The 72,089-nt window shown below is 36.2% G+C and overlaps 1 protein-coding gene across 2 annotated transcripts; it reads left to right on the top strand.

The window, feature by feature from the left end:
* Nucleotides 1-38,530: 38,530 nt before the first annotated feature.
* On the top strand, nt 38,531-68,117 carry LOC145668148 (haloacid dehalogenase-like hydrolase domain-containing protein 2). 2 transcript variants are annotated; one of them, XM_081735732.1, is made up of 5 exons: nt 38,531-38,720; nt 48,197-48,490; nt 53,667-53,883; nt 57,531-57,747; nt 67,775-68,117. In XM_081735732.1, exons 1-4 carry the CDS (start codon nt 38,581-38,583, stop codon nt 57,702-57,704), a joined length of 825 nt encoding a protein of 274 aa, XP_081591858.1. In that variant the 5' UTR covers nt 38,531-38,580; the 3' UTR covers nt 57,705-57,747; nt 67,775-68,117. The 2 variants fall into 2 exon arrangements, with proteins under 2 accessions (XP_081591858.1, XP_081591859.1); XM_081735733.1 differs by lacking the exon at nt 38,531-38,720 and adding an exon at nt 38,815-38,959.
* The last annotated feature ends 3,972 nt before the right edge of the window (nt 68,118-72,089 follow it).

The raw sequence follows: 72,089 nt of genomic DNA, 5'->3' as shown, positions 1-72,089 counted from the left end.
AGCGTTTACTTTCACATATAGTCTCCATCAACTAAGGAACTTGGGCCAGGAGATCACGGAGACATGTAAAAATAGTCCACAATGACCGATATTAGTGTGAAATTCACAGTTTTCGCAGTCTCTGAGATAAATGGTGATACTTTCATTGGCGATGATTTTCAAATTCAGCCACCATTGTATGCGGGTCGGGAGTCACCGGGGTGGAGAATTGCGAGACATGTAAAAATAATCGAAAAGGACCGATATTAGTGTCAAATCAATAGTTTTCGCTGTCGCTGAGGTGAATGGCGATACTCCCAAAACGTTGACTTCCAAAAACAGCCCCCGTCGACTGGGAGCCAGAGGCGTTTTTTTTTTTTTTTTTTTTCAAAATTGGAATCAAAGGATCACAGAGGCGTTTACTTTCAATGTAAAAGTAGTAGAAAATGGCAGATGTTAGTGTCACATTCATAGTTTTTGCGGTATCGGCTCAAGGACAGAGGCGATTTTTTCACAATTCGAACCAGGGAGGGGTCTCAGGGGGCGTTTACCGGGACATGTAAAAGTAGTAGAAAATGACCAATATTTGTGTTGAATTCATATTTATCCAGGTCGCTCAGATGTATATTGATACTCCAGATAGTGTTTTCGTTCAAATTCAGTCCTCATTGGCCTTCCCAATGAAAACACGTACGTTGTTGGATATATATTCACACAAAATGTATCTAATTTTAGAAATGCTTCTTAATTCTTCTCTCATTGTTCCGTTTGTTTACATTGATATTTTATCTGACCCGTGCGAAGAACGGCATAACAGCTAGTAATAATAATGCCTACAAACCAGTCTTGGAGTCAGTGACTGAATGTTGACTTGAGATTCTCGGATAGACCTCAACGGTTGACTATCCCGAGAGGACTTTAGTCTGGTTTTCTCAGTCACAACAGTTGAATACCGGAACGGTATTTTAAATATCCAGAACCGGGGCGCTATTTTGCCCAAGTTTATCAATTGTGGAAACAGTATAGAAAAATCTCTTCCAAAATACCGCTTCTCTAATAAAAAGTGCACATGTTTTCTGTATGTGGCATGTTCTCTCATTTCGGTAACAAACAGGCCCGTATCCATAGAGGGCAAGGGGGGCAGGGCCCCCTAAACTTTGGCTGGCCTCCTAAAAGTTTCACGGTAGGCTTGCAAATGAACTATAATATGGTGATGAAGTATACTATGATTGGGTCGGCCCCCCTAACTTCTACCGGACCCCTCTAAATTTTGGGGCTGGCTACGGGCCTGGTAACAAAGCGAATAAAATGCATATTATTTTGCATTTGTCCACTGCAGCCACATTAACAAAACTAATGAATGACAATAGTTGATGCAATAGACATACGAAAGTAATTATTAAAGAATTTTCCTTCGTCTTCCCTTAATTGTGGAAGTATAGAAAAATCAGGGTGAACCCATATGTGTCTCTGACTTTTTTTTTTTTTCTGCCTGTGTCTTAACAAGGCGAGTAGAAAACACATTTTGCGTCTGTCCCTTACAACCACCACAACACGACAAGAGTCACAGAGTTTTGATTCTTCCGCTGCTCGCATATTTTTCATCCACGGCAAAACGCTGGATAATATGAAAGGGGCTGAAACCGGATCCGGCAAACAGCCGGAAACGGATCCGGCAAATCGCCGGATAATGTGAAAGAGACCTAAGTGCAGGTCCTATAAACATTATGATATTAAGGAAACGAATAAAAAGCAAGAAGAAAAGAATAAAAGAAAATTGGACTAGGGAATGATATTCAAACGTAAGAGTACTTTTTGTTTAGTTTTCATAGTATTGGAATGTGAAATTCCCGTAGAATGTCTTAACAAAATTAAATCAGACAGATTTTTTTTTTTAAAAAAGAAAGAAAGAAAAACAAAAGCTAAATGCATGATTTTGCGAAAGCAGTAATTGAATTTAATATTTTTTCCCCACTAAATTTGTTAGATTTCTCGAATAAACAAATAAATCTACCCTCTGTGGCGTAACATATCTCATGGAAACAGGGCCTACCATTCAGCTTATGCCACTCATGTCTTTAGGGTAGGGTGCGAATCCCGGGGCGGAATTTCCTTCTATTTTATGTAATCCCTTTCAAAAAGCAACAAACTGAAACATTGATTCTTCACAAAGCAACCAACTATCTCCTGTTAGGAACTATTTTATCCCCCTTCAAATATACACAACCTAATTAGCGCACTGCTTTTGGGTAATATATGCTCAGCATCTGCTGCTCTTATAGAAGCTAGTCCTTAATGAAAGGGTCTAGAAAAAGAAGGAAAGTCAACTGTCTCTAAGTACAAACAAACTAAGGTTTTAATTTCGAAGTGTGACTTGACAAGTTATTTAAAAGTTACAAAAGCACATTTAGAATAATTAAAATTTAATATATAGAAAACGAACTATCACTTGATCTGAAGTACAACATAACCAAATCAAAACAATATCAATTATGTTGTTGTACTTTACTAATATGAAAGGCGGCAACTAATTCACTCTCCTGTTTTCTTTCCCAATCTTTCAAGCATGTTCTAACAGTGACGGTATAAATGCACCATGCTACATTACATTGGATAGTACATTTGCTCATAATAATAAGTTCCTTGGAAGTAAAATATCTTTTTAAGATAAAAAAAATGCTTTACCTTAAATACAACTAATTTTTAAATGTGTAAGTGCTTGTGTTATCTCTTATTCGTTTAGCAACTGTAGAATTGATTGCTGTATATTTAGAAAAGTTCTCATCAGAGCCGTAGTTAGGGTGCGGGCGAGCGGGGCGGCTGCCCTGGGCGCTGATAGCAAGAGGGTGCCGAACGAGCAAGAAGAAAGAAAAGGTATTGGAAATAAATAAACGGCGCGTCGCCCCGAAAAAGTATTGGCGCCCTATTAAATCAATATTGTTGTTGGTATGGAAAGAAATAGATTTGTTAAAAATTTTCTTGCTTGCTACGCTCGCAATCCAAACGTTTCAATAAGAGTCACAAGTTTTTACTTATCACTTTAAAAAAAAAGCTATTATATATGGTTTATTAATGACGATGTGACATACATGCTGCCAAGTAATGACTTACAGTGTACACAAGAACGTTTTCAAAATCAAAAACGGTCAAAGTGTTAAATACGAACGTATTTGGCGTTTTACTGATGATGAATTTGGTTAGTTAATCACGTTTTTCTACCCAATTGTTTTAATCACGACGGTGAGAATAAAGGTATGAAAAATGAAAGGAGTTAAGAGACACACACAAGTTGCTCTTTGCTCGGGAATATTAAAAATAAAGGTAAACAAGGGGAATAATAACGTTCTTGAATTTGAAACAGTTGTAGTATAGGGGCTTAATGGGTCAGAACTTAACCCCATGAATTTCCTCTTTTTCAAAGACTGATCACTACCAGTGATTTTTTAAATTTCATTTGCATATGAAATGGTTCCAATTTCAAGGAATTTATTGGGATGATTCCTGCACTTTTCGCCTTTTCCCGCCTCGCCTTATGACCTCTAGCAATGGAATTTACATGTAAAACCTGTTATCACTTTCTATCTTCATGTAAGGCGGAACGGGAAATATCGATGTGAATTTTCCCGTTTCGCCTTACGAACATTATGTGGTAGGCTTGCAAGTGCATTCATAGATATAATTTAATTTGTTTATTCATATAACAAAATAAGTGCAGTAACTACAAGAAGTACAGAACACCTATACAAGATGGTGTTTATCTTCGGTACATATACAATGAGCAACAGCATCTAAGTATTGCATTAGAGAAATCTGTTTACTACTCATTCTACATTTCAAAGTACGCAGGCGAATGTTTAATTGTTTTCACTTCTATTTCTGGTGTCTCAGTGGTAGAGCGTTCATCTCTGGTGCATAGGATCCTTGGTTTGATCGCAGCTCACGCCAAGTGAGCCTTGTAGTGGACAAACACCCTGTGTGTGTGTTTTCTTGAGGTTCTCCCGTTTCCTCCCACTTTCTTCATTTCATCATTTCATTCATTTCTGATCATCACCGTCTCCTTTAGCCTAGCCGGCATAAATGTGGGACGTAAAACTTTCATTTCATTTCGTATGAGAGAACTTTCAATCTGCTCATTTCTCGGAGGATGTGTGTATTCACCAGATAAAGATTCAAATTCAACACAAATTAGAATAACAGTAACCTTACACCCTTCACTACAATTGCAATATTATTTTGACTCACGACAATAGTTTATCCGATAAATATGTTCTTCCTAACACAGTAACCTTCCTCTTCGTTTATATGCAATGAAAGATATAGCCATTTAACACACTTAAACACACTTGCACTTATACACTTTCCAGTGACGAACTCAGTACTAATCAGGAACTTTTACTCATCATACACAGTGTGAAACTAGTTGAACAACGTACAGATCTTCAAATGTGACATCTAATCTGAAACCTGTTACCTGATTGACTCGTAATAATCAATAATCTTACAGAAAACAAAGTTACACAAAAATTCTAAAATCCCTTCCCTTTCCTGCTCTACCTTCGCAAATACATAGAAATAATCCAATTACATGAATATAAACATTAATTCTTATACCTTTTCAATAATTTATCCCACTGACAAGAGCGGACTTGCCTACCTGGCTACCCGGCAATCATTTCTTTCAACTATTTTAACGTATTAGCATTGTTCATATTTTTAAAAAGTACTTCGTTTTATACTATATTCTTCATTTTGTGTAGGCAGGGGGTGTGCCTGGGGATCCGAAAACCCCTCTCCGAAATCACGACTTTCCTTAAATTTTGTCTAATTTTAGGGGCGATATTACAAATTTTAATACAATTTGTCCTCATATTGAATTTGGACAGCTTCCCCCCGAAATGAATTCCTGCTCACTCACGTCCCTGGCTGTATGTAAGTATTAAAAAAGTTTAATTAACATATAAGCGAACTCTATTTGGCAGGATATGGTTTGAAGGTCCAGCTCTTCGTTCCACTCTCTGGTTACCCTTCTGTATTGTACTCCTATTGCAAGTTCCTTGTTGCATTTTTTTAATGTCAACTTTACCAAATAAACCTATCCTCCCTTTAGGTTGTGAAAGAGTTCATTTATATTTTTTTCTGCCTAAGTATAGTTGTACACTTCTTGCTTGAAATTTTTTGTATACTATGGAACAAGTCCTCATATTGAATTTGGACAGCTTCCCCCCGAAATGAATTCCTGCTCACTCACGTCCCTGGCTGTATGTAAGTATTAAAAAAGTTTAATTAACATATAAGCGAACTTATATTTTTTTCTGCCTAAGTATAGTTGTACACTTCTTGCTTGAAATTTTTTGTATACTATGGAATTTGTCCTCATATTGAATTTGGACAGCTTCCCCCGAAATGAATTCCTGCTCACTCACGTCCCTGGCTGTATGTAAGTATTAAAAAAGTTTAATTAACATATAAGCGAACTCTATTTGGCAGGATATGGTTTGAAGGTCCAGCTCTTCGTTCCACTCTCTGGTTACCCTTCTGTATTGTACTCCTATTGCAAGTTCCTTGTTGCATTTTTTTAATGTCAACTTTACCAAATAAACCTATCCTCCCTTTAGGTTGTGAAAGAGTTCATTTATATTTTTTTCTGCTTAAGTATAGTTGTACACTTCTTGCTTGAAATTTTTTGTATACTATGGAACTAGGGATGCGCACGATACAAGATTTGTGGCTGTCTCGTCTTGAAAATGTGCTGTAAAAGTGATGTCTCGACTCGAAAAATGTATATTTCTCTATTGGAAGAGCCGTGTCTCGACTCGAATTTTGTCAGGAAAATCCTGTCTCGACTCGTCTCGTGTGCATCCCTATATGGAACGTTAGGCTCAGACTGTTTGATATCTGGGAAGTTTTCTGAATCGGAATTTGTGCAAAAATGTTTTCATTACGCAATAAATGAAACATGATTATGAGAACTATCATTTTAGTTTGTCTCTTTTCTTTACACATAAGCATTGAGCGTCGGTGAAGACTTTTTGCACTCTTCAAAAATTTTCTGCGTTCCTGATCCAAATTAAGTTGTTTTCGAGGAGTTACAATTCTATTTCTGTAGGCAGAATAAACGATTTATATTGAGGTAAAAGAAATAAAATCCATTTAAGGTGGATACATGTAAGGTTAAAAGGCAGTGGCAGATCCAGGATATGATCAAGGGAGGGGCTAAACCATAATTTGCCGTTTTATCCAGTGTAAAGCAGAATTGAAGCCCATTTTATCCAGTGTAAACCTGAGCGTCAATGGGGGGCTATAGCCCCTTATCACCCCTTGGATCTGCCCTTGTTAAAAGAGATTCTACGTTTTACGTACAAAAACAAACACTTACGCCCTCCAGAATTTGTAGGACTATGCTTATGCCGTTTTTCTTTTCTTCTTTCTTTCTTTCTTTCTTTCTTTTTTCTTTTTTTGTAATTAGGTATAACTTTGTTCCCGTGAATTGCAGTAGGGTGTCGAAAATCCGGGTTCGTGAGCCATAATGGTCGGATTCATGGGTCAAAATTTTGATGGTGGGCCAAAGTTTGCCAGTCCACCCCTGCTCTGTGATAATTAATTCTTAGTTCTGATTTCGAATCCATTACGTTGTTACCTTCTTTTTCAATGCAACTTATTTCTTTCCAGTTTTTCAGTATCCTTCTGTTGAACATTTTAATTACATTTATATTTGCTAAAGCAGGGCTACCAATATATGAAAATTATTGTAAGGCGAAAGGGGAATTCCCATTTTGCCTTATGATAACAAGTCATTAAGTACCAATTTTTGGTTGACGTTTCCTGTGATAAGAATCATAAGGCAAACCGGGAAAAGGCGAACAGTGAAGACACGATTGGGATCATTTCCCCATCAACCACTTGTATCGCCAGGATTTCTTTTGTGTGTGTGTGTGTGTGTGTGTTTACGTATCTAGTTGTGTGATATTTTGTATGTATATTAATAATAAGTAACCTTAAATTCAAAATTTTCAGTCATTAAGAAATTAAGTAAGTACTATAATTTTAAATGTATATAGTAGCCAAACTATATTTTGGATTTCAAGTACAAACATTAAACTATTCTTCACCTCTATCGATCAATATTAAGAAATTCGCAAAGAAGGTCCATTCAGAGCTTCCGTTACATTTCACAAAATATTTTTTACTGTAAAACAATCAAAATTAAAATCTTCTTTATGTGGTCACATACAGAATAAATTTACAAAAGTTTACAATTATTACTGGAAATTGAAGCTGTCACCCATTTCGAACATTTCTTTTTAAACACATAGATTCAAACATATTAAAATTTCATTTCTTCTAGATAGTATGAAACGTAAACATTGTAAATTTTCATAACTGTTCTCAAGATGGATCTGTGTACAGCCAGAGGCAGTTTTGTAAATTCAACAAAAAGTACAAAATAAGCCTCTTGAAAACAGCTTTTATTTGTAAAAGAATAGAGAATGATCACTTTTGGCTGTTGCAATAATCTGTGTCTTATTTGTAAAAAAAACAGCTGTTTGTCTTATTTGTAAAAAAAAAAAAAAAGGAAAAGCTCGATAAGGTGAGTGTAGGGGCGCCGAAGTCTATAGCTACGGCTCTGTTTTTCATCCCCCTTCTAAACATTTGTCTAGTTTACTGACACTTATCGATTCGACTGTGATATTCCTCATTGTTGTAAATATATATATATATATATATATATATATATATAGAAAATTTTTCGAACATTTAACATTCCCCTTCACCGGACGCAAATTCTTATTAATTAATACACTGAGAAAAGTCGGTTATCCGGACAGTGATACATTGTACAAATATACGGAATCATTGTTTACTACAGGAATCTGCAAGGAGCACACGTTATCCATATGCTACAGACTTTCCTCACTTAGATGCTACATAATGCCGTTTTAGGATGTATGACATCTAACAGTCTTCCATGTATCACATACGTATACGTATGTTACATACGCCAGCTATATGTTACATGCGTATATCTGTATGTGACATCCTGATCACTTATATACAGTTCTTTCGTTCGTACAGAAAGTACGTTTATTCGAAATATTTATACGGAAAGTATGTCTTAGTTATACTTTTTTAGTTATACGTTTTTTAGTTCTACCTTAAGTCCAAAAACTACAGGATTTACACATGTAACCTACGTTTTCACGTACGCCACATACATTTTTTCTGAGTGTATAACTTCACAATACGCCCTATGTCCGTCTCTCATGTTAGTGTATATGATATAAGAAATTTTACAGCATTCAATGTAAGGTCTACTGAAAACATTTTGACACAGTAAGCAGACACTTTTGATTGATGTAGACCAACTTTTAAATTGAAAAATTATTGATTCAAATGACTGGACTAAACCACATGTTCAAATTAAATATAACAAATTTAGTGTTTTTTTTTTAATTATCTAGTTAACTGTAAACAAATTAATTTAAGTTGTTGGCCAATGCAATGTTTGTTAGTGAATATTCTATGTTTGAACGCATCGTTGGATGACTAACAATTAATGAAAATATAATGAAACATTGTAGATCTGAAGTGAAGTGTTTCAAATAAAAGCGTATAGATATAATTATATACTACTAAAATTATTCATCAACAATGTCTTAAAATTCTGTTAAATTTGGAATAATATTAACAAGTTTGCTGTCCATCGGCGATTAGGTGCGTGGAGGTAATTGCTGCTCTCACTTTTTTAGCTTTACACTATAACCTAATTACATGGCCCCTTTATATTAGTAGTGTTTTGTCCCACTTTTTAGTGTTCATACCCAATTGCCGTCCTTTCTATTACAAGTGAATGGATCTGTTTTTGCGCAACTACAATCCATCACGGAAAGTAAGATAAATTTAACACTTTATTAAAATTGTTATAGTTAGTTAGTATACTATATATTGATTTTTTCTAAAAAGAGAGGTTTGCACGTGTATGTTATATGGGAACAACATATAATAAAATGTAGGGTTGTTACAAATCATTGGAGCTGTTTCATGAATTTGGCGTAGATATGACATTTGGCATATTATCACGAAGCTTTACCATAATATAGACCTTAATTTAGGGCCTATTTAATTTCGAATTTATAGTAGTCAAATTCCGTTCAAACATTAGCCATTCACAACTCTGTATCCTACAATTCAACTCAGATTAGGTTATTTTCAAACAAAGTTAAACTATTCTGAACTACTAGTTTGTTTAAATTTTACTACATGTTGGTACAAACATCTAACTGCTTAATTAAATGAATTGAGAACTACCCAATTTTGGTTCAGATTTTTTCTTTCAAATGTTTAAACTGTTAACTCATTAAAGACACTTTGAACCAAATCCATTCGTTCATTTAAATTTATTTTTTTACTACATTTGTTTCACAACTTATGTACCAATCAGTTTGAAGGAATCTAAGTCGAAAGAGTTTCCATACTGGTTCAGAAAATAAACAGGTTTGTTTTATTTTAAATTTTCATTTCTCTCAGTGTAAAGATCCCGTCGAATTGTATGTTTTTAATATTCTCTGTAATTATCTTTTGATTCTAATTGTACTGAATGAGACATGACAGAGACACGGACACAGAAAGATCGAGGACAGTTAAAATCACAGAGAATCTCCACTGCGGATGAAACCTCGGACCCATACACCAAAAACCCACCCACCAGCCACTATACCAACTTAATTTCCTTTAATCAGTTGCAACAGCGACACCCGACTGTGTAGTCATCTTTTTTGGTTGCAATTCAACTTAAGCATACACGTTAGTGACAAACAGAAATGTAACGGACAGTCCAAATCACAAAGTATCTCTTAGCAGGAATCAAGGCCGGGACCCCTTATACAAAATGCTCACGTACTAGCGACTAGATTAACGCGAAAGCACAAAGGGAGGGTTTATAGATATTGTAGATAAATGTGCAAAAAGGACTTTCAGAAGATTACAATATTAGTTTAGGACCATTTTAACTCTTATACCCTTTGATGTCTGCCCCCATTCAAGATAAGTACATAGAATAAGAATTCATTCATCTATACGAAAGCTTGCTCAAAAGAAGAAGAGAAACTTGGTGTTCATGATTACATCACTTGCTCGCATCAGACATACGTTATAAAGGCTGTAAAAAAACGCATAGTACTCATGTTAATATCACCTTCCAGCACAAATACAAACTGATATTTGAGCAGGTATATAGTCTTAAAGTAGCTAGGCGGTGATCGTAGGAAATGCTGTCAGAATCGCATGCTAGGGCTATGTTTGATGAACCAAGGGTAGGTTATCAAACGAGAGTAGAAGGTGTATAAAGTGACTAGAATACACCTGATTCATGTTATGAAAATGTGTTACCCTCTTCGAAGATGAAATAGCAAAATGTTTTCAAATATTTATAGAGATGACAATTGAGGATGAAAGCACCCATAGCGGAACAACAGATGTGTGAGATATGTAGCTTAATGCCCTATAGTAAAATTTTGGTATTCATCCTATATGCGAAATTCATACACACTCAATAGTCGTCATTGTGTTAAAGGGTAAAAGGACAATATTATCAAAATATCAGCGTCCTCCATGTGCCTAGTCAATGACGAAGATCCTGTAAGCGATGAACAGATGGAGAAAAATCGTAGGAAAAGAACATAAACGTGCGATTCAATAGTAGATTGGTTACTGTTCGTGCGTTCACATGGGCCCACACATGTTCCAATGAAGTTGGTAGTGATCGTCCTATCAATTATGGTTATCCGCACGTGTCTTACTTACGGCTTACAGCGAATAACTATATACATCATTACCTACGAGAATGGTCTATAAATAAATACGTAAAATAGTGGTAAAATTCAGAGCAATATTTTAGTTTACCTTTAATAATTCAAGTAATAAATTACTTTCTGTAGAAAGGAAATAAATATATCTGGAAAAATTATCTTTTTTTGCTTCAGAGATGAAAAGAGTTGAAAATTAAGTATATGTAAACAGTTACTGTAAGCAATAATGAAAGTGATGTTTAATTTTGTATAGGTGAAAATTCCGTGCATCTCCTTAACATGCACAACGATATGTTCAAAGAATATTTCTAACGTTAAATAAACCACCTGTAGACCTTGTAAACAAATTTTATATTTAACTCAATTGTCATGACAAGGTACAGCACTTTTTAGTAAAAACACTGTATAAAATGTAAAGTTTCAATACTATAATAGTATCTTCACCAGACTTAACACACGTATCTAGAATGTTGTTTCTACTCTTTCTACATCTCGTGGTGTAGCTCAAGGTTGTGGTTGCAAGAAGGTACCTAAAAGAACACCAAAAGCGATGCAACTAATGGGTCTAGGTCAAAACCCCCACAGCCAAAACCCCCACACTCAAGAAATGTCAAAACGCCCACACAAACGGTCATAACCCCCACACAAATGGACAAATCTCCCAAATACACGAACGGTCATAACCCCCACAGCCAAAACCCCCACACTCAAGAAATGTCAAAACGCCCACACGATCGGTCATAACTCCCACACAAATGGACAAATCTCCCAACGCACGAACGGTCAAAACTATTCTCAGGTTATCGAATGAATAATGAAAAATATATAACTAGTTAGTAAATCAAAGAAATATGAGTCGAAATGTTAAGTTTTGTATGAATAAATTTATAAGTACAGAAAAGGGAACATGTCATACACATCGTTATTTTAGAGAACCTAACCTATTCATTGAAAACCATAAAGTAAAAATTGTATGTAAGAGAATAACACTTACACAAATAATAAGAGGATATATATACATTATATATGCTGTATTATAAGTAAGCAATTTGTGATACTTTTATTGAAGTTATAGCATTTGTTCCAAAGGATCAATCTATATATGCCCATGAATATATTATAATGAAAGAAATACAAGAGAATACGAAGATAAATATGTGAGTAATGTGTTGGCTTATCGTATATTATTTATTCTTAAAAAGAATCTAAATGTATGTCGAGGAAATATTGTCTTGTAAAGGACAAACTGTGTTTCTTTACTAATATGACCGCAAAGGGGGTAACCGTGGCTAATATTGTGGAAAAACGGGTCTTTGGGGAGACAGTTTATTTCTTTTCTTTGTTTATTTTGTTTATTCCGTTATGAGAGTTTCTCCGTGGCTAAGCGGTTAGCGTACGCGCCTTTGGCGTGGGAGACCCGGGTTCGATTCCCGGCGGGAGCTCATGTGGTTCGGATTCCACGTTAATCAGTAGGTCCACGTCTCATATAGCCTCGCTGCTGAAACGGGCGCTAAACTAAAATCAACTCAACTCAATTTATTCCGTTATGAGTATTTCAAGTTTGAAGTTACCGACGAAGTGCCTGTGGTGCATCATCATGTAAGTAGTTCACTATGAGAGGGATACACTTTACACAAAAGCTCTTTCAATTTTCAAATTTAAAAGTAGTAGAAGAAATAATAAAGAAAAAGGACTTGAACCATATAAATATTGTTACTTGACTATTTCAACAAAAACGAAGTTGCAACTGTGCTGACGACCTTTACGGGGATGGAGATTTCACAAGTTTGGTTGGACCTCGCATAGAATTTGTGTGAAAGACCATGCAATCAACGAGCTATGGCTGACCTAATTCATTAAGCGGATGTCTGCTTCTTTTTTACATTTTCGAAATAAATCAATATATGTATTCCTTATTATAAGTAGAAAAATACAGTCGGTAAAAGTTAATAATAAAAAGTCTTGAACAAGAAGCTATAATCTTTAACAGAAAATGAATAAGGAAAGTAAGAAGAAACGCAATTATTTTAGCAATAATAACATCGTTAATAAGTAGGCAGTAGTTAGTATAATCATGACTTGTTTGCAAACACGTATCTTAAGATCTTTTTTGAGTACTCTATTTAGAACGTTTAGAATATATAGTTTTTTTTATATATATATATAATTTATTAAGTCAGGTTTGCGGGGTTCTTAGATTGTAGGAACTTTGCCCATAGTACAAGTAACTTTTGTCCTCTTGACCTGATTTACAGTCGTGAATTTTAAAATCGAAAGTTATAACAGAAAAACTTCTTTTACAACTATAAATTTTGGTATTTATTTTTTATACGATGTTGTACTTGGTGAGAAATTCTAGTTTGTAATTGTGAAAGTTGTGAATATTTGAAAGAATGTGAAGAAATATTTTCATAGCCTTGTAAAATATAAAGTAAATATTTTAAGTAAACACTTTTGTAATTTTCTTTAAAAATATTCTAAAGTGACGGCTTATATTTTGATGTCCCTATTCAAATTACCCGTTCCGAAAACAGGTTCGTATTCATTTTAACCAATTTGAAAATACTTATTACCAAGACTTTTTAATTAACTTGATTGTTATTACCTACGATTACAACTAGCTATCATGTTCGAAAAAGTGTATGTGTCACCTTACGAAAAGACAAGGAAACTGCTAGTTCAGTACTGCCAGGACAATGAATGAAAGCTGTCACTGATTATTGGCAACGAAAGATACAGTTGTTAGTGCAGCATATTTTTTTTTTTTTTTTTTTTTTTTATAAACTAAACTTGTATTTGAGCATCTCATTTTATTTGGTTCGATGTGATTTATCGATTTATACATATATAATGTGTTTGACAATGTTATTTTTAAAGGAAGAAAATAAATCAACAGTGTGGACTATATCTCATTAACTGAGTAATGCAGTCTTAGAATTGGTGTAATAAAGATCTTAATGACAGCGACAGCAATGGGATACTAAACTCCAACAACCAACATCAGTAAACATTCATTTTGAAACATAATTGCGAATTAATTAAAGTAAAACACATCAAAATTAAAATACCCTTTTCCGTTTTCTTTCATAAATAATTCTTCTTCTTTTTCGTAATATTGTAGGATGATGATTGAAGAATACATCTAAAATAAAATGATAGTTCGGTGACTTATCCTTTGGCAGATTTGTCCATTGGCAGATTTGGTAATTGGCGGATTTGGTAATTGGCGGATTTGTCAATTGGCAGATTTGTCCATTGGCAGATTTGTCCATTGGCAGATTTGTCCATTGGCAGATCTGTCCATTCTCACGATTGGCACATTTGGTCATTTTCTCGATTGGCGCATTTGGTAATTGGCAGATTTGTCAATTGGCAGATTTGGTAATTGGCAGATTTGTCCTTTTTCACAATTGGCGCATTTGGTCATTTTCGCGTTTGGCGCATTTGGTAATTGGCAGATTTGGTAATTGGCAGATTTGTCCTTTTTCACAATTGGCGCATTTGGTCATTTTCGCGTTTGGCACATTTGGTAATTGGCAGATTTGGTAATTGGCAGATTTGTCAATTGGCAGATTTGTCCATTGGCGGATTTGTCCATTGGCAGATTTGTCCATTTTCACGATTGGCGCATTTGGTAATTGGCAGATTTGTCCTAGGCCCTGTAAAAGCAGGTGAAGGCGGTCCTGGTGTACGTGAACTAATAAATTCCCGAGGAACATTAATATCATCCAATAACGTTTTAAATGGCTGTAATCCTACTGGTTGTGTTGAATATTTTCGTGTACGAACGACATCATTTACTAAATCGATAATATTGGAACCGGGAATGATATTTCCATCGATAGCTACTGTACCTGTTTGATCCCACGAGATTTTCTGTGAATTAATGAGTTGTTTAAGTAATAAATCCGTTTTCCTTCGAAGTGTTTTTGGTACTGATTGTAATATATCGGGTACAAGACTTAAAATACCACTATCTGTACGACTACTTGCATTTTCTGAGTCAACAATGGGTAGGGCAATAGGATTTTCCGGTGTGGGACTCGATTTATAATGTAAATATTGATGTAATACTTGCTGATACAATTTCCATTTTTGTTCTCTACTCAAATCTGTACGATGTAAGATTTCGCTCATATCTTTATCTAGTCTTGATTGATGTGCTTCATGCGTCTTTAAATTAGATTGTATTCTATGAAGTGCATTTTCTGGAACTAATAGCATTTTACGTAATTCCGACATGTTATCTTCCAAAAATTGTTGAGGCTAAGGCACCAATGAGTGGCCCGAGAATTAATGGAAGTAATGCACCACCTTTCTGTAGTAATAATTTCTTTTTCTTTTTAAGAGAAAGTTTTGAGGAGAGAGCACGTAAGATCTTCTTATGTCTACGGAGCCTTTGCTTCTGAATTAATGATATGGGGATATTTCCTTTTATAGTATTTTTGCTACTTGTGATATGGTACGAATCAAATCACTCGGTGCGTTTTGAAGAATAACTTTCCGATCGGATGGCTTGCATTTCGCAAGCGTGCAGAGCGTATTATAATGATGTTTTACCTTCAACATCTTGATGCTAACTAAACATAAAACGGTGTGGCCGCGTTTTTAACACTACTGTACACATGCATTATTTCTCCGGGAAATATATTTGTTCTCAGTCGTAGGGCATCATGTGTTTGTTGTGTAAGGTCAAACAATAAATACGTGTGTGGTTTTTGTGTAATTTCCTCAAAGACATTCACGAGTTGTTTGCTTTCACGAGGCATAATTTGTCTTGCTAAATATTCAATTTGTAACTTATCACGTGGATTCTTAAATACCACTATATAATGTGCATTTAAACTAATATCTCGAGCATGCCGGTTTTTTGGAAATAAATTTTGAACAATAAATATTACGGTTAATTTCTTGTGGTGAGCGTACTTGGTAAATAATTTGGCCACATCGTCATTTGTTTCTGACATTAAATCATCTAATATGAGTAATGAATTTTCACTTATATCAAAAGTATTTATATCGGGGATTCCTTCCAGAAAACGTATTTTTGCATCAACGTCCAAGTTTGGTATAACTGCGCCATAACACCATACAATTTCTTTAAAGGAAACATTAAACATATCATTTCTTTCTTTGATTAATCGATTCACAAAGTGAGTTTTACCAGCACGGGAAGGGCCGGCTATGAGAATAGTGCACGGATGTTTAAAACGTAACATCTTCGTTGCAAATGACACAATGTGATAGAAACTCTGCTTTTTATCCCCCAAAAAACGAGTCTCTGGCCAATCATTTATGAGATCTATAGCCATACGGAACAGTAACACTTCTTGGTACGTCAGTCACAATGTCAGCGTCTATTCGTCTGCGTTTACTGGTCACCATTTGATGTGTCTTTAGTTCTCTTCGAGAAAAGATGCGCAAATCTGGTTTCCGAACAATTTTGGATGGTATTTCGATTACAGTTGCCTCCCGATTCCCCGTCACTAAATCATAAAAACTATCAAAATTAATTTTATCACTTGTTCTGTGATTTAATGTTATTCCACGTATTTTATAGACATATTTCATTTCCCCACTAGCATTGCGTAAAGCGTAGGCGTAATTCTTTGCACCTAATGCTATTACTTTACGTATTTCCCAACCTTCGGGAACTTCATTTGTTAACCCACCCAAATATGAACTTAATTTTAATGGGAGTTGCTCATCTTTTCTTTGTATAAACATGATACTGTCCGTATCGCAATAGATTACATTCTGTTCTCCAACACTTGTTAGTAGATCATACAGCCACAATCGTGCCCATGAGGTTATAAATGCTGCCAGCACAACATTTGAAAATGCTAATGGGATATTTTCACTCTCACAGTCTTTATATTGAACAATTAAATGAGTTTCACCAACTGGTGTTACAGCTTGAATTTCATATTTAGGATCTGTTAAAATTTTTAAAAAATCCTCTGCTGTATCAACCATTGTGCACTGTGAAAGGTCTGTTCTTTGTCCCCATTTCCCGTACAGCGAATTCAAAAACAGTTTCGCTGTACTGCGCAGGCCTGGATTATATTCTGTTCTCATAATTTAACTGTATCCCCTCATGCCTGAAATATTCTTGAATGTACTTTTCCTGCTCTTCTTTTGTACTGCATTCTGCAGGAAAGCCTGAAGCTTCTTGTTTCATTTGTAAAAAGGATTTCACATATGACCCAAATAATCCTTCACAAACATCTTTTTCCGGGACTAATAAATCAAACTCCCATATTTCATGAATTTCAATTAGCTCATACCCATTGTCTAATGCTTTGTGCAGTTCGGGGGTACAAAACGTACCGGTAATGATACGTTCAAGATCTATGTGCGTACATTCATCATCATTTTGTTCATCCATGCACGATTTACACAATCCAAAGATTAATCTTCCTCCCGTAACATAAGGGAGGATTGGAAAATATAAATCGGAGGGTGGAAGAACACTGCATTTTACAAGTCCATGAATGTTTCGCACATTGGGGAAATTGGGACCATTGTGTACTTTAGGTACATTCACAGGCATGCCTCGTTTACACATTGTTGCGGGATAAAGCGAAGTGACATCTACGTAAACTACGTATTCGTCCTCTGCACAGTCTACATATAACTTAAAATTTTCTGTTCTACCTCCTTGATAGGCAGATTTCGGAATGAGAGGATCATGAATATGTTTGCACCGTTGTTCGAGGATCTTCTGTATATGTTTATCACGTTTTACCATTGCATCCCATTCACATTCCCAAATTTCTATTAAATTATAGCCTAATTTTTTCAGATAGTTGCGGCAGTGCACTGTTTGTTCGTATCTCTTTTCAAAAGTGTTGTACGCACCATTTTCTTTGCATAAAATGCTATTTCTATTATCTTTATAACAGCTTTTACAGGAATGCCAGTAACATCCCATGAACTGATATATAGTGTTTGTTTTAGCGTCAAAACCATCGACTTTATATCTGCCAAACCGTTCCTCCAACGCATTATTCGAAGTAACAATAGATCTCTTTGTTACATGTTCCATATACTTCAACCATTTTAATGCTTTAATACTCTGTTGTTGAGTAAGTTGGAACCCGTTTGGAGGAATAACTGGAATTGTGTTTTCAATCAAGTGATGACACCGGTACGTCAACATTGCTAGACTAGCGATAGTCGTGCTGGAAATAAAACATTGAATACCATTTGTTTTCTCTTCAATCATGGAGGTAAATTTAATTACTGCCTCCGCCAATATACGCACATCGTTCCGGCAGTACTCCATCAATTCTTTCTGAAAATCAAAAATATCACCATTCCGTACTCGCTCTTCATGCCACAGCATAAGTTCTGCCCGGTCTGCCGTACTACGTGAGTCTGGGTCATAATAATACAATGCCGGCCATTCTCCAACATAATTTTGATGTTCCTCTGTATTAAAGAGATATGGAAAATCTCCTTTTTTCAATTCCACATTCAATCCTAAGGTTTTCGGTAATTTGGATAATTTTACACCAAGATAGAGAAAAGTGTCCCGGAAATAAAAACGATTACTAATACTAATTTGAAATATCTTTTGACCGTGCATAAGAACATGTGGAGTTATTTTTTGTTTCTCAATAAGTGTCCGCACACAAAATAGGCCATCATATCGCGAATTATTGTGAGCAAGTGCCACAATAATCTGATACTCTGGCCTTTCCATAAGCACATGTTCAATAAACGCCTCCATGGTTGTGAAAGAAAACATACGATTCCCGGATATTTTATCTCCGCACTTGAAACATAAACTATTTACTCCAGTGTTTATGCAGTGGAAACATACATTCAAACAACAACATAAATTTACGGCATGTTCCCGTTCACCTTTCTCATTTGGTGCTAATAGCATGGTTTCCACATCAAATATAATGTACAAAAACCGTTCAGTGCGTTTTAGTTTACACTTTTGAACGAAACATCGATGGCCAACAGTTACGTGCACTTTACAAAGACTACAATAGTAGTCGCCGCATACATGAGCTGATTTTCTTTTTCTCACATCATAAATTACACCACATGCGTTACACAATTTCACGTAATCACATGTGGATTTCTTTACTTTATTTAGTGTTAAATGGTTAGTAAAGCAAATGCCTTCAGGAAAGTTTCTATTACATTGTGTACAATGTACCAATTTCGCTTTAGTTTCTTTACTATGAAAATGTTCACAGTACGAACATCTCATCTGACATTGGTGAGCACTTTTGTCTGATCTAAATCCTTCCAAGCATGAAAAGCAGAAATTCCTCTTACCCATAAATGAATTAATATTCTTAATGGGCTGGAAATGGCCCACAGTATCCCCTCTCTGATACAGAATAAATATCTTTTTCTCCGCATTTATTCCTGGGTAGCGTACCACAGGTGTTCTGGAATCTTCCGGTAATTCATATACTACAATTTGATAATTCTTTTTCACTAAATAATTTTGAAAGGCAACTACATCTTCCAAATCAAACCCCTGTTTCCGTTCAACGTACATTTTTGCATCGTTACACAATTTTTGTGCTTTATTTTCCCAAGTTTTGCGTGTAGGCATGGTCATATTGTATAAAGCCTGCTTACTCTCTTCATGCTTTGTAATCCAATATACTATGGATTTTGGCAGACAAAGAAAATCACTAGCCTTTGTGGCCACCACATAATCCTTGAAAAACATACTCATTTCTGCATATTTTCTTACCGCTGCGCGTTTAGGTATACCCTGTCCGTGTAATCCATCAACGATGTCAAACCGGAATTCTAATTGATTTCCTAAAAGAAATGATTCATTGCTATTTAGTACGTTCTCCACCGTTCTAAGAACCACATCGGTATTCAAATTTTGACGTTTTCGCCATGGAACAAACACTTCTTTATTCAGGAGATCTCGGTCGGAATTTATTCTTAAACCAACAAAATCGTGGGGTCGTGTATCCCTCAGAACGGTAGAAAGCGCATAATCCATCATGGATGTAATATAATCCATGGGATTTGTAATTATATGTTGCACCGTTGGTTTTACAATAATTTCCACCCCTTTCATATTGAAACGCGGGTACTCTCTCACATTTCTTCCCACAATTTCAAACATATTACACTCTCTTTCATTCCCTCCATATCCTCGCAATGGAGGGTGCTGAGAAGTTGTGGGTCGCATATCTTCTGAATAATGTGCATTATTCAGACGATCAACACGCGCATTTTCTTCCTCAATTTCTTGTAATTTTTGCCACAACATCTCTGTAAAGTCAGTTTCGGAATTTTGAATTTCTACTGGTTCATCCAAATTAATTTCATTTAATAGTGCCCAATCAATATGTAATGAGTCATCATCATCATCATCATTATGTTCTGAATGAACATTTTCTCGATTTCCCGTAAATGAAAAGAACGCGGATACACTTTTGTCACTCACTCGCTCTAACTGCCCCTTCTCAGAAGCCGTATAATTTAAATATGACATAAATGCCGCATCATACAGTCGATCTTCACGGAAAAATCCGTGGTCAAAAAGCTCTATAATATCCGCTGCTGAGCGAACATTATTCAGAATGATATATTGATTATTTTTATAATATAGGTACAAAAGCGATAGTAGATCACTTACAATTTCAGACGATCCAACATACCCTGCTGCTTGCAGGTCCACTACTTGTTGCCACGTATGTAAAACACGTTCAGCAGTATCCAAGCCTCTCAGTCTTCCCTGGAAAATGGTTTCATCAATCACGTTAAATTCCTCGACGTAAAACTCCATTTTTTCTGTAAAATACAAGACAAAAAGTGCAATCAATATATGTATACAATGACTAAAAAACCTGAAAACAAACAAAATGTTGAAAATAATAATAATAATAATAATAATAATAATAATAATAATAATAATAATAATAATAATAATAATAATAATAATAATAATAATAATAATAATAATAATACTTACCGAATATTAGTTTATCTCTGTTTAAGTGATAATCCAATTCAAATCCACGTCTTTCGTGCTCTCTGCTTTTTCTCGATTCTATCACTTATTTGCTTCAGCACCTAAAACAGAAAAGAAAAAACTGTAATTAGTTACCCTATTACGACTTTTCAAATTACAAAAATATAGCATTTATAACTGAGAAAGGTCTACAGTGCAAGCAAGCGTACGGTTCTCCACGTGGGACAGTCTTGGTTCGAGTTCCGGCAGTGTCATAACTCCCTACTCAATAAAATTTCCCATATACTTTCTAAATACCAGTTATACGTCTTACACAATTCATAGCTACATATAAGTAACAATATCTGCTAAGCAAAATGTTTGTCGTACGGTTCTCCACGTGGAACAGTCTTGGTTCGAGTTCCGGGAGCGCATTCTGTTGACTTCGTGTTATATCTTACACAATTCATAGTTATGTATAAGTAATAAGTTCACACTTCAAGCATAAAATTTAGCGTACGGTTCTCCACGTGGGAGAATACTCATTCGATTCCCGGTGCAATCATTAATTTTGATTCCCTTCATATTACATTATACTATATCTTAGTCAAGTTATAATTCCATAAAAGTACACCGAGTCATATCATTTTTCAATGCCGGAAAATCCGCAATGAATTCCCGATAAAACCAAACAGTTCCGTCCCCCTTATACTCCAAACAATTACAATATGTCCCTTTCCCATATAAAAATGAACAAGTATAATACAAGAAAACTACAACGTTATTACTTACCAATCTTCCAATCTCTCCTAGTAGTAAAATATCTTCTTCGCAAAGTTAACACTTGATGTTCTTGGTGCCCTCTTCTTTCTAAATGTACACATCATGCAAATGCATCAGTATTTATATGCCCTTAAATCTTTCCAGAAGGTTCGAGTGTGTTCTTTCCTCTATTCCAACAATAATAAATTAAAAAGATCTGGAAGCTTCTAGTGCTTTCTTTCACTCATACCAACGATCCAAATTTCTAGAATGTTCTCCAGCAGCAGCTGTCGCGTTACATGTGCTGAATATTAATGAATTACCTTGTTCTACGTGTGTGATCTGCATATTTTATTTCCGAAAAGGTTTTTTCTATATTCTGCTTGTCCAATTAACATTTCTTTTGACCGGAAACCATTTATTATGTGTCATGTTACCTCCGGCCGCACCTGCATACATTATGTGTCATTAATATGCGGGAAAAAAGGGTGTATCCATTTTTTTAAAACGTGCATTACCAAGTGCTACCATGTCAGAAAAGTACACAAAGCAAATTCAAGGTTAGTGTACTAGATGCCCCCAATCTACTCACTTCCTGTAGGGCTACAATGATTAAATTTGACATGATTGTAGTTTTTTGGGACTAACTGACAGAAAAATTGACAAAAATTAATATTTTTAATTTTTAGGGGGTCTAAAGGGGAGACAAAGAAATTCCCCATGTTATTTAAATGGACTTTCTTTTTTTACCTATAATCTCATATTTTAGGTACTTAGAATTGGAATAAAAACTTGAAATTCTGTATGCTTATACGTTTTTGTTAGCGTTAACTAACTAAATCACTAAAAATAAAAATATCCAACTGTAAAGTGGTTTTATCGGGAACTGAAAAATCTTTCCCATGTTATTTATATGGGACATCTTCTACACCCCCAAAATGTTTAGGCACTTCCGGCAGGATTAGAATGATGAATTTCGTATGATTGTAGCCTTCTGGGACTAACCAACAGAAAAATTGCCAAAAGTGAATATTTTTAGTTTTTAAGGTGTCTAAAAGTCTGATGAAGAAATTCCCATTTTATTTAAATGAGCGTTTTCTTGGGATACAAAATCTTATTTTTTATATAGCTGAAACAGGTAAAAAACTTGAAATTTGATAGAATTGTGGATTTAAGAGGTGCGAGGCCATAGGCTGAGTAAACGTGAGGGTTAGGGGATGAAGCCCCCAGCTGTGCCAAATTCAAGAAATGTAATTAAAGAGCAAATGCACAAAATTTACTCTTGATGCAAAGGCTGATACCTAAGAGATGCGAGGCCGCAGACCGATCAAACGCAGGGGTCTGGGGCGGAGCCCCCAACTAGCCAAAGGCTAGTTTTAATCTAAAACGAGTAAATAAATGATGTAAGTACGGAAAAATTACGATTATTTTGTCTCAAATGTGATACATAGTTTATATTTTAATCTAAAACGAGTAAATAAATTACGCAAGTAAGGGAAAATTACGATTATTTTAAGTCTCAAATGTGATACATTATTTATATTTTAATCTAAAACGAGTAAATGAATGATATAAATAAGGGAAAATATCGTAACTACAAACAGACTGCTTCAAGCGATTTGCTAATTGTTTCACTGCCAATTTCAGACCCTAAAACCTATCTGTGCAGTTTCCTTCCTTGAAGCTAAATCCAAAGAGTAATTTATTAAAAACCCATTGAAAGTTAGCAGGGTAGAAACAAAAATATTTTAAAAACATTCTGCTGTTTTCTGGTATGACATGTGATTCATCCGAAATGTCTTTTGCACTACATTTCAGAAAACAAGTAAAATCACTTTTACTTTCACTGTCAGAATTACAACCTAGAAGAAAATAAATCAAAACCTGAATAAATTTTGCTGTGCATAAGACACTTTTTTATTTCTTTTTATAAGGCTGAGCTCTTAAAACATTTTTGTCCTTAAAACAGATAAAAACTTGTATTTTTTTTTTTAAAGTTCTTCAGTAAGTATCTGTAATTAATATTCAAAATACAAACACGATGAAAAGAATCTTTAAAATTATGAATCTTCATAAAACATATAATGATTTTTTAAAAAATTATTTCTATCTCTGGTGCATGAGGTTTCTGGACTTTGTAGTGGACAAACACCATGAGCCTAGGTGTTCTCTCATTTCCTCTTTACTTTCTTCATTCTATACTATTATCTACAATTTCATTATCACCGTCTCTTTTACCCTCGGTGCATAAACGTGGGGCGTTAAACTAAACAAAAATTCTTATCTTTTAAAATTACACCCCAAAAATATTATTTTAAGCTAAATTTCATGGCAATTCTATCTGTTGCCAGGAAGAGTAATTGAAATATCTAAAATGCAAGAATAATGCTGTTTCATTATGTTAAAATAACCCTTACATATTTGAAATTAATAGTATCCGACGACTGAAAGAAAGTATGATTCTTATAACAGCATTTCTTACTAGAAGTACAGTAGCTTATATTTATGTATATTTACGTCACTTCCCACTTAATAACGATCCCCATTGCGAGGATGAAAACAAATAAATTTCGTACGACTGTTTCTCCTTCCTTTGCTTTTCTGAGGTAGAACAATATTAAACTAAAATCTACAATTGAATCGTTCATTGCAGAAAGGGCACATGTGACATTTTTGGTCGAAATTGTGATAACATTAGATTTATTATCTAGATAGGTAGGTCCATTATTTGCCACAAAGAGATCTCAGGTATCGCCTTCTGAAAGCAGTTATTTTGAATATTAAAAACGGCGTTCAGTGCAAAAAGGGCATATGTGTAACACATGTGCCCTTTTTGCACTGAATGCAGCTTGTAACACATACTACTACTGAAGAAAACTCTTATATTGAATGCGGTGTAGACAGTCATTTGTTATTCTTTTCCCCAGTACGACACAGTACCTAGATACCTAGTACGACACAGTTCGTCGTAACACTTATATCGTTCGTTCGACGTGGGTGTTGGCGTATTGTTGAATGTGTTCATCTTGTGTTGTGATTAGTAGTGCTGACTTTGCCATGTCTGGAAATAGCGATGATGAATCTCCGCAGACCAAGAAACGAAAAGAAATTCTGCATACTGTGAAGTAGCAGAGAAATATCATGAAACAAGCTAAAGTTAAAGAACTGCCACATACATCATGTTCTGGCAAGTAGATATATTCCAGCTGTAAAAACAGGTGATGATTGACGGTGTAGATTAAAGTGTTTTTCAAAAATTATCGAAAGTGAGCTATGCAGTTAACTGGCATATTCAATATACTGCTTGTAGACGATCCAAGAAAGCTTGAACAAGAGTCTTGTTCAAGACCATTCAAGACTATTTGATGAAAAAGAAGTCAGCACTGACGTCACTTTTGTTTTGAATTCAATAGTTTCATTCAATAGAATTCGTTTCGGTCCTGTTCTAAACAATCCAATTCAAGAGCATTCAATAGCCAATCAGCGCTCGAATTGAGTGCAGAAAAATACAAAACAACTATAATGGCGTCGTGAAACAGAGCGACAGTTGTTGAATAAACATCTTTTGATTACTTTTTTCCATTACTATTTGATGTTCAAAGCGTGCTTATAATAATAAACAAAAGCTAATATCCGGACTGGAAGATATTGTTAGTATTTTTGTTGATAATCTATACACGATTTATGTAGTTACAGTGCTTGCATGACCATAACTATTGTTAAATTTTGAGGCAATGATAGATATATGTATTAATTTGAGAATTTAATATACAAGAATATCGGGTGTAGATTAAGAAAAAAGAGTTCATGAAATAAAAAATATGTATGTGACTTTTCTTGTTTTAATAAGACGTTTGGTACTCTTATTAATTAATCTGGGATAATAAAGAAATGCGTACAGATTGATATTATGCTCGCAAACTGAAGTACCCTGGAAATTATTACAAAATATTATAAAATATGCAATTATTTTATTACGAAATTCACACGCAGTATTTCAGGAGTTATTTCTTAAGGTAGGAGTTGCTTTCATGAGTGCAGGTTAATTTTACGAGGACTTTCCCGTAAGGTACAAGTGCGCATCCAAACATATGCCTCAAGAAAAAAAAAAGAGAATGCTATTTAACAGTGTCAGGGCAGGAACATAGAAAGGGGCCAACGCGAGAGTAAGTTCGTCGGTAGCAGGCGCGTCATCGACGGAGGTTGTACTGCAAGAAACATAAGAGTGAGTGAGTGAGTAGGGGGTTAATGGGGACGTCAGCAACGAGGCTATGTGTCCCCGTCACGATGCAAGAAACATAATAATAAGAATAGTGCAACAAACCCTTGACATCGTATTCACTTATTTGAACTCAACTATAGCCCTTGTAATGATTTGATACTGGTAGCATTAAACTTCTATAAAATACTTGTTCCCTACATTATACAGGCATGTTCCAACAGTGGAAATTATTATCCCAAACAGTCCTCTTCCATACGCACTCACACATTTAACAGTAAAATTACTATTTGTTTGACGAGTTATTCTTAACCAGGACCAAATACGTGATAGGTTTGTGAAGAAAGTGTGATGCAGATATGGGTAGTAAGTCCAGTGGCTGAAAAAAAAATGTTATCTTTGCTTCGTTTTTTTTTTTTTTTTTTTTTTTTTGCGTTTTCAGTCTTTTCTTTAAGCAGTCTTCGATGTCGTAGCATAAATAACATCAAAAGATAGTCATTGTCTCGTGATACAATTTCGGGAAACAGTTTGATTTTTTCCTTTTTGAGTGTGGTTCGGCCATTAGTACGCCATTTGAAGAATCAGATTTTTAGAAAGCTTAGTACAGGGATTTTGTATCTAAGCATCACTTTACTCTTTTTACTTAAGCTAACCTAACCCTCATTTAATGTAAAAGGGGCAAAGTACTTAGTGAAAATTCCAAGGGGTGTTGCTACAAAATCAATTGACCTGTTTTCTAAATGATTTAATATACCGGTAATCTATTAAATTCCAAATGCCTCCAGAAATATAGGAAAGATATGCTAATATTATAGCTATTCATGTGCAGGTATGAACGCAGTTTCATTTTCATTTCTTTTCTTAGTTTCAGTCACTTGTTTTGAACTGCCACCTATCAACAAGTATATAGAACATGATTCAATATTTTTACGATCGTGTAAAAGTTATTTCAAGTTAATTCGAGACTCTTGTTCAAGCTTTCTTGGATCGTCTAAAAGCAGCATTAGAAACCAAAGATTCCCAGGATATCTATCTCCAAAGTCGTATCCGAATTTTATCATCAATTGCAGCTGTGGCCGAGAACTCATGACGCTCCACAGCAACGCATGAATGACGACAGTGGGAATGAAACGGAATGAAGAAAAACACTTAGACCCAAAATAATGTTATTATTTTCATATTATGAATAAAACTACTTTTGTTTATTGTATTCGTTGTGTATTTCAAGTATGGTCTTTTGACTTTCTTCACGTAGCTTTATTATCATGTTTACTCAGTCAACTTGTAATGTTTTCTATTGTAAATTACATGAGTAATGAACCCATGTAAAACAAAAATCTCCGTGTTTATTATCAATAATAATCTATTGTATTGTTGGTCTTACATTAACTTAGATTGGTCATTTAAAAGAGTTTATACGTTAAAGATTGATTAGGGTACCTTCTTTCAAACCTAAACTAAATTGCCTTCGGTTCTGTTAAGTTAGTCTTTATTTATTTCTCAAAGCAATTCGCGCAACAGTATATTCTTTGTAGATCATGTAACATTCGTATGTTACTAACAAATAATATAGTCGAGTCAAAATACGGTTTGACCTGGGCAAAATTGCAACCTTTAGTTTTACACCTGTACTTTGTTTAGGTACCTCACCTGATGAAAGTATCCAAAATCCGACAAAATCGGACCACGGGAACACCCCCAAAAACGGTTTTCAAAATGGCGGACCATAGTTTTTCGAAAAAAATCGTAGACCTTTTCGTTGGCGGCTCTAGTAGCCCTCTTAATTGACACAGAGACATGAATGATATCTCGTTGGAACGCTCATAGACCACAAATTGCAACGAAGTGACTTTTGTACCCATCATGCCGAACCCATAGAAGAAGAAGAAGAAAGTCGATTTTTGTTTTTTTAATTAATATTTCTTGAACCCTGGCAACACTGTACGTCCTCATACTCCGGCAGAAAAATTCCTACGCGTAGACCAGACATTGGTAACAATAATATGAATAATGAAGAACGTAGGTTCAACAGTAAGGGAGATAAAAATTCGGAACCGCTGACCAAGGAGGGTCGCTCTGTATATTTTTTTACTGTGGTCTAACTTCTGTTTCTTAGATCTAGCATCCTCCCTAATTGTCACAGAGACATGAACCATACCGCGTTGGAAAGCTTATGGAGCCAACTACGTATCGTTTGTGCCCAACCTGTAGAAAAAGAAGAAGAAACCGTGAAAAAATGGGAAAATCTACACGTTTACCTTTCTTGGGCTCTAGCAACCCTGATAATCGTTCTATGCATGAAAAAATGTTGTTTCTTTCTTTAAGTCAAAGGTCGCTTTAATATAAGTACTATACATAAAACAAAAATATTCTTAAGCAAAAGAATGATAATAACTAAAGACTTTGGGAGGCAAATTACACATCTTCATTGTCATCGCCTACGCTAACACTGTCCTCACCATATTTATTTAAACAGTTAAAACATTCAGTTTCTTGGCACACGCCACAAGCAATAGTACATCGAAGGGCATGCTTTTTGCAAGTACAATACGTTCTTGCATACCCGGTAGCACAGTTGCAATGAACAATGGTGAGCAAATTCCGTACCCATCAAACATGATGGTTGATGTGCCATATTTACGAACCGTATACTCAGCAAATGATGCAGCGATATTGTCGTACGAACTGCCTTTACACCATGGTAGTCTATGTAACAGAGATCCTCCGTCTAGGACATACAGAATATTGTCTGGCTCCGTTTCCTCAAACTGTGCGGTCTGCTGCCTGCTGAACTCTAGTATCGCATGGGTCAGTGGGTCTTTGTCTGCCTTACGCATCATGCTGGGTGACTCAAATAAAGCTGGTGGGTAGGCACATAACTCATGCGCTAAGGACTCCTCTAAAGATGTGCTGCCTGCATTAGTGACAACTAAGTCTTTGAAACAAAAGATTCGAATCGACGGAGATATCGCTGCTGATTTTAACACTACTCGGGGATGCTAGAGTTTTGACTTTATCTGTACGTTTCCACTTCACAGTGAACAGGTCTTTGCCAGATAGTTTCTTCGCAAGCTCTTCTCCAACTGAAAATAAATTATGGACGTTGCCCGAGGAATCCGCTGTGACGCCAGTGACAATGTTTTTCAACGATTTGTCTCCGTCAAATGGTGAAATGGGCTGCAGTCCTCCAAGAATGCGACGTGTGTCACTGATATCACGTGACATTCTTGACATTTCGGCATCTTTATGTTGTTCGCTAGTGACATATGCTGTGTGAGTAAGAGTTTGCATCGCCAGATTGTACTCGGAGCATGCTGGCATTGAGAGCACCCACAAAGATCGTTGCATCTCCGACATTCCACTCCCATGGGTTAGACCTCCAGTGGATTTTAGCGATCTCGTCAGAACCTGCTCTATGACTAGATCAGAGGACAACCCAGCCCAATAACGGTTGCTTCTTCTAATAACTCCGAACCCATTTTGAAAGCTTTCGTGAACTGTTGGATTAACCGATGGCAGCGTTAACATTGTTTGCAGGTACAAGCACGTCGACTTCAAATAATTGAAGTGTCCTGCTGCAGCGAATATGGGAATGCACTTTGCTATAGCATCAAGGTGATCCTCCCAGCTTCCTGTTCGGTCTGCTGCCACAAGTTTCCTTACTGTAGTCAACATGCGCTGGTATGCAAGCCACAACTGACTTGTTTTTGATGTGTTAATAAGTTCTGAGTTTCGTGCTTCTATTTTTCTCGGGCTTCTTGAAGAAGAGGTGAAGAACTAGCTCCAGTTACAGTAATCTCACCCGACATCAGACTCTGGTAGAGAGAGTAAGCATCGTTGATAGTTCTGTGTGTTCCGTTATCGGTCTGCAGAAAAACATTCTCCACAAGCAATACACTTAATGCGAGGTCAACCATCATGTGCGCACGGAAGGCTCTTGCTACGGACTTGCCACTTAACATAATGTACAACCGAATTTTCTCCATAAACCTCATGCAAGATTTCACGTAAGCCTGAACCATCCATCAGGGAACCAATTGCTCCTAGAAGGTTCATCAGAGTATGAAATGAGCCCAACAGGAGAACCGTGTCCTTAATACGGTGTTATGTGCTCTGTCATGCAGAATACGTCAAGCTTTCCAAAACAGTGGTTGGTCTAAGATGATGATTGGTGTGACTTTATATTTTCTCGCAAGATCATTCAGGTACACTGAAGTGGAATAGATACATGACACATCAGATGGATGGAGGTCAATAATCGGTAAGCAGAGAACAGTGGATTTCTCTGAATGATGAAGAGATGGATCTGCGTGAATGGCCTGCATCATTCCTGACCAGTTTGGTGTGCGTGACGGAAAGTGCCAGGGAAGTTTCCACAAAATATCAAGGGAGCTTTCGTTCGGTGATGGTGCTGTTACCAGTTCACAGTTGCCCTTTTCAAGAATAGCCCTGGCTTTAGTGTATGCGTGAATGGGAACACTGGCAAGGGACTTCATATCAGTATCAGAGACGGGCTTCCGAAGAATGGTTAGACTGGTAGAAGTGGATGGAGTAATGGCCGCCAACATTTCTATACTATGGAATGTGCCTAAACCACTCAGCGTTTGGAGATTATGGTCTACATTATCCGCTGCAAAGAGGAGAGGCTGGTCTGCTGGCATTTCGATCACACGATTACCAAATGTACATGCAGCACAGCGTTCAAACCGCTGCACTTAGGTGTATGAAGAGCAAAATCCCAGGTGATGCAGCGTGTCAATCAGGTGTTTCGATCGATAGTGGTGGTGCAGCTGCACAGCAACACCTAACTGCAGAGGAGCTAACATATCTCTTGGTCTGGCTGCTAGTATCAAACACTGGCCAATCGATGCTATTTTGTTTTCATTGTCCTTTCCGGCAAAAAGATGGAATAGAATAGCTTAAGGCTAGGTGGAATGTACTGAAGGAATTCCTGAATGGTCAAGTAGCTGGGTGAAGGATATGTATCACTTCCAGTTTGTAGTTTGGATTTTATGTCGCTTTTGATCAGTCGAGCTACGGTTTCTATTATTCTATTTTTTTCCTTTTCTTCATCATACTCTCGTGGTAAATCTCGATATGCCCGTAGAATGTGATTGGCAGTTTCTCGAAGTGTAATGAAGTCGTTTTTTCCACTGTCACTAGAAATTATAATTTTTTCACCGAAGTACTCCATTAGTTGACGCTTCATGAGCCGTCTGTCATATGCAATGTGATCAGACCCTACAAGAAATGTGCCCATTTTTGTAACAAGTTCTTCCACAGTTAGTTGCTCATCATCGTGCTCTTCCAGATAACTATAGATGCGCTGAAATGCTCGGATTCTCTCATCATTTGTAGGTCGGCCAGCCCGGAATTTTTTTTGACGCTGACTGATTGTCGGTGCAGTATTGTTGAGGAATTGCTTTACCTGTTGGAAAGTTGATACTACATGATCTGTGATAGACACAATCTCCTGCATGAAGATCAGATGAGAAGTACTCAATTCGACTTCGGACAGTTTGCGACCCGGTATCGTTTCGTTCATTGCAACACTTTAATATGCTGTGTGGCAATGCTTGTGTTTTCACTCGCACATTTTCTGATTTCAACACGTGACGGTCATCAAATAAGACAGGCGTTCCGCAAAACAGGCAGTCACTGTTTCTGTTGAAGGACCCATCCGACGAGCGAGTAACTCGTTTTTGAATCGGCGATGACGTTTTTCTTTTTAGTGCAATCGCAATATCTTTTTTTATCAATGTAACGTTTGCGACAAGAGACATGAACCACCATACTTGTAGCGGCGAGAATGTTACTACCGCGAGCCTTACTGGCATTGTTCACTCCTTCAGCTCCCTTTTCTTGAAGTGTGATGAGGTTATCGTCAGGATCTAGGCTTCTGCAGATGATACACAAACGTGTAAGGGAATCAGCCATGGTTCTTCAGTTCCTAGGTTCATGCAAGACTATGATATGTAGAAAAGCTTATGGAACCCCATTTCCAACGACGTATCGTTTGTGCCCCCTATACCCAACGATTATCAGGGTTGCCAGAGCCCAAGAAAGGTAAGTGTAGATTTTCCCAATATTATCAAGGTTTCTTCTTCTTCTTTTTCTACAGGTTGGGCACAGGGGGTACAAACGATACGTCGTTGGTAAGGGGGCTCCATAAGCTTTCCAACGTGGTATGCTTCATGTCTCTGTGACAATTAGGGAGGATGCTAGATCTAAGAAACAGAAGTTAGACCACAGTAAAAAATATACAGAGTGACCCTCCTTTGTCCGCGGTTCCGAATTTTTATCTACCTTACTGTTGAACCTACGTCCTTCATTTTTCATATTATTGTTATCAATGTCTGGTCTACGCGTAGGAATTTTTCTGCCGGAGTATGAGGACGTACAGTGTTGCCAGGGTCCAAGAAATATTAATTAAAAAAACAAAAATCGACTTTCTTCTTCTTCTTCTTCTATGGGTTCGGCATGATGGGTACAAAAGTCACTTCGTTGCAATTTGTGGTCTATGAGCGTTCCAACGAGATACCATTCATGTCTCTGTGTCAATTGAGAGGGCTACTAGAGCCGCCAACGTAAATGTCTACGATTTTTTAAAAAAAACATGGTCCGTCATTTTGAAAACCGTTTTTGGGGGTGTTTCCGTGATCCGATTTTGTCGGATTTTGAATATGTTATTCAGTAGTAATTCCTGAATCGAAAACTGTTTTAAAAGCTTGTGTTGCAATTTTGCCCAGGTTGAGGGTAAAATTGCTCTAGATTTCCTGGAGTAATAGTTTGTTGCTTGATTCTCAGTTCAGTCAGTGCAGAAAAGGCACATGTGCAGAATTTCAAGCTTGTCTATTAGAAAAATGATCAACAATCGAGAACTATTGTTTCTCACAAAATAATAGCGTACCTTCACTATCAAAGCACGTGGCATGCCAATTTGGTAACAGCACACATGTACGAACTAAGCGTTTTTTTTTTTTTTTGCCTTTTTCTCGAAAAATGGGTTTGTAACATGTGCCCTTTCTGCAATGACCGATTCAACTGCGTTAACAGCGACTTTTATTTCTTATATTGTCTCAGACTATCATATTTTCTATATATGTATCTATATCATATTTTCTTTATATTGCACAATTTAAAAATAATAAACACTTCTGACCAGAGTATATACACTTGTTTATTACAAACTAAATTACAGTGTAACGGTTTCGACAACTTAACGTTGTCTTTATCAGACACTAACTGAAAGAGATATCTTAGAGCATAGGTATTTATGCTAAAAGTGAAAGTACTCAAATTCCTTGTGTGAATGGGAAGCCACCTGAGTCGTACTTCCCCGGGCGTCATCTGTCGGCCACCTACCCTGATTTAATTACCCACCCACCTGTGTTTATCTTTTCCAGACATCTGTAACACACCTGTTGTTTATACTTGACCAATTGCCTTAAAACCTTCTCTTAATCTTCCTTTGATGCCTATTAGATATAAATAACAGACTATACTACATACAACTGATTATAAATACAGCAATATAAAAATATATATAGACATAAAAATAAACTATAAAATATAACAATATATAAAACTCTATATACAATATTAAACTATATATAATATTAAATATATGAATATAAATTACATATGAATATGTTCAATCTTGTCAAGGATCTTATAAAATAGAGGATCTGCCCTTACAACAAAATCTTGAAGCCATACGTCACAGTTTTGCCACCCCTACTCTGCCCACTCCGCCCAATAGGATCGCAATGTTTTGAGCCAACAGTCATAGCGGAAACGAAAGTAGCCAATCAGACGATGGCATAAACGAGAGTAGCCAATCAGACGTGCCGATTCTCGGTTGGTTTTTGGCTTCATTGATTTAATAGGATGAAGATACATATGGGCAGATCCTCTATTTAAAACATCCTTGAATATTGTTCTTTTACATCAATTTGTTCCAATAATTTATGCCATAGATCATGTATTAACAGTACACTTGTCCAGTTCATTAATTTATCACTTTTCTCTTTCTTTATTCTTTGTGCTTGCTTCCATTTCCTTATCATTGATCTATTCTTCCTTTCTAGCCCCTGTACACCTTTCCAATCTATATCATGCCCCGTTTCTTTAACATGTTTATATATGGCATTATTTTATGTTCTTTAATTCTCTCCTTAAGTTTTTTTTCTCTGTTTCCGTATGTATATCATATCACAATCCTTACACGTCACTTTATACACTATACCTTCATCTTTCTGACATATTTCCTTCATTCTACTTTTCACTTTCTTAATCCCTTCCAAAATACTTCTTCCTCCTTTTCTGTACGTCTTCACACCACCTCTTCTAAGTAAGTTCTTTAGTACTTCTGTCTTCTCCCCGATGTTCTCTATTCCGTGCCATTTGTTCTCCTCTTCCTTTCTCTCTTTTCTCCTTCCTTTCTTTCTTTCCTCTTCAATTCTGTTCGTCCTTAACTTCTCTTTGCTATACCCGTTCTGTTCTAGTAGGATGTGGAACTTCTCTATGTCCTCCTTCTTGCTCTCTTCTTCAGTATCTATTTCCTCTATTCTCCTCTCCATATTCTTTATGAAGTTTTTTTTTTTTGTGCTGTAAACCACATCACTCCTTTTGTGACAGTAAACTCCTGCCGCACATTCTTTCCTATACCATCCTCATAAGAATCGTCCATCTTTTCTCTCTATAGTTATGTACAGGAAGTTTATAATGTTGTTCTCCAATTCCATTTCCAGTCTTATTCCTTTCTCTTCATCTTCAATCTTCTTTCCGAGTTTTTCCAGTTGTCTCTTTGTTCCTCTCCATACCCCTAAACAGTAATCCACGTATCTGCAAAACAATATTAGGTTGTTTCCACCTTCTTCTATCACATTCTGCTCCCATCTTTTCATCGCCAGTTCTGACAACACTGGACTTAATCTTGAACCTATACTCAGTCCTTCCTTAATTTTGACTAGTTTGTTCCCTATTGTACAAAAACTGTTGTCCCATATTACTCTCAAGGCTTTCACTATTTTCTCTTTTTTCCAGTCCCTTATTTCTTTCACTACGTAATTCCTCTTTATACAGTTTTTGTCTTTTACAGCCTCTATGCATATATTTGAGAAAGAACAAGTAATGTCAACGTTTCGTTAGCAAATTTAGCAGCTGATGGGATTTAAAAATGCCCACTTTATCTTCGAATGTAGAGGAAATGAGCTCAGTATCAAATACAAACTTCCGTTTCAATATTTTCAAAAAGAAAAAAAACATAATGAACAGGAAACATCAGCAAGCATAAGGATTTCTGGTGAGGAAAAAAAGTATAAATTACATAACATTATGTAGCAAGGTTATGTATAGGGTGATCCAAAAATCTCGTTACATCTAAGTATTTATACTGTATAACGTGTGATGATGTACTTATTGATAAGAAAGATCATAGTGTACAATGTGATAACAGACAAAATAACATTAGTATGGACATCATCATTTTTGTAATAATTTTTGCGCTCCAGGTAAGTTCCGAAATTCTATTCAGCATTTCGCGAGTAATTATAGAAAATAAATGCCGGACAGCTTCTTTTAGTTCGTTAGTTGTATAAATCGTACTTGCAACCTGCTGTTTGATGTACCAGGATGAGAGATTGGGACATCTGTGAGCACAGTTAAGAGATGCTAGTAAATATGGAAAACTACGTTCAGTCCATCTCTTAGGAACACTTCATTCAGCTATTCTCGCACTGCAACCGGGCTGGTGCTCTACCTTGTTGAAACCAAACCCGATCGGTAAGCCCTACGGTTTGTGGTTAAGGGACAAATCAGTCCCGCACCATGTTTCAATGTTGTAGTACAGGGTGTCTTATCCAGGGCCGGCTCTATCATATGTGCGACACGTGCATTTGCACAGGGCGGCAAAGTTTCAAGGAGCGGCAAAATCTGTCATAAAGTCTTTTTAAACTCTATTTGTATATTTATTGATTAAAGTGTATTCTCTAATATTGATTTAATATATAAGCTACTTCCTTTCTTTCAAACAACCACTATCAATGTACGTTTATACACTATCTATATACAAAACTTCTACACTCATGTTATTGAACAAGAGATAAATGAAATATATAGCATGTGTTGTAAGGCATGAATGATGGCGTTAACCCAAAAAGAAGAAAAAAAGCAAGAAAATTGACTATGAAATCTGAAATGCTGCTCGCGAAGTTTTTCAGAATAGAAATCATCGCTACCTCAAATATTTTCCACTTTATTTTCTTTAGGGTACAGAAACACCTCTCTCCTTCGACAATATGGATTTTATTAGCATTTTTTTGTATGAATATAAGGGACAAAAAGTCCATTTTCGGTAACCGCGTATTTTGTCTGCTGTTCTACTATAAAGAAGCATGAAATCTAAGATTTTTTCTTCGAAAATGAAAAAAGAAAAGTTGTACATTTCAGCAAATAAGGCTAAAGAAGATTAAGATTAATTTTTTACGCTGTCCGCCGGAAATCGAACACGGGATCATGTGCACGAAAGACACAGAGCTAGGAATTAGATCAGTGGACTTTTTCTCTTCGAGACATAATTTACTAAATATTAATATTTGGAATAATTTGTCAGTTTTCAATCAATAGGAATTAACCGTGAATTTGAAATCATTGAATTTGATGCTGAAAATACCCTGAATATAGGAATTTCTCTTTTGGGAATAGTAGGAATATATTTCAAAGTAGGAAAAAAGAACGAACTGTGATTGCAAGCACTAGATATTTCTCCTATTATCAATGTTCGTTTGATATGATTTCGTTTACCATTCATTCTGTACATCATATCACATGTAACTTATGTTTGACTATTGAGTCTTCTTTATTTCAGTTCTTAACGATGTATTAAATTTGAGAAATTCTGTGAAAACAAAACCAAGCAATTTTTTAAACAAAATAAATATGTATACTTCTTTTGCTGGTGTCTATGCTTAGGACTTTACTATAAAACCACCATAATACATAATCTCGCGTCTCTCAATGAGAAAATGATAGAGTCTGTGGGCCATTATACCACGCCAAGCCAGCTTGCATTGTTAGTTCTAAACGCCAGCTTGCATTGTTACGCCGTTGCTTTTTTTTTTTTTTTTTTTTTTTTTTACTACCAATCAAGTTTTCTTGCCAAGGGCGGCTTTAGGATTTTAATTTAGGCTCCCTCGCTTATTGATACATATATATACATTTGATTGATTAATGACAGTAGGAAATTAGTTTTACAGTAGTGATTGATGCTATTTTTTAAATAATTATCTACCATTAATATAAATAGTTGAAAATATATTTACTATATTAATGGTAAATAATGAATTGTATCTTTTAGCGTTTATATATTTTTCAAAATTTATGTGTAGTCCCGTGACTACCCGGCCTACTCACTAAAGCCGCCACTGTTTCTTCCAGAAAATTTTGTCTGAAAACAGGATCAAAAGGGGCTGGACTGGATAACAATTCAATTTTCTTAGCTTCGGGGGAAACGCTATCCAACTTTGGGAGGGCAAAACTCCCCCAATATTATGCCTGTAAGAAACACTACTACCACCAGACGCGTATTTGTTCTTTGCGAGTTTGTTTTGTGAATAACTCCTTTCTCCCAAGCGTCTGTATTTCAATCGCCCTATCAATTGAGTCAAGCGCTGCCAAGCGGAGGAATTCGTAACTATTACAGAAGCTGATTCTATAAGAGTTGCGGAGCAAGACGCAACTGGAAGCGAACAATACAGGAGGATACCAGCGATGCAAGAATAAATCCACTTCTCCATGTTAAGAGATAGGAGCTCGTTGCCATATGCTCAATGTTACTGCTTCCAGTGGCAACGCTCGCTGCAACTGGAAATGTAAATCTCTCTCTTTCTTTCAGATTTTTAAATTGAATTTCTTTTGGAAATGCATCAATACTGTCTTGTGCTCAAGAGCAAATGTTTATTTTTACTGATACAGTACTTTAACACGTAAAAATGTATTTAGTATTGAAAGAAATATCCGGTTGCACAACCATGCAACATATAGTACCAGCCGCCGCTGCTATATTCATAAATCATGTTTACGTTGCATTAGTTGAAGATCACATGGACAGTGCTAAAGCAAATGATCAAACAAATCCTAACATGAATTGCTTGATTGTTGTCTAATACAAGAACTCAATTCTCGAACAGTATGGAACACCTCCATTTAGTTAGTATAACAATTTTGATATGAAAACTAGTCTTGTCTTTGTCACAAACAAGTTCCTTACTATTGAAGGTGGATAGAAGTTCGCAAATTTTTTAACAGATGTAGAAGGAAAATCAAAAACTAAAGATAAAAGAGCTAGTTGCATTGGAATTGCAAACTGATATATTGAGATTGAAGCTCGATATTTTATAAAACGGATTACCATCTTTCCTCTGCAGGTGTTTGCTTTATCTTTCCCTAACATAATAAATTATTATTAAAAAAAAAACAGACATAACGATATTGTATTTATAGTGTATAGACCCTTCTGAGTGCGAGTGAACTTTCCCTCCCCTTCGTTTTTAATGATTGGGTAGCATACTTAAAATCGAGGCTTTTAAGATTTTTTTTTTTTCTGGGCAAAAGGAGGGTGTAAAATGATGCTATTGCACGGGGCGAAAATTGCCTAGGGCCGATCCTGGTCTTATCCTATACATAGGTGTAACGGGACTTCTGGATTATTCTACACACTGGCATATGCAAATGCAAAGTAACCTTGGTGCATATGTCCAGTATTATTATTTTTAAAATTTCCCTATAGGGACCTTTCTTTGGAAAATTGGGACAATTTAATTTAGATGTAGGAACTTAACCAAAATACTGATGGCAACATTGCCATGTATTGGATGAAAATATTGGGATCGGTAAAAATGCCGGCAGGTAGTTGGAGCAATGTGAAAGCTATTTTGATTGACTTAAGTGGTACACTTCATATAGAAAATAAACCTATACCAGGAGCTGTGGAAGCTTTAGAAAAGTATGCAGATTTCTATTTCATGTTACTAAAATTTTCTAACATGGAAACATAGTTTTGTAAACCCTAATTATAATATAGCAGTATGTTTTTTGAGCTCACATTCATTAATTTCAAATTTATTTCTTTTTAGTTTTTCAATTTGGTTATAGTTAAGGAGCCGTACTTCCCATTTAGGGAAGGACGAGAAACGCCATACTTACAGGAATTATTCATTGACTATCTAGGATGTTAAAAAGTAGGTAAGAGACTGAATTCTTGCCCTTGTACTTAGGGTGTTTAGGTAGTGCAACAGTAAGATGTATCCTCGTGCACGGGAGATGAGAAGTAGCTGTTCTTAACTATTACCTTAAATTTATTTTATTGTTATTTTAAGAAGACTTTGGGATTTTGTACATTGGCGTAATAGGTTAATTTGAGTCTTATGTAAACCATGCACTTCTCACTTTCGTTTGTATTTTTACTTTAAAACTAAAGTGCAAGGTTAAATGTGCTATGCTATGATTTTTATGGATCAAGTGCGTTAGTTAGTATCTCGCTAAAATTACATTTGAAACGTTTATCTGAACAGTAAAGCAGTAGGATATATTTATATTTCTGTTGCTGGTGTAGTTTTAGCGCACCACATTTTAGAAGATTTACAGCTGAAATTGAATACTTTGTATGAGGATATATTCTTAAGGAACATATTTCTTCAGGGGACATAATTTAATACAAAGGAATACAACTGTATTTCAGGTTTATAATTGTAGAGTTACTAGTGTAAAATCATTAAAAGTATTAATGACGCCGGCGGTGTATTTCTGCACAGTGTACGGGAGCTGTATTGTATATTTACAAGTAGAAAGTTACTATGTAAAGGCATGACGTGCTATTGAAACTCACATAGTTGCCAAAATCCACTTCTTTTTCACTGTCCTCGCTTACGTGATACCCACCATCGCTGACGCGCCTGCTCCCTTCGGTCCACCAGCTTCGCCCTAACTGACTCGGTTATATAGCGTTCGTGCTGTAGTGGCTTTTGCACTGTAGTTCTTATGCTGTAGGCCTACATCCGAAAGCTATTTATATCAAATCGAAAAGAATTGTAATTTTTCAACAATTATCGCTGGTGGCCCACTTGAATTTTATCTATGCCAAGTGAGATACTTTCATGTCGCCCAGCGCATATCATAGCAGACAATAAGAAGTAAATTAGTGGAAGAATTACTTTTTTTCAACAATTATTTCTAGTGGTGCGCCAAAACTACACCTGCACGATGTTTCTAAAATAAAATCTTTAAAAGTAGAAAAGAGAAATTATTAAAAAAAAAAAAAAAAAAGTAACCAACTAATTTCAATTAGCCCAATACTAAAATTTGTAACAGCAATGGGCCAGGGCTACAGTTACCACGGGAAGGTTGTATATTACTGGTCCCCCATGTAGGTTAGTAGCTGGGTTGGTTTCTTTCTGTATTTAAGTTTATACACTTAATTTACACATTATTGCCGAGCGAGCGTTAGCGAGTGAAGGCGGGTTAGAGCCCCGCAGGGCACGTTGTTTTCTGTTTATTAATGCTCAATGGAAAAGGGGACCAGTAATCTAGAACCGTGCCATTACCACCTTTCCAAAGCAAAATATAGGAACACTTTATTAAAACTATTTCGGAGAGGGGGTAATAGTATTTCTCTTTTCCTAATAGTGCAATTCATACATAAATTCATGGAATATACTTTTTTTTTGACTGATTGTAGATTAAACAGTCATTTTTGGGGTGTGCACTTGCATTTGCTTGGTACAGATTCACGTGAGGAGGGCTTGTGGAAAAGATACCAACCAACTGTGTTAGGTGGCCACTGAAAAGCACGAATGCTATCTAACTGAGTCAGAGTAGGAACGTAGCAGGGAAACCCTCGCATTTGGTGCGTCCGTAAGGAGCAGGGGCGTTAGCGATGATGGGTATAGCCTACACATAAACGAGAATACCACAAAACATTGAAAATGAAAAAAGAAAAAAAAAAAAGAAAAGAGTGCCTTGTATGTTTTTTGCTTCGTACATTACTAAGGACATTATAGGTTTACTGATGTTTACATTGCTTGCTGTTCACTGATGTTTTCGTATAGTTTCGTATCGTTTACTGATGTTTACTGTTGTTTTCGTATAGTTTCGTTGATGTTTTCATTGCTTGCACATTCGCGCTCCAAAATAACATAACACATTACTTATGTAAATTTCACAAATATGTAAATCTAACACTCGGATACTATTATGGTTGTGCGTCAGTATACTGACTTACTTCACTTACTTTGAATTCTGTTGTTAAAGGAGCAGTTCGAGTTAAAAACAAGTTTGGTGCAATAGAAAGAGTAGCAAAAAATAAGAGACCCGTATTTTTTTATATGTTGATAGGCCGTCTCGTTCAGCTTCTACAGACATTTGTTTTTGATGAATCGTAAATAGTGACGTCATTGGTGGGATAAGCGAGAAACTCAATGTGAGTCAGCAAGCCCTCCCTTGTACGCAGCTGATAAACCTTTAATAGTGTATTGGATTTAATAGATTGTGTTTTGGATTTGTTAGCAGTCTTGCTCTGTTGAAATCTTGAGGGAAGTTTTTGTTAGTTGTTTTTCCTATAGTATTAGTATAAAAAAGAGTAGAGAGAGAGCAGTAATTACGTTTGTTGTGCGAAACAGTGTTTCTTCCAGACATGTTTTTAGGGTGGCACTGTCTCCCGGAGCTCTGAGAGATTCCCCCGGAGGAGACCAAAATAATACGTCTATACTGTAATAAATATAATAGTACTGTGTAAAAATAATGTGCCTCGCCGAATACTAAGTGTTTCTTTGCCCCCCCCCCCCCCCCGGATTTGTTTCTGAAAGAAACACTAGTGGGAAGTAGAAAACACGTGTTAGTACAGCGCGTGCTGTGTCTGCGAAGTGAAGTAGAAATGCCTAACACCTGCTGTGTTTTCGGTTGTAATTCTTGTGCAATTGAAGCTGAGGACGTAAAGTATCTTTTCTTACGTTTCTAAGTCGTGAGAAATCACCAGATCGATATAAATTATGGCTCAAGAAAATCAATGGGAAAAAATGTACCAAATAAAATCACTCGTGTTCCAAACATTTTGAAGAGCCTGCCTTCAAGAAGTCAAGTCTACTGAAAGAAAAGTTAATGCCAGTGGCGGATCTACCCCAGTTTTTGAGTGACAGAATTGATTTAAGCTATTATTTAGATATTTTTGAAAGATTTTAGTAAAATGATATACATATCATAGTCTAGGTTCTGACCCCCCCCCCCCCCCCATGAGTTTTTACCGTCTAGATCCACTTCTGGCTAATGCCAGGAGAATTATGTACACGCAAACAGAAAGAATGCTGTTCCAAGTATATTATTGAAAGGTTTAAAATCCGAGCCATTGAACAAGCACCGATCTATGTCCAATTACCAACGTACAAATATCGTACAAGACGCAATTGACGGTTGTAGTCAAGACGAGGCATTAGAGGGTAATAGAGACGATGTCACTCATGATTCTGAAGGTACTGCTTTAGAAATAAGCTATACAATGTGTATTAGGGAGTGAAATATACTGGCTTGTATAAGGTATCAGTGACAATGACTGTTCCTCAAGACATTGATTCATCGTTTAATTTCTCTGTATCATGTGACAATGATGATGAAACAGGTGATGAGAGTTGTTCCGCGGACAGCTATGAGAATAAAAGAAATATAACCGGTGAAGTGTTTTTCGTATTCTGGCAAACTTTACAGATGTTATTTCATTTTTACCTCATATGTTGCGCTCCTGTACATACCTTAAAGCACAAAATTATAGGGTCAGCGTTAAAAATTGCAACAAAACGTGAAAATGAACATACTTATGTTTGGGAATCGGAAGAATGATTAAAGAAAAGGTACTTAGGTATTGCAGCAATCTCGTCCGCCATCTATTTACATTTTTTTTTTTTTTTTTTTTTAAACGCTGAACTCATGGTTTATAGGATACGTTTTATAATATAAAAACGTTTGTACAGCCCACCATCAGATATCTTTTTCTACATGCAGATCATATTTGTAAGTCTTTGCAATCAGTTCTGGAAAAGGAAACCGCACTTACAACGTACCACCGCACCTCTCACAAACGAAATGCTTGGCACTGTGTAGTGTGTAAGCCTGCTCTCGCTACTTGCCCACCTATGACGTCATCACAAAATCTTTCTTCCTCTGTTACTCGCTAACGACTGAACGTATCGCGATCACACAAACACCATACCTTTTAGAATTTTCAAATCTACAAATGGAAATAAATTGTAAAAATGCATTTCTAAGTCGAACTGCTCCTTTAATGACTACCTTATGGGCGAATCCGTGCTGGACAGATTAGACTTTCATTAACGTGTTTCTACGTCCATACGCGTCTCACAGGTAAAACAACATATATCGATATTTACACACTGTCTATTTAAATATTACAAATCTCTTCCGTAAATTTTACAAATATGTAGATCCCTACAGTAAATCGGCACCTGATGTAGCTATTATAAGTCTCTGTAGTTGTAATGCCCCACCTTCGGTGATGTCATTACATATCTTAGATGCTCATTGGTTGTTAATAGTTATTTATTGTTATTATTATGTTTGAAAGTTAAATTACATAGTCTGAACGTATTTTACAAAATTACTGCTTGCCGACATGTTCAAGATCTGCACGAAACGAAACATTCGATTTATTGGCAACAACAACCTTATTTTCTACGCCTGAAAGCAAAATTCTTAAGAAGAAAAAGAAAAAAATATGCATAATTCGACTTATAACACAAAATGTATTGAAGTGTAAGATCTAAATATGAGAGTTAATAATATGGAGGGTTAATCCAATAAACCCACTATGGGTTCTCAAATGCTTGCCCATCCTTCCGATTTTAAGATTATGTTTTGATTTTGATTTTTCCACGTCAAAATTACAAGTGAATATGATGAATTATCTGTATGTATGCTGTTTAACGTTTGTCCATAGAACATCAACATGGCTGTGACTCCTGGTTATTGCTCACAAATAGGTAGTAAAAAGTTATTGAAAGTTTTGGATGCTCATTCATGTCTAAATTTACTTATCAGCTATTAGTGGAATATGTATGTATTATATTGAAGTTTATAGAAATGAACACTGGTACATGTTAATTTGAAATCAGCGTTGAGATTGGATATTCCCATTTGTTGATGCTACGGTTGAGTTATGGTTTCATTGATAAATATAATAAAGAATAATTATAATGAAATACGAAGGTAATTTAAAATACGAGTAATAATAAGGGTTAAGTTCCAAAGTTGGGCGTCCGTTTCCAGCAAAATTTTTAAAATTTACAGGAAAGATATGGATAATTTGATCGTTTGTGTGCTTGATAATATATGAGAGTCTCGAAAAAATCTCTTTATTTGTTATATATAAGCGGCTATAAACATGGGACTATATGGCGAGCGGAGGGAACTACTTGGCGCAAGGTAACCGAACAGTTGCATTGTGGGAAAGAAACGAGCATTTATTTTATCAACATGGCGAATGTACAAGGGCAATGAACTAACAGTTTTAACATTTGTGAAGCAATACGTTGATAACGAGCAAAATCTTTTAAAAGTTTGTGAAGAGCACGGATTAATGAACCTAATAACAAATTGCAGAAAGTGTAGAAAGTAAAAACGTGGCGAAAGCGGACGCCCAACTTCGGAATAAATGCCAATAATAATAAGAAGAAGAAAGATTAATGTCGAGTTTTAAGTAATGCTACGGGGATATATGCAACTGTATACTCACTGAACATCCAACATAATTAATCATAACTGATTATAATATCCAAGTACTAGTATTCATTCTTATAGTCTAAATATAAATACATTCCGTTGAATTCAAATGCTCCAAATACAAATATGAAAAAGAAAAATGCAATAACAGGAAGACATCAATCCACTACTGAGAGAAAATAATATAAAATGTTATTTGATTATGTGCAGATAATTTATTTATGTATGTTATAGTATATTATTTATTACACTGTTTCATTTTTCAGTTTTGGATCTATTAATATTTTGAATGCCAATTAACACCTTGTTTATTTTTATGATTATAGTAATTAGTTAAACTACCATTCTCCATAAATATCGACTCCTTGAGTAGAATGTTTTTCCACTCCGAATCTGGAAAGCGTTATCTGTTTGTGTTGATGTTTCTGGAGCTGCTCTCCAGATGGCGACCCATATATAAAATTTCAAACACCATAGTTGAAAATTCTAAAAGGAATGGTGTTTGTTTGATCGCGATACGTTCAGTCGTTAGCGAGTAACAGAGGAAGAAAGGTTTTGTGATGACGTCATTGGTGGTCAAGGAGCGAGAGCAGGCTTACATACCACACAGCGCCAAGCATTTCGTTTGTGAGAGGTGCGGTGGCACGTTATAAGTGCGGTTTCCTTTTCCAGAACTGATTGCAAAGACTTACAAATATCATCTGCATGTGGAAAATGATATCTGACGGTGGGCTGTACAAACGTTTTTATAATATTATAAAACGTATCCTATAAAGCATATTCAGCGTTAAAAAAAAAAAAAAAAAAAAAAATCGAAACCAATAACATGTAATTAGATGGCGGACGAGATTGCTGCAACACCTAAGTACCTTTTCTTTAACCATTCTTCCGATTCCCAAACATAAGTACGTTCATTTTTACGGTTTGTTGCAATTTTTAACGCTGACCCTATAATTTTGTGCTTTAAGGTATGTACAGGAGCGCAACATGTGAGGCAAAAATGAAATAACATCTGTAAAGTTTGCCAGAATACAAAAAACACTTCACCGGTTATATTTCTTTTATTCGCATAGCTGTCCGCGGAACGTCTCTCATCACCCGTTTCATCATCATTGTCACATGACACAGAAATTAAACGATGAATCAATGTCTTGAGGAACAGTCATCGCCACTGATTCCTTCTACAAGCCGGTATATTTCACTCCCTAATTCACATTGTATAGCTTATTTCTAAAGCAGTATCTTCAGAATCATGAGTGACATCGTCTCTATTATCCTCTAATGCCTTGTCTTGACTACAACCGTCAATTGCGTCTTGTACGATATTTGTACGTTGGTAACTGGACATAGATCGGTGCTTGTTCAATGGTTCGGATTTTAAACCTTTCAATAATATACTTGGAACAGCATTCTTTCTCAGTTTGCGTCCTGGCATTAGCCAGAAGTGGATCTAGACGGTAAAACTCAGGGGGGGGGGGAGTCAGAACCCAGACTATGATAGGTGTATCATGTTTACTAAAAACTTTCAAAAATATCTAAATTATAGCTTAAATCAATTTTGTCACTCAAAAACTGGGGGGCCTGGGCCCCCGACCCCAGCCTAGATCCGCCACTAGCATTAACTTTTCTTTCAGTAAACTGACTTCTCGAAGGCAGGATCTTCAAGATGTTTGGAACACGAGTGATTTTATTTGGTACATTTTTTTCCCATTGATTTTCTTGAGCCATAATTTATATCGATCTGGTGATTTCTCACGACTTGGAAACGTAAAAAAAAAAAAAAAAAAAAAAAAAAAAAAAAAAAAAAAAAATGTCCTCAGCTTTAATTTATTTATTTATTTATTTATTTAACAACCACCAGATACAGCTCAGAGGCCATTTTACACTGGATATCTAACAGCAACAACAATGGAAAGGATTTGGGAAGGCATCGGCCAGGGCCTGTTTAGTAGGTACCATCCCGGCATTTGCCTGGTAGAACTGAGGGAAACCCTGGAAAACCCCAGTCAGGATGGTCGGCAGCGGGAATCGAACCCACGACCTCCCGAATGCAAAGCCAACGCTCTACCACTTGAGCTACTTCGCTGCACAAGAATTACAACCGAAAACCAGCAGGTGTTAGGCATTTCTGCTTCACTTCACAGACACAGCACGCGCTGTACTAACACGTGTTTTCTACTTCACACTAGTGTTTTTCAGAAAAAAAAAAAAATCCGGGGGGACACTTCGTATTCGGAGAGGCACATTATTTTTACACAGTACTATTATATTTATTACAGTATAGACGTATTATTTTGGTCTCCTCCGGGGAAATCTCTCAGAGCTCCGGGAGACAATGCCATCCTAAAAACATGTCTGGAAGAAACACTGTTTCGCACAACAAACGTAATTACTGCGCTCTCTCTACTCATTTTTATACTAATGCTGTAGGAGAAACAACTAACTAAAACGTCCCTCAAGAATTCAACACAGAGCAAGACTGCTAACAAATCCAAAACACAATCTATTAAATCCAATACACTATTAAAGGTTTATCAGCTGCGTACAAGGGAGTGGTTGCTGACTCACATTGAGTTTCTCGCGTATCCCACCTGTGACGTCAGCATTTACGATTCATCAAAAACAAATGCCTGTAGAAGCTGAACGAGACGGCCTATCAAGATATAAAAAAATACGGGTCTCTTATTTTTTGTTACTCTTTCTATTGCACCAAACTTGTTTTTAACTCGAACTGCTCCTTTAAGAGAATCCATAAAAAGATCTAATTAAACCCGAAGAAACCTGCATGGACCCATGTTGTTTGGGTTTTTAAAAAATCGAACCACAATTCATTATGACCCCAATCGATTGGAAAGACATCTTCTGTTGTACAAAGCTAGCCAAACAAGAATCAGGCGCGGAACTATAAGGACAAAATGACTTGGAGCTGGAAAGTAAATCCGTCACGACAAACTTCTGTGAAGTTCTGACACCAGCCTAATGGATTTCTGTGCATTTGGAATGCTAAAACAACGTCTACACTATCGCTGCCCCTCGTACCCTCACTGGCCTATGGAAAACCTGCAGCGATGATGATGTGGGATTCGTATGCTTTTTCTCGAACGTAGTTTGTTGCAGTGGAAATTGCTATGTTGGGAGACTGGTTGGGTCCGCTAGAACACAATCAGTGATGTCGGCACGGCATATGGTAACTGCACTTTGAAAATCGACCGTATACGAGGTTACTCTTCTGTAACTGTCAACTAATTTGGAGATGCTATACTAGTTCTAAAGAGACTAGAGATGCTATAGAGTTAACAACCGTTACACGCTTCTTTTCTTTTTATTGTATCAAGTATTTCAAAGAAAATTGGCGTTTTCGCATCATGTTACTTGAAACAAAATGCATTCCTCTATGAAAATCAACACGTGTACTAGTTACTGTATATTTTAGTAAAACATAAAAGCCAAATAGAAATAAATCATTACAACTGCCCCATAAAAAGCATGATTAACAAACGGAGACTTCCGTAAATTTAAAGAGTGTATGAAATTTTCTTTTATTTTAAATGTTAGATTATGTTGATACAATCAGGTATTGCAAGAAAACATTATGTAAGCTCTTAAATACCGTTTATTGTATTTAATTTCGTGTAATTTCTGTGTAGTAACTTTAACTTGTATTTGTGGAGGTTAAGTTTTTCGTATTATATTTTGCAGATTGAGAAAAACTGAAATCCCAATAAGGTTCGTAACAAATACAACCAAGGAATCCCAAAGATTTTTGTATGAAAGACTTACAAGCCTTGGTTTCGAGATTTCGAAAGATGAAATATTCACTTCATTATCAGCAGCAAGAACCCTTGTGGAGACGAGAAATCTTCGTCCAATGTTATTGTTAGAAGAGGCAGCATTAGAAGATTTTAGTGGAATACCTACTGAGAATCCAAACGCAGTTGTCGTCGGTTTAGCTCCTAGTTTGTTTAATTATCAGCCTTTGAATGAAGCTTTCAGGTAAGTTACGGTTTATTAAGTCAATCTGTATAGTAAATCACTTGCAAAATTTATCTTGGCATATTTGCACGTAAAAGACAAGCTATCTGTTTTACACTATTGCAACGTTATTGTTGGAAAGGAAGTTACAAATAGTTAGAATTCCGAACCCCGAACACAACAGCATTCGCTCATTTAAAAATTAAAACCATTCGCATGTGCATGACAATTAAGCAGAGGAATTCCTTGCCTTGCCAACTAACTTCATTTTATATGCAAATCTGCTAGGGGTGTATTGAGTTAGCGTATATTCTATCAAACCAAATAATATAATAGTAAAATGTTTTGCCCGGAAGTAGGTAAATCAAATCTTGGAAATTCCAGTGGTGTATAAGAACTTAAGGATTTCAACTGACACATTATTACAAATATTCACTTGGATTAATCTTGGTATATGTCTGTGTTATACAGGGTTTGAAAAAACCCAACCCACTGAAGCCCATATAAGTATTTTCGTTTTTTTTTTTTTTTTTTTTTTTTTTTGAAATATTTCAGTGTCTTTGGGGTAAAAGTGTTAAAATGTGATTTATATTTCAAGATTGTCATTGTCGCAACTTGCAAGAACTTTTCATTCACTGTTGTTTTGAAAAATATGGCCGCATTTTGAAATTTTGCATTGGATATCGTCGAGAAAATCTATACAGCATATTTAGAATGTCTCGTGCTTCTACCTTCAAAATTTCAACTTAGAAGTCCGAAAATTGCACCCTGTAGCGTGGATACTCGCTAGTTTGAAAAATGGCCGCCATTTTGAAATTTTACGTTGGATCGCCGTCAAAATACATACAGATAATTTAGTGTCTCGTGCTTCTACTCTGAAAATTTCAACTTAAAAGACCGAAAATTGTGCTTTGTAGCGTCGATACCCACTATTTTGGAAAAATGCCCGCCATTTTGAAATTTTATGTTGGTATGACGTCAAAATCTATATAGGAAATTTAGTGTCTCGTGCTTGTAGTATGAAAATTTAAACTTAAGCTAAAAGTTGTACCCTGTAGTGTGTGTGGTACAGGCAAACAAACGAACAAATGTAGATCAGATCGAGTCATCCCAGGAGTTTCAATGACATTCGCCAAATATGAATACCAAATATATTAATTTAAAACAAAGATATAATTCATGTTTTATAAAATAAATGGTTTTATTGTTGAAGTTCACTTCCGATACTTTGTGCGTTCAATTACGGGAATTTCCCGAGCACTTGTTGCAAAACGTTTCTTTCCTGAAAATTAATTTAAAACAATTAACAAAGATATAACTCATATTTTATAAAGTAAATGTTTCAAAATGTCTTAAATGAAGTTAAATATCTTCCAGCGTAAAATAATATAGCCAGCATATGAACTCCCCCCATCCCTTATAGTCCTACACGCAATCGGTCAGTCCATGAAATTAACCATCACGCTCACATATTTCCCCATCAACTTCGTCGAGGACACGTCGAATTTCTTGTTTGAGTTCCAACAGATTACATGGTTTGTTCTGGTAAACTCGTGACTTAGCATACCCCGTAGGAAAAAGTCACAAGGTGTCAGGTCACAAGATCGAGGTGGGTAGGTTTGGTCTCCTCGTAACGAGATTAGTCTGTCCGGGATCTTTTCACGCAGCAGATCGATTGTGTCTCCTGAAGTGTGGCAAGTTGCGCCGTCTTGTTGGAACCATAAATTGTCGATGTTCATTTGATCCAAACGGAGCCAAAGGAAAGCAGTGAGCATCGCACGATAACGAATTCCATTCACCGTGACAGCCCTTACTTGTTCATATTCAAAAAGGTACGGACCGATTAACCTCCCACTCCAAATCCCACACCAAACTGTAACTCGCTGAGAATGCATATCTTTTTCGTGATTTACTCTTGGGTTCTCTGATCCCCATATTCACCAATTATCCTTGCTCACAAAGCCGTTTAAATAGATGTGAGCTTCATCTGAGAAAATGATGCGCTTCTTGAAACCATGGCTTTCTCGTTCCTCTTCTAGGATCCATTGCACAAATTGCCGTCGTTTTCCATGATCCGCGCTGGTTTTAGATTCCGTGTATTGTTGCTGAACACATGCGCATTTCTTGACAACGACGGCGACATGACTTTCCTGGACTCTTAGTAACAGAATCACGCACAGCAATAACATTTGCCACTTCGAGGGAGTCCAGGGTTTTTGGTGTTTACTGTTGAACCGGTTTGTTGAAATTTCTTGATCAACCTATGAATAGTGGATTCATTTGGTGCATTGTTTCTACAAGAATCGTACGGAGTGTCCGAACAGTTTCCGCGAAACTTCCACATTTCTTGTAGTGAATTTTAACAATCAACATCGCTGTTCCATACTGTATCTTTCCATAACGATACTCCAGAAACACTGACCTGGAAAACAAAAAAGCACAGTATCAAAACATAACCTCAGTGATAACAAAATATGCAAAAACAATGATGCCAACAACAATAAATCAAATAACGGGTTTTTCAAAACCGGCGTTCTTTTTGAAACACTTTTTATGTACAGTTGTGAAGAGTTCTTGTGAACCTGGTCAGCAGGTAACCTCTCCTTCCTACCCAATTGCAAGTAGTGTTGCCAGCTCGCGCATTAATATAATTACAATTGTATTGCGTAATAGGCCATTCCAACATCTACATTTATTGCCACTACCATGCTTAACTATCTGTAGTGCATAATCTCACTGCGTTCATTCCATTTCCCATACCTTTTTCTCCTTCGTATTTTTTAAATTCTGTGCCAGTTTTGAATTGTTATTTCTATCTCATTCTTCATTCTTCTGTTTATTTATTATTTTTTGTTAATGTCTTTATTCCTTAGCTCTCCTGCGCTCTTTCTGTCGTACCCGCTTCATTAGTTTTATCTTCCTGCACTAAACCGCCTAATTCAACCTTGGAAGTAGCATTGAACTATCACGTGACCATGAGACCCTGCATTCGAACATGACGCCCATCTGGACGTTTCACAACTTTTTCCTCTGTTCTTTAATCTTGCTATTTCCCGTATGTATCTGATGAAGCGTGGAACGAAAATGTATATAAACTCCGTGATTATGTTTGTACTATATTCTGATAAGTAATTCATTATACATCCAACGCTATAGCCTCACTGCAAGCTGTGTCTCGTGAGATCAACGAAGTCAGTGTTGGGTCTGGTCCGAGGAAAGATGAGAGACCGTTAGTACTCACCAGATGATGCTAGCATTGCGGGATCTACTCAGTGTTCTGAGGAAATTGGGGAGCTACTTGGAAGAAAGAAGTAGTGAACTGCGGTCTAGAAGGCTAGAATTAACGGCGGAGGAAGTCGATGTGCTAACTACACTATCGCCTCAAAGGCTTAGTGCCACAAGCCGGTTGATAGGCTCTGTCTACTTAAAGGCAGTTGCATCAGGAGTTTAATTTTATAATTCGTTATTATGTGTAATGAATTTTTGAAATGTAGTATTGTTTTTTCTTTCAATAGTGATATAATGATATATATAAATTTACATATTGTGATTATATATCTATCGGAAAAAAAATAGTATCGTTACAAAAATTCATTATGCACATATATAATGAATTACTTATCAGAAAATAGTATAAATATGACCATATATATGCTGTATAAAACACAAAGCTGCTCAACCTGCTCCATAGTTATAAACAACATAACATGTATTCAAATAGATAAAAAACCCTTAACTGGAACATCCATTAAACTATGTTGTTACATGCTGTTTCGGTGCCCAACTCTCCCCTTCGTCAGTGTGGCTAGTAAAATCTCACTGCTGGACGTATTTCATGGTGAAGAAATTATTCATTGTGATTAATCTTGAAAATAAAATGGATTAAATCTGATTTTTTATAAGTTTTTACTTTTCCCATTCTGTGAAGAAAAATTGGAAACCTGTACTATTCTTGATCATCGTTAATTTTTTTAGAATTTTCCATGTGTATCTGTTGTGTGATTTTAAAAAATCTATATTTATTTATTTATTTATGATTAATTTCATGCAAACTATGCAAAGTAAATTATAATGAGCCAAATAAGATGTCTACGAGCAAATAGTGAAAATTGTGATTATTACCACAAAGTTAAGTAAACCACAAATAAACCTAACAAAATAAAAACAAAAGAAATAGTATTATCGCAAATGTAAGTAGAAGGCAGTTGAATTCATGTATAGTTTAAAGTAATTGAGTGATAAATGAAAGGTGTGCAAACTTAAAGTCAATTATTATAACAGCAATCTTAGAAGTGCTTTTTATTGATTAGCACCAGTGGCGTACGCAAGGGGGGATTCCATGTTTTAAATCCTACCCCCCTTGAGCGAGATATGCAAAAATAAACATTTACCATATGAAGATATGCGTACCAACACCTGAAATGACATGAGCTTGGGAGCTTAAACCTCCCATCCATTTTTGATGAAACTCTGCGTACGCTGCCGGCTAGCACAGTTCTACAAAATTAGTTCTGAATTATATTTCTCGTTACAAAATGTCTAGTGCAAAGTACTATAGTATCTAGGATTTTTTTTTTTTTTTTCAAAGAAGAGTTGTTCGAGTTCAGAAAAGATAAATTAGCAAGAATTTTTACTTCATCATTGTTCAATTAGTTACACGTAATTAATATAATATATCATTCTGAGAAAAGAATAGTTAACTATGAAATTCCTTGAGCTACCGACAAAGGCGGCAGTGTTTGCCGAAACAATATAGCACAACCATAGTATAATTTCAAAGGATTTAGGATTTAGATTTCTGGGTTGTCGGCATCTATGGTCATTTAGCCCGTCACGTATGAGGGATGACGTCCCTTGGCGAGCCCACTATTCGGGGTAAGGAAAGGAAGTGGCCTGGGACCTACAAGTTACGTACCACCCCGGCATTTGCCTGGTGTGAATGAGAAAAACCCAGGAAAATCTCATTCAGGATGGCTGGCCTGATAAGCTTTTTACACTTTTTCGACCGAGTGCCCTCACCGGGAATCGGACCCAGGAACGCTCGCACCAAAGGCGAGAGCGTTAGCGACTACGCTACGCGAGGCCTCTAGTATAATTTAAATACAGTAATTATTATTATTACAAAATATACAAATATGCGTCAGCTGTTTCTTATTCCTTTAAATAAATAATATTATTATATTTGGAATTGTTTCAGATTACTACTAGATGGTGCACCTTTGATAGCAATCCATAAAGGTCGTTATTACAAGCGTCCAGATGGCTTAGCTCTTGGGCCAGGTCCTTTTGTCCAAGGACTAGAGTATTCAACAGGTGTCGAAGCAGAAGTGGTTGGCAAGCCGAGTGCTAGTTTTTTCAAGGCTGGACTTAGCGGCATAAATGCTGAAGTTCATGAAGCAGTCATGATTGGAGACGTAAATATATTTTTTGTTTTATATAATTTTCTATATGGAAGTGTTACAAATTACTTTGTTAGGTTTAATATTATTTTGCTCATACATTAAGTTCCTCTTTTTAAAATGTCACATTTAGTAGAGGAGAGTCTAACTCTATTGCCGATTGGACTATATAAATTGTAGTATCACGTCACATGGTGGAAATAACTCGGAATTAACAAAGAAATGTAAAACATTACACGATTTATTTAATTTCAAAGTCACTTTTTTTTATACTTCTAATTAAACTTGTTGCAGTCCACTATTGTAGTAAAACATTAAAATTCAGTTCCACGTTATTAACTTAGGGTAGCTTCGCGTGTCGTAGTTGCCAACGCTCTCACCTTTGGTGCGAGCGGTTCCGGGTTCGATTCCCGATGGGGACACTTGGTCGAAAAAAGTGTAACAGCTTTTACAGGCCATCCATCTTGAGTGAGGTTGTTTCTGGGTTTCCATCATTCGCGCCATGCAAATGCCGGAATGGTACCTAACATACAGGTCTCAGATCGCTTCCTTTCCTTTTTTGGATAGTATGCTCGCAGAGGGACGTCATCCCTCGTATACGTGACGGGCTAAATGGCCATAGATGCCGAGAGCCCAGAAGTCTAATTTCTAATCCAAATCCTTTATTAACTTAGTTGAAGTGTAAACATAACCGTAACTTTTATTACATGTCAACAATTATTCTAATAATCTTAGTATATGTCTCCCACGAACCCGTGTCCGTGGAAGAACGGGGTTTGATGAACATTGAGATTCCTAAGGAGGGGCAAACGGAAGTTGAACTTTTTATCGTTTTTCGTTATATTTTCAAAACCTTTAGGCATAAGGATTTCAGATTTTGTATAAATGTTCTCAGATTCTATTGTACAGGTAAGAGGAGATTTTGTGAAATTCGTCGCCGAAGAATGTAGAAAGGAGGTTAACTCCCACTCTTTATCAGATTTCTGAATAGGTTCGGAATAGAAGTTGAAAGTTCATACAAATTCTTGTACAATACGTAACACTATAGGTATAATGGAATCCAGTATAATTGGCGGATGCGCAGACAATTATGGAAGGTTAAGCTTCGCAGTATAGGCCGTTCCGCACCATAATATCTCGCCTCTAAGAGAGTAGAAGACCATGCCATTGACTTCGGCTAAAAGTAGTTTTAATGTCAATAACCGAAGTATAATTTCTGATCAAGATCTTAGAGTACTGTAACCAAAAAACAAAATTTGCTATATCATGATAATCATAGAAATTGCATCGTTACAAAGAACATACGTTTTGTGAAAAAATAAATGTATAACAATAAAAAAGTGCGAACTTGGCACATTATCATAATGGAAATCTGTCAGAAAAAAATATTTTTTTGAAAAAAGAATCATGCGAATTCTTGTTATTGTACAATTTTGAAGTATTTATATTGACAAGAAAATTTTGTAAAACGTACTTTTTATTGAGGCCGAGGTGGTTTAGTGCTCACCTGTGATGTACGGGACCCCTTGTTCAATCCGTCTCGCGTTGTGGTGTACAGGTCCCGTGTTCCTAGGTTTTCGTGGGTTCTCACTTCGTTCATTATCATCATTACTGTCTCACTTAGCTTCGGTGTATAATCGTGGGATGTTAAACTATATTATTTCACATTAAATTTTTTAGACGTTTAACTATTATTTCACATTAATTTTTTAGACGTTAAACTATATTATTTCACATTAATTTTTTTAGATATTAAATTTATTATTTCAAATTAAATTTTTTAGAAGTTCCAAATACAGTATATAAATTCTCGAAATTTTAGGAATAGCGAAACAAGAGTATTTAGAAAATGGAGTTACAAAGATACTTGCCAGATACCGTGATAATTTCTGTATTGAAAGTTGCCTTAAACAAAGATTGAAAATGGCATACTTGGTTAGTATTATGTACATGTAAATAGATTTGATTGTATAGTTTGTAGTGTAAATTAAGTTATAATTGTAATACATATTTATTCAGGTTTTGTGAAATAGCAAGGCAAAATTTGAAGAATTCGATGCGTAGATAATATCTATATTATAAATAACAATAGTAAATCTGTATCTGAGTAACAGTTGTAGCACTTTTCGTATTAGATCTATCTAGGTTGGCAAGATGGCGTAGAATGTTCTACACAATGGAGCGTCATGCTCTTCAATTATTTCAATTTAATTTTTAACAACAATTTCAATTTTGGACATAATTTAGTGTATTACAATTTTTATAGTGTTTTATATAATTTTTTGTATGTTCTACGCTTCTGCCTTCCTTTTTAATTCACAAACTAGTGTGGAAACAGAACTATTTGAAACAGGCCAATTCGTCCATTTTGGAACGGGCCATCTTCTACAATTATAATAACAACAAAAAGATTTAAAACAATTCTAGTGAAGCAGTCAACTTGGCCTTAGTGCTGTGACTTTTAATTATAAAATCTCTCGCGAGGGAGATGAATAGAATAGAATAGATCTATCTATGCTGTAATATAAACTGAAGATTTGTCTGGATAAGGTTTACAAATCTGATAAACATTCTGCTATAGCTGAAAAATAAAGGTAATTTGTAAGATGCAATTTTTATCTTGTAATAATTATTTACTAATTGCTTGTATTTACAGTTCTTGTTTAATATATTATGTAATGATGAGTGTATACATCTTATATTTAAAGCTTAATTTTATTGTGTCTTGCATTTTTAAAGAGTATCCAAACGACGTAGATCCAATTCCCAAAGCGCAGCCAGAAAGGTGCATGAGTTGCAGATAGATAATCGACGGTTACAAATACATGATGGCTGTAACTAAATACTTGAAACAAGAACTTTTTTTAAGTCGGTTATCTCCTTCCGTGAGATTAGATTCCATTAAAAATACGCGTACATTTAAGACCTTAGAGATGCTTTTGTATACTTATACGATATAGAGATTTCCATTAAGTTCTTTTCACTTAGATAAACGGGCAGGTGTCAAAATAATTGAGCGGAATGGCACCTTCTTTATCTTTCTTACGTCTTACTGTGTATTTTAGCTCTTCCCTTGCTTTTTTTTTTCATACGAAAACTACCTTTAGAAATCCAAACCATCATCATTAATATTAAATACATAGAGATTATTACAAAAATAATAGAAGTATCTGGAGTTAGAAACATGTCGGAATCGGGACTGGCAATGGACAGGCGGCGACCAAAGCGCCAGGTTGTTTGGCATGGGTGTTAGGGCAAACTCCGTACTACATGAGGAGTAGTAGAACGGCAGTATGCAGTCAGTGATAATGTAAAAATAGACGGACGACTTATTTGATTTGCAAAGAGGGCTCATTGTTGGCGCTTAGGTGTGTGGTGCGACGTGACGACGTTATGGAGACTCGGATCCAGCGCAGATTTTCGCTTCCATTGTCCGTCACCGAACAGAGTGATGCACTCGCTACCATTCACGAACTCGGTGAGTCTGTTCTAAGTCGCATCAGAACTGTTTTGAGGACGAAAGATGGTCAACTTTCTTCTTTTAGGAAACATATGAAAATCTAATTAAATGTAACTGAAAACAGTATTTATTTAATATAAGTGCGTAATGAATATCTGTGTAATTGTTACAATATATATATTTTTTCTTTCTTTCTTTCAAGGATGTACGAGACGATATCGGAGGAGCTCAGAGTATTGGCATGAAAGGCATCTTAGTTCAAACAGGAAAGTACCGACCAGGAGATGAAGATAAAATTTCGCCACCACCTGCAAAAGTGTGTTCTTCATTTCCTGATGCTGTCGAATTCTTTTTAAAGGAATTTGGAACTACGTGAATATAATAAGTGCAAGACATTAATGCAAAGAACAATGAAACAGGTAAATATGCAGAATTTTGTTAGTAATAAATGCCTTTTTAGTAATAAATGAGAGTATTAAAATTGAAATGGATATATAAATAAATAAATAAATAAATAAAAAGCTACTTGTTTTTGTCTGTTGGTTTGCAACATTGGGGGTGAATAGATCAGTCTTCGTTGTTTTGTCCAGTGATTGTAGAAAGCGGCTAACTCTTTGTAATTGTAGCAACTTCCTTCTCATCGATAGATCACGTGACGTGACATGAGAGAACGAGTATGTGAGTTTCCAAGTACTCGAACACCACATTCAATCTTTCCTGGTTCAGATATAATGTGAATGTTAGATCATTTTTATTATGGATTCGGGAAGTACCAAGTGACGAATTTCTGCTCTCTGCAACATTTGCCGGAGCGTCTTTTCGCTGAGTAGCATAGGACGGCAAGTGGTAACAAGTCACGTGAAAGGCAAAACATACGGAAATGTGTAACATCTGTGTCAATATTAGAGACAGCAAGTGCTTTTGTAAATTAAGAAAATAAGCCAGTATTTTCTTACTTAGAGTACCGACTATTTGTACTTAATTTATACAGAACTGGAGGGTTTGTGGTGATGATGTGTGTTCAAATCTGGATTCTATGATGGAAGGGATATAAGTTCGCAGAACGAAACAAAGTAGCTTATAGGGGTTCTTCAAATAATAATAATAATAATAATAAAATTACAAAAGTGGAATTACTGTGGTGTATTCAAAGTGTAATGACATATATCAATGCTCACTTTTGCTAAATATGTCAGAATATTCAAACTTGTGTTCGCAGATAGTTACATTGGCAGGAAAATGCAGCTTTAACGTGGCAAAATGATATACACTTTTGTTTATAGATTTTTATCACCATACTTTGGAAATAAATTTAGTTGTTGAAGGAGACAAATGTACGATTGTGGAGTATCGTGAAAGGTCCAATGTCCACCCATTATTTGACATCGCGTTTTTAGGAAATTCTATAGATCTTGAAATAGCTTTCAAGGAGATGCACTCACCGTTGAACTTAAAAAAGAACATTCAAATTTACATGATATACGAAGTTGTGGGGTTCGTACTTCGCATGGAGCATTTAAGACTGATATCTTATTTAAGGATGTTCCAGCATGTCGTGCCGAGTACACCAACAGAGGATCAAAAGATTTTCAAGTGAAATTTTTGGTTTGAAAATGAACAGAATTGCTTAACGATACATTGACATTTATCCCTATCATCTGTTGTATATTCAAGGTGTTAGGAAGAATAAGAGGCGTCAATTCGTGTCAGGTACGTTGGGTAAAGCACTTGCTTCAGAAAGGAAACCTTTCCTTACGGAATTTCAGACGGATGCTCCTGTCAGTCGATTTCTTCACAATACTTTATCAGATATGATTTTAAAATAATAATAATAAGAAAAAAGTGATGCAACCAAAGTTTATAAAACCAGAAGGCTTTAGTCGTTCCAGTTCATGTGTATCGATTGATCTGGAAAATGAGAAAAAATGTCTTCCTGTAAAAAACGTTGACAGTGGTTTTTGCTACACGTACTGCCTTTAAGAAATGTTAACAAGTAACGGATTTGGACACTTTGGATCTTTTTCGAAATTACAGAAAGTGTCTACAGAAATCTGTTATTAAAACTATTAGAGAAGTCACTTCGATATTACAAATTGACTAGAGCTCTTTCGTGTTTGAATCTTAATATTTCTGCAGATGTGATATTGAAGCGAGTTGCATGAAGTTTCATTTAGCTGACCTATTGAAAATAATTTCTCAGGTGACAATATGGATGATGGAGTTGTAAGTAGTTCAAAGAGTTTTATTCAAATTCAAATGGTTATAATTTTTCTCATGAAAATTCAAATCATTGCGCAATGAGGATTTTCAATCAATGCTCAATGTGAAACAGGTAATTCAAAAGTACAAACTTTAGTAGCGCACAGACTTGAGGTACGATTCAGTACCTTTTTCTGATGAGCATGAGAAACTATTCATAAGAAAACCTGTGATCCATTATGCACAAAATGCTCGTTCTCGTTTTGCAGAAGCAACAAATATACAATGAAAGGAAGAGAAAATGAAACAAGAAGAAACTGAAGACAAGAAAATAAAGATAATTCTGAACAAGCTGTTTTCGGTGTTTCTCACTCTGTCTTGTTCCTTTCACATGTGACGAAACTTTCAAAATGTGACTAACGTTAGAAATTGAAGTTTCAGACAAGATATGTAATTTCTTGCTTTGTGCAAAATTACGTATTGTTAGGATAAGTGTTCTGAATTTCATAGTAAAGTACGTTGAACTTTTATTTTTTATATTGTTCTTTGTTCTAGTTGATTAGAGAAAAAATACATTACTGCAGTGTATAATTGTTATTTCTTTTTTCTTCATGAACATAGGAAAGTCTGTGTATCAAATTACGAAACTCGTTCGGAAAGTAACTTCCGATTGGTCACTGAGCGTGAAGTAGTGGGGGGCAGCGCTACCATCTTTGGACAGACGTGCGCGGTAGATCAGTCTGTATCCAGCCGTGGTAGAGTGAAGGTTGTCTGATCACGAGTTCCACTTTTGTAGCGTTTCAAAATATGTGATGCAGTAGAAAACCCCGCCAAGTGCGAGGTACAAGCTGTTATACGTTTTCTTACGGCAAAACAATATTCGGCAGTAGCTATTCATTGGAAACTTTTTCCGTGTATGGACCAAGTGTGACGAGTGAAGGAGTTGTTCGTGAACGGGTTCGTTCATTTGAAAGTGGACGAACAAAGATTCATGACGAAGAGAGGAGTGGCAGGTCATCAGTGGTCATTGATGATCTCTTTCAGCAAATTGATGGAAAAGTTCAATCATCCGTCTTATCGCCCAGATTTGGTACCCAGTGATTATCATCTCTTCATGCATATGAATAAGTGGTTTGTATCTCAGCGCTTTGGTGATGATGATGAGCTGAAAGATGCGGTCACAAGCTGGCTCAAGGCACAGGTGGGAGATTTTTATGTTGATGAAATTTCTAAGCGACTGCAGAGATATGGTAAGTTCTTGAATCTTTATGGAAACTATGTTGAAAAATAGAGCAAAGTAGTTGTTTTCAGATGTATATAATAAATTATTCTTATTTAATTTGGTGTTTCTTTTTTTTAACCAATCGGAGGTTACTTTCCGAACGGCCCTCCTACATAGTAGGGAAAATTTCAAAAATGTTCTGGAAACCAGGGGAAAATCCGGGATTCTTCCGCGTAAATTTTGTCACTAAATTGCACCAATATTTAGAATTATTGTATTTAATTTTTAAACGTTAACATTATTATTATTATTATTATTTATTTGAATTAGCTTATTCCAAGTTCTGGTAAATTAAGTATCAAATAGGTTATCTCGCTCAAAGAATGTTAATCGTGAAATCTGTGCATATATACAGTGAAAGCAGGAGGATTTGGTGATAACATTTGTTTTTCCGCTTATTGTATTAAATAATGTGAGTTACGTGCTACATTGACATCATCACATAAATAGTAATAACTATAACTACAGAGGTAAGTTTGTTGAATACACCACTTAAATCTATCCCGATACAAATTATAGACCCAAGGGGAGAAAAATTGCGAAATCTGCTTTAAGAGAATTTCTGACTGAGAGTTAAATAAAAATAAACTTTGATCAAAGTACAAAGTTCTTGCAATATATCATTGCCTTCGTCAGATATTGGTCCTGATGAAGATAGTGAATATTTCCGAAACTGCACAAATTAGTGTTTGCTTTGGTCATATTTTATTTTATTTTACTAAATTTTACGTAGTTCCAAAAATAGAATGAGCAGTATATGGATTGTAATGCCTCAGTAGTTTATTCAAAATGAAATGAAATCTTTCTGTTTAACTTCCATGATTATGCCCGTTAGGCTAAGGGAGACGATGATAAAGCAAGTTAATGATGATGGAAGAATTGATGGAGGAAACGGGAGTACCCCTAGAAAACCACGGACATGATGTTGTCCATCACATGAACTTACTTGGCCTGGAATTGAACCAGGGACCCTATGTACCAGAAAGTAAGCACTCTTCCACTTTGTATCCGTAGTTTTTTCAAAATTCACACTGAAAGTGTGGTATTGATTTTCCTGGCAACAATGTCATTTATGGTTAGGTTAAATAAGACATTCGTAATATACCTCCATCATCCCCAACGCCCTCCTATCGGCCAACACACTCCTTTTTATTTTTTGTTTTCAATGTAAGCTTACTATAAGTTAAACTTCCTCTATTTGGAATACAATAAAACACCAGTAGCAAACAATAATTGTACATTAACGTTAACTTCAATATCTTCGCATTCTGAATACATGTATAAACAAACATGTATCATTTGGCGTATTCTTTTGAATTTTTATAGTCAATAAACCTGTTATTTTCTTTTTATTGAGCTGTATTTGAATGCTTTATTTAAATTTTCTTCTTTCTTTCTTCCAAAGCTTGGAAGTTTTATCGCCTTTTGGCGTTCATCAAGCTTGTTGTTTCTAAAGATACTTTTCGTTTTTCAGTCTTTTGTTTTTCTTGAATCTTTCAGGTGTGCTTCATATGTTCTGTAAGCAGCTAAAAAAATAAAATAAAAATAAAAAATATATAAAACCTTCCGGCATATTTTGAACCATTTCCCTACTTCCAAGATCAGTGTAAACCAGAGTTGTTGGAATTTTCCGCAGTCAAAAATCCCTACTTTTTAACAAAACAATTTTTTTTTAAGAAAATCACACACACACACATCTAAAAATATAGTTCAAAACTTGGATTGAAATAATAATCGTAATGGGATTATAATTGCTTTCATATTCCTTAGTACACGTCTAGGTTTAGATTTCAATTAAAATATGTACGAGGGTCGCACTTTAATTTTTTCAGAGATTCATACAGGCTACATAGTAACTGATGTGTCCACCTTTTCAATATAATCTTTATCCACTTTTGCCAGCGGCATGTCAGCTTCGGAAGATCTTCCTGGAACCAATTGTTTGTAGTCCCATTCACCCAAGTTTGGACAAGTTGTTCAAGTTCATGTCCATCTGCAACCCGACCACCACACACAGATCTTTTCATTGTCTCGAACAAGTGGTAATCGCTGGGAGCCAAGTCCGAAGAGTAGGGAGGGCGTGGCACCACTAAACCGTAGTTGATCAATGGTAGCAATGGTTTCCCGGTTGGTGTGAAGACGTGCATTACCATGTTGCAGAAGCACTCTTTTCCCCTGTTTTACTGGCTACTTTCTTCGAGTAGCACGATGTACTTGTCTGAGATTTTCCACACACGCTGCATTGTTAATCGTGGCTCCACCTTGAAGCCAGTCAGTCAGGATAATTCCTTTCGTGTCCCAGAACACTGTAGCCATACGCTACCCGGTTGAAGGTGTTCGAAATTTATTTGGCGGTAGACTGACATGATATTTCTACTGCATTGATTGCTGCTTCGTCGTCGGCTCATGGTAATGGAGTCAAGTCTCATCACCAGTCACAAATCTAGACATGAAATCTTCGGGGATATGATCATGGAATTGCAGATGTTCCCTGTACACGTTCACATGACGTTGTTTTTGATCTGCAGACAAGAGTTTTGGAACCCATCGTGCACTGACCTGCGATGCACTGCAGGGTATTTTTGGTTAATCCTGTGGTAGGCTCCTATTTAGAGAATGTGATGCATTTGTTCTCTTGAATGGTCTTCTCTGCGGCGATGATGGTTGATGTTGTCACTGTCATCGTCTTTTCGCAGAGGTACTATAGCTTTCCAACCTTTTATCCAGTTGTACACTGTTTTCCGCAACAGTGCATGTTCTCCACACACTGCCACAAATCGCCTGTGGATTTCAGCAGCGACCACGCCCTCTTTCCACATGAACCACGACGTCTGGCACTGTCCTCCATATTCACTTTCCATGTTGTAAGTTAGTAACGCTCACAGGAGTTCAAGAAATGGGCCGCACAGGCTCTGCTGTCGTCCCGTTGCCAGTGACGGTTCTAATTGATAGATGAAGGTCGTAGGTGCCTGTGACTGCCTTTCCAACTTTAGTGTTCCACTGCTCCTGGAACGAGAAAAAGTGTAAATCATTAATAGTACGCTCCTCGCATTACCAAGAGATCATTACTAGAACAGAATACTATTGAAATAAAATGTGTGGGAATCATGCATAAAATAATTTTGTTTGCGCTCAATCAAATTCGCTGTAAGTGTTCAACTGTTATATAAAAACATTATATCTGTCATATATCTCTTATATAAAAATGAAAAGAATCTTGTTTGTGATCGCATCACGAGGGGCTAAACTGCTTGAAATTAATTTTTATATATAGTTATCACGTACCTCGACGTGACTTTTAACCATGTTATTTTGATTAAAACGATATAGGGGGCAGCGGAGGGTCAAAATCTGTGCGAAAAAAAAAAATCTCATGATTCTGTCAAGTTAGAAAGATGAAACTTGGCATATAAAGTCCTCATTAAAAAGAAGTGTCCCTGCGTTTTTGAGAATTCTCGTTTTAAGAGGAGAAAGTGAGATTTTCTATAATTTCTTTCTTTAAATTGAAAGCAATGTTGCCTGCTGTTTGTGACCTATTACGGCAAAACGGTTGAACAATTTGAAATACATTATGTAGCATAGTTAGTACCTATCCCAAGCTGGGATTTTATCATGTAACTTTGCTTAAAGAACGTATCTTAAGGGAGAAGGAGGTTCAAAATTTATACCAAAAATAGAATATCTTATGGAGTTTATATTATTACACTTTCATTGAGATGTGTATCCTGAGGGGAAGAGGAAGATCAAATATATTTTCAATAAACGTAATCCTCTCCGGAAAAAAAAAAAAAATGTTGAGCTAATCTGGAATAAATAGCAATGCAAATACATTTTTTTTAAAGGCACATATTCGCGTATTAGTACGAACGAATAATAAAATGTCTTTGTCCAGAAATGTCAAAATCCCGACTTTTCTGTAAATTTAGTCAAATTTTAGAGATGATTTTACAAATTTGAATATAACATATCCTCATATAGCATTTGACCCCCCCTCTCCAATAGCTTTGGACCCTTCCCGAAACAAATTCCTGCGTACGTGCTGCCTGTATACTTGCTATCTTTTAACAGTAACGGCAATTTACAATAAGAAAGTAAGCTTATACCGTATTTAAAAAAATAAAAGGGGCTATGGGGATGGTGGAGATGGATTAAGATTTTTTTTATTCTAAACAGTAAATGATAGTGTTTGCGGTATAATACATACAATTCTATTTTTCTACATAATTTTCTTGCCGGTTTAAACATTTATCATAACGAACAACGAGTTTTTGGATACTCTCATACAGAGCTGGATTTAGGTTTGGTGAGGCCGTAAGCTACGAAAGATAGTGGGGTCCTTTATGTGTCCAGATGAACGTACAGAAATGAAGAAACTAGTAATATTTTAGGAAGCAGGCTAGCAGAAGAGGCCCCATTACTTACATCATAGGGACCTACACAAAAGAAGCACTATTGCTATATGTGGATTTTATTTTATTTATTGTTTCTCTTTTATTTTGGGAATGTGCATTCCATTTTTTTCCTTTAATTTTTGGGGCTCTAAGCTATAGCTTGTTTAGCTTATACGTAAATCTGGCACTGCTCTCATGATAGAACTCTGTCTCCTGTGATAGCCAGTTATTCAGCTTCATTGGTGTCTAAACGCTTGCCGTCCGGGAAAGGTCTTCAGTTGACGGAAGAGGGGATAGTCGGTAGAGGTCTACATTGTATGACAGGTGATCGATTTCCTCGCAGCCAAAAGATTTGATCAGATCTTGAGTTTCACATCATGAACGTTTTGTCGATCTTTCTTGAACAAGCTGACCCATTTCCACTATCACTCATTGCTTTGTCACCATACACCTCACATATATGGAGATGAAGATTCGCAGCTGTCGTGTTTCTTGCTGTTAGAAACCGGATGACTGATCATATTTCACAGTCGGTAGACCTTTGATTTTCTTAAACATGTTAACCTGCCACTGCCATTTGCCTTACGCCATGGATGTAAATGGCATTCAGTTGTACACAGGGAATACTGGAAGCCTGCGAGCGTACTTGTTCTCAGGGTCACGTAAATTTCAAACGCTATTAAGAAACAAATCTTACTTGAAAAAGAACCCCTGTGGTTTAAAGTTATCAATGTGTCTGTAATTAGGATGAAAGCAAAATGCTTTAAAATATACAGAAAAAGTACTTTAAGAATATTAAACACGAATATAAAGGATACCTAGAGATTTTGAATTATTCTCTCTTTATACTTTTGACATTTTTGTAGCCTTTTTTGTAATTCTTGTTAAACACACCGTAACATAAATTTTACTTTTTTTCTTTCTTTCGGTATGATAGATAAAATGTAGTGTTTTGAAACAACATATTAACCGATATTTCTAGTACTCATGTTAAAAGAGTTGACGCATTAAAGTGCGTCACACTTTTCGAAAGTTTATAACTCCGACCAGAATGTTGTAATTAAATTATTGAAAAGATTTTTTTTTTTTTTACTTTCTACTACAAAGATATATTTGGAATATACAAATTATATATACTATATATATATACCCAAAATAGTTATTGATTAGATGAATACTTATTTACATTTATCGAAACATAAATAATTAACTTCAATAAAAATACAATAATAAATGTTAGAATTAAAAAAAAAAATAAGTGAATAAATAAAACGGCTCGATGCCTAGAGCGACACTTTCACCAACAAATTCTGCGGATTTCTCATGGGAAGCTTCGCACTAAACTCTTCCTAATACATTAAGACTAACGTTTAAGAAAAGGTCAATTTAGACATCTAGTATATACATATTCATAATTAATTGTAGACAAGGATCATGTCATAGTTTTCCATTTTAAAAAGTTGTTCATAATTGTAATTCTTGTAATATGAATATTTGTATAGAGGAGTAATTTCCAACTCGCTGATGTATGATGTAGGAGCTGCTTTTTATGACCAAAGGCAAAGCATAGAAAACAGGTTGATCAAGGAAGGGAAGGAACAAGATAGATGGAATGGAATAAAATAAGTGGCCCCGCATATCGTAGTCGCTAAAGCTCTTAACCTTTGGTGCGAGCGACCGGGTTCAATTCCCGGTGGAGACACTCAGTCGAAAAAGTGTAACAGCTTCTCCAAGCCAATCATCCTGAGTGAGAATTTTCCTGAGTTTTCCTTATTCACACCAGGCAAATGCCGGGATGATACCTACCAATAATCCCAGACCGCTTCCTTCCTTCCCCTATCCTTTCTTCCTCTCCAATTCCCCGGGCAGTGTGATCGCCGAGGGACGTCATCTCTTCTATGTGTGACGGGCTGACGTGGCTATAAATGCCGAAAGCCTATAAATCTAATTCCTAATCCCTGGAATAAAATAAATTGTGGCAACGTACGATTAGTTACGACTACGAGTAGTGTATCTGCAAATCCATCCACTACGCCGTATTTGTCTGACATCGTCTTCTTTCAGTGCAAGGTTTGCTCTCTTCTTGCTCTGTGTGATTTACGTAGAATTAGAGGTCTGCATGGGCCGGAATTTTTAGCCCGAACACGGCCCGGCCCGTGAATTTACAATTTAAGGCTCGACCTGAGTCCGAAATATGTTTTAGCATTTAGACCCGAGCTGACGTGATAATCAAATAAGCCCAAATTACAGAAACTTAATAATTATCGCAAATTTGTATTTTTATTTATTAGAGGTTTAATTTTGCAGTAGTTCTTTAAAAATTCTCCAGAAAGAACGGTGCAATATATATATCGTTGTATAGTATATTTACAAAGTGAGGCCCGAGAAATATGGTTGTATTTTCAAACATTTACGGTCCGAGCCCGGTCCGGGCCGAAGTTATATATGCTTTGTAGGCCTGAGCGGGGCCCGCGATTGATTGATTGATCAGAGTTTTAATAGGGATCTGTGAAATATGAAAATGAATTTCACGTTTGCATGACGTTTTACATTTTTGAACTTTTTTTTTTTCAGTGTCTGTTAAACATGGTGTTACTAGTGATGAATACACACAAATAAGAAAAATGGATTTTTCTACTGTGTTCAGTCTCCTGAATCGAATTTACTGAAGATCTCAAACGGACAAGGAGCGACATTATGTTATATACAACACAAAATGCAACTTTAGTATTATAAATTTTATAAAATGGCGAAGAACATTTAAATCATATTGATTTCTGATGTAGGAAATAACATGTGAGTAATGGCGTGCTTTAAAGTAATATGCATCACCACTTGTGTAAATGTTTGTAAATATTGTAATATATTTCAATGCAAAAGGATATTTTTAGATAAGAACACATTAAATGGTTTCAAAGATTTTTGCTCTGTTGAGTGTTTTAATATACCTATACTTATGACCAGTTATTATTATTAAAACTATTTTAAGTTGTTCTGTGTTTCATATTATTAGAAATAAATGTTTTTTTGTTGTGTGCGTTTTACGACGTAGTTTTTTTTTTGTTTTTTTTTTTTAAGTTACTTCATATCTTGGTTTCGCCTTTAGAAATACAAAATGATTTTAAAATATTTTAGGAGTCTGTTTAGAACATTTTAGGAGTGGAAAAAGCCAATAGAAGTCTTATATAATCAGATGTTAAAAATCAAGAAATAAGCAAGAGGAGTTTATAAATATAAACTGAAATTTTACATGTTCCACGGAATATATAGAAAGCTAGTAGAAGAGGTAAGAAGCTAAGTCCGTAAGTGAGGTTTCTCGTTGCAGAAACTAAGTCTGACATTCAATATTATCGTATATGCAAGAAGGAGGGAAGAGGGCACGGTGGTTCAGTGGTAGAGCGCTTAGCTCTGGTGCGTGGTGTCCCCGGTTCGATCTGCGGCCAAGTTTGTGATGAATAATATCGTGGGTATTGTCGTTTCCTCTGACATTCGTATTCTACTAATTATTCCATTGTCATTCATTTGCCTTAATCAACCGTCTTCTTAGCCTAACAGGCATAATTGTGTAACGTTAAACTGAAATATTTCATTTCACTTTTATATTATTTAGCTGCATCGGCAATTATGGATCATGAGAAATTTTACTCAAATTGCTGCCAATCAACCCTTATGATCTACAAGATACTCCTATCCATCTGTTTCTTACGAGGTTCACTACGAAAGTTTTGAGATGTGAAATAACTTACATACTTAAAATCAATTTAACACTTACATTTTCTCAAAATATTCACCATTACACTGTACACACTTTTGCATCCTCGAAAACCACTTTTGGAAGCTGCGTTGCCAGTCTTTTTCTTCAAGTGTTGAAAGTTCATTCCCGTAAGCCACTACAACAGCTTCAGGGCTGCAAAATCTCTTCCCACGCATGCGATCTTTGATCCTGGGGAACAGAAAAAAAAATCACGGGGCCAGGTCAGGGCTATACGGCGGATGCCATAAGTTTGACCTCCGTAGATTCTAAGAACTGAATTGTGATGTTGGCCGTGTGTGCGGACGCGTTGTTATGATGAAGCAGGATCCCACGCAATCCAGTTCTTGGACGCCGCTCCCGAAGCTTCTGGAACACTTTTGTTAGGCAAACAGTGGTGTACCACTGAGCAGCAACAGTCCTTTGTTCTTCAAGTGGAACAGTTGCAGCATGGCCAGATTTGGAGAAGAAAAATGCGACCATCTTCTTCCCCAAACTTCGCGATCGCTTCACTTTCGTGGGTGGGTTTTTGTCTGGAAAGATCCAAACTGTAGACTGGCGTTTATTTTCAGGGTCAAATTGATAGGTCCAAGTCTCATCACCAGTAACAATGTCAGAGACGCGTCGAGAATTGCCTCCATCAAATCTTGCAAGCATTTCTTCACACCATTCCACACGCATGCGCTTCTGCTGTTCAGTCAGTGTGAGGCACCCAACGAGATGAAACCTTCCTGAGCCGAGGATGATCATGAAGAATTTTTGTTACTGCTGGCGATCCAATGTTCACTGTAGATTCAATGTCCTTGAAAGTTGTTCGAGGATTTTCTCGAATCATTTGTTCCACAGCGGCAATGTTTTCATCTGACACAGCTGTTGCCGGACGTCCAGCTCTCTCTTCATCTTTAAGCGATGTCCGGCCTCTTCTGAATTCACCAAACCACCGAAAAATTGTAGCACGGGAAGGAGCAAGGTCCCCAAATGCCCCCTGCAACGGTCAAGGCTTAGTGTCTCGTTCAGACCACTTTTGAAATCGTAATGGATTATTGCCCGGAAATGTTCCCTTTCGAGCTTCATTCTAGACAGCCGAATACTGCTCACATCAACAAACAAGTGAAGGCGATACAGCCACGCCGATAAGCGAGGCGAGTTGAAACTTGCTTCGCTTCTTTGCTCTCTATACCACTAATGAACGCAATTGTTGGAATTCAAATACTGTGCCACAACAATGCGTATCTCAAAACTTTTGTAGTGACCCTCGTATTGAAATCAGTGGTCAACAAGAGTTCGCCTGAATTACATTTACATCTATCTGTAGATTATATGCTAAGTGGAAAAGACAATATTTAAAATCTTTAGTTTATAAACTATGTCTTAATTAATACAATGTTGTACCTATTATTGACGAATTGTAGATAATTAATCCAAGTATTTGTCGACTCTGTAGGTGCACACACACACACACACACACACATATATATATATATATATATATACAGGGTGACCGCGTGACTATGTTACAAAATTTAAGGGATGATTCCTGACACGGAAACAAGAAAAAAAGTTCAAATAAACTTTTGTCCAACGTACATAATTTCGGAGCTACAAGGTGCCGAAAGCGTGGAAAACTGACATTCAAAGCTCTATAGCTCGACTATGGTGAATGATAGAGCTAATGCGGCATGGTCTCGTCAAAGACACCGAAGCTGCTGTATTCAAAAATGCTTAGGTCGATATCGTGCAATTCGTGCACAAGGGATTCCCCAAAGGAGCGTAGGGATTCCCGGATAATCTGTCAAGAAAGATGGGTCGAAAAGGATACGGATGAATAGCTGTCCCAACTGCTAGCAATAATGCGTCTGTACTAAGTCGATATCTCGCACAAGCACAAAATGGCGAACAGTTTTATACGTGCCATGTGTGGTTGCATAACGCGCACTAAATAAGAGTGGGGAAAATATGAAAGGAAAATGTGAATAATTTAGTACAAATGTTAAATACATGATATTACACTGTCCTATCATTGAACATACGCATTTAATAAAAGGCAATAGTCATGAAACGTTCTAAAATGTTGTAAAAGGATCACACTATTAGTCTTTCTTCCATGTATTGTTGTCATTGAAAACAAATAAACAAAACTGAGCGAAACAACCATAATGCAAAAGAGGTTGTTTCCTAAAAACAAAAGTCACAAGAATGGGAATAATGTCTTCAATCAACATTTTACAGCAGGATTGAATGCAGCCAAGAACATCATCAATTACCTGTAAACGATACAAATCTCCCAATTATCCTACAATAGGTGATGGACATGGCGTCCCTCTACTTCAACACAGGCGTTACAGCGTCGCAGTAAGATCTGACGCATCCGCTGTAACAATCCAGGATCTGTTCTTATAGTATCACAGACAGCGAGTATTCGTGCTAAGTTCTTCTGCGTTGTCTATAGACGTTTCATAGACAAGTGTTTTGACATGACCCCACAAGAAAAAATTTAGTGGATGCAAATCTGGGGAACGTGCATGCCAATTACAAGGACCGCCTCTTCCAATCCATCTGTCACGAAACGTTTGATTCAAATACTCTCGAGCACTAGCTGAAAAGTGGGCTGGGGCGCCATCATGTTGAAACCACATCCGTTGACGAACACCGAGAGGGACATCCTCTAATAACTCTGGAAGTATGTCTCGCAGGAATCTCGAATACACTGGTGCAGTTAATCGTGGTGGTAGTAAATATGGATCTATTATCTGATCACTGATAATACCCGCCCACATATTTATGGCGAATCGGTCTTGGTGACCCTTTCCACAATTGCATAAGGATTTTCGTCTGCCCATACATGACTATTGTGACTATTAAATATCCCGTCTTTCGTAAAACAAGCTTCGTCGGTGAAAAGCAGGTAGGAAGCAAACTGTGGATCAATTACAGAGCGTTGGAGAAACCACTCTCAAAACCGAACGCGAGGTTGAAAGTCAGTTGGACGTAAGGCCTGAACCCTCTGCGGGTGATAGGGGTGTAACTGTTGCTCGTGTACTACTTTCCAAACAGTATCTTGTGCTACTCCCCTTTCACGTGCTACTTTCCGGGTACTTACTGTTGGGTCTTGGGTGAAACGGTCAAGCACTTGTTCTT

The sequence above is a fragment of the Thermobia domestica genome, chromosome 13 (genome assembly GCF_964235325.1).
Source record: "Thermobia domestica chromosome 13, izTheDome1.hap1.1, whole genome shotgun sequence".
Lineage (NCBI taxonomy): Eukaryota > Metazoa > Arthropoda > Insecta > Zygentoma > Lepismatidae > Thermobia > Thermobia domestica.
Note: the sequence above shows the minus strand (reverse complement) of the source record. Positions and strands in the feature narration are given on the sequence as shown.

Coding starts and splice junctions, on each gene's coding strand:
- LOC145668148 (XM_081735732.1), top strand. CDS start 38,581: ATGTATTGGATGAAAATATTGGGATCGGTAAAAATGCCGGCAGGTAGT. Junction 38,721..48,196: donor GCTGTGGAAGCTTTAGAAAA/GTATGCAGATTT, acceptor TATATTTTGCAG/ATTGAGAAAAACTGAAATCC. Junction 48,491..53,666: donor CCTTTGAATGAAGCTTTCAG/GTAAGTTACGGT, acceptor GAATTGTTTCAG/ATTACTACTAGATGGTGCAC.